At 45.3% G+C, this 72,089-nt stretch overlaps 2 protein-coding genes across 2 annotated transcripts; both read left to right on the forward strand.

Moving 5' to 3' along the window:
• The first annotated feature begins 37,482 nt into the window (after positions 1 to 37,482).
• Positions 37,483 to 52,773, forward strand: LOC146207636 (uncharacterized). The gene is made up of 4 exons (XM_084587128.1): positions 37,483 to 37,729; positions 38,552 to 38,867; positions 44,400 to 44,632; positions 52,283 to 52,773. Exons 1-4 carry the CDS (start codon positions 37,483 to 37,485, stop codon positions 52,771 to 52,773), a joined length of 1,287 nt encoding a protein of 428 aa, XP_084443254.1.
• Positions 52,774 to 57,374: 4,601 nt separating this feature from the next.
• On the forward strand, positions 57,375 to 59,201 carry LOC146207637 (organic cation transporter protein-like). Its single transcript, XM_084577102.1, has one exon. It carries the CDS (start codon positions 57,375 to 57,377, stop codon positions 59,199 to 59,201), a length of 1,827 nt encoding a protein of 608 aa, XP_084433228.1.
• The last annotated feature ends 12,888 nt before the right edge of the window (positions 59,202 to 72,089 follow it).

A 72,089-nucleotide genomic window follows, 5' to 3' on the forward strand; every position in this document is an offset into this window, starting at 1 on the left:
ATTATCTTGAAAAATCGTATGTCTGTCTGCTCGGCCTTATTCCCCTCCTCCGTCATTGCTGCACGTCGTATATGTTCAGCCCTGTGTAGCCGCCGACACTCAATCTTCTGAGATGTATACCTCGTGGTCGCCCTCTCCGTATACGGGGACCCTCCGCTACGGTATATACATAACTTTGTATGGGTAGGTTAAGAATTAGGGATAATGTTGGGGCCCAGCTGCGGTAGACGCACGCGTCGTTCACTCTAACTCCATTCCAACTTGATACCAGCGGAGATGTTTAGATATGTCAGCGCACAACCAAGCGCAGCTGCCAACTACCGCAGAGCCTGCCATTGCGCTCGGCCAAGTCCCGGTAATAGCGCACCTGCATACTAAGCGACGTCCTATTTTATTATGACGTCACACAACACGTCGATCAATCAGCGCGCTCGCCTATGTCAGTAGTTAGCCAATTTTGCCTCTAACCGCAGCTGTATAATGATTACCTGCTTTACCATAGCTCCTGGACTTGCAAGCGCAGCCCTTTGGCGCCCGCTCCTGCGTTTCGCGTCGTCGTCGCCGTTGCCGTCACCGTTGTCCCTCGTGACCGGCTCCGCAGCCGGGGCAGCGCGCTCCTCCCGCCACCGTTCGCCGCTGTGTGTATCCCCCACGCCCTCTTCCTTCGTGGCGGCGACGGTGTTCTCCGATTTCCGAAGCGCCGGCTCGGCATCAGCGGATCACGGTGCGTGCATCCCAAGGCGAAACGCAGGGCCATGTTGACTTGACTCGCTAGCGGCGTCAGCGGCATCAGTCAGTCGCTGCTATATTTCTTCGCCACCACACAAACAACTTCCTTCCTCGGACGCTATAGACTGGAGAAAAATACAAACAAACACATTCCCTAATCTTCAAATTTTAAATAAGATAAGCCCAACAAAATACACGAGTTACTGTCCTTGGTGCGGTGCAAGCCCCACACTCTATCACATCTCTTGGGAATGCCAGGACAAACCTGACCCAACGTTAATAGTGCCATGCCCGACACACGAGCAGTGGGAGGCGGCCCTGACCAGCGACAACCTGGACCAGCAAGCCTGGATTATCCAGCTAGTCCGCAAGTCAGCTGCTGCCAGCGGAGCCCTGGACTAGGGGCACCGACCACCCAGCTCCTGCGAATTTTTACTGATTATATGCGCATTAAAAGTTTTCTCTCTCTCTCTCTCTCTCTTCACCGCGCAACGTTCTTATGGGTCCACGCGCTGCCTCCCACGACCTCCCGATCCACAAAACTTCCTTCATAACAGTAAAGAACTGTTAGTGGAGTGTTTCTTAAAAGAATACGTGTGAAAAATAAAAAAAAAAACAGTTGTCTGTAATTGTGCATACATGCCTTGCTCGAATTATTTGCCTCAATCAAATCGAAAAGCTGAAACAGCTGATGAGCTGCTCTCAAATTTTGAATTAGGAAGTAACGTAATCGTCGGCAATTTTTTCTCGGATATTCTTTCAAATTTACTAAATAAAAATCCTTCGGAAAGTGCGCTCGCCTGCCTTCACAGGTAAGTTTAACTTCATTGTACCCTGTGCACCCTCTCCGCTTTCCATGACCTACATTCTGGAAGTGGGAAGGCACAGATGACGGGCTGTCGATTTTCCATCGAGAAGGCGAGGTCGCCGTAGCGCCCCGTGCACCTGCCCGCAGTCGAAGTAATGGTTCGATTAAAGCCCACCGCACAGCCGCTGCGATGGCCGCTTAAAGCCCATGGCGTGATAGTTTTGCGTTGCATTGAGCGCGCACTTCTTTGTGGCGATTTTACAATGCCACCGCAGCTTTCTGTTTTGTTGTTCACTCGCTCTAGGTGAGCAGATGTTTTACAGCGCCAGGAGTTGTAGCGGTCACCGTTCAAAGGGGCGGCATTAGTGTGCGACAAGAAAAAGAGTGAAACCTTCATCGGCATCTGAGAGCAAAGATGTGAAGCCCCATCCACTATCCCCCTCACTATAATATTCACCCTTCATGACACTTCCACATACCAGAATAACATGAGCAGCTCTACCAGCCCACCTTCGCCCAGAATTCACCTCTTCAAGCCAGAAGTTCAGGAAAAGAGCCAGTCATTCATCTACAGAATCATATCCACTGTCCGTCCAGCTCCCCGCTTTAGAATCATCCTTACTAATTTGCACTGTATACTCAACAGAGCAAGCTTCATTCTACTCAACTCCTCTCTTCAGAACTTCGTCAGTCATCCAGATCCATCGTTCGGAAGCCTTTACTTTTATTTATTTATTTATTTATTTATTTATTTATTTATTTATTTATTTATTTATTTATTTATTTATTTATTTATTTATTTGGTTATTATCAGGGCCGTTGAGGCGTTAAATATAGAAGTAGTAATACTACGTTACAAAATTAAAATAAGGAGAATTTGTTAACATAGATAATAAAGAAGCGCATATTTGAAAGTTTCGGGTTCAGAAATGGAGACGATGCAGGCGGGCAGGTGGTTCCAATCTGAGCTGGTCTTGGGGAGGAAAGAGTAGAAATACTGATTAGTCCTGCAATTTGGAACATTGACTTTGAAACGATGATCAATGCGAATGATACGTAACTCGGAGTAGTGAAAAGACTTTGTTTCAAGGATTGATTTGTGTCATATATTTTGTGGACCGTGGAAAGTCGAGAAACATGACGCCGCACCGAAAGATCTGAGAGATGTAGGGTTCTCTTTATGAGTGTGACTCTAGATGAACGGGAGTATTTATTCGAAATAAAACGAGCTGAACGATTCTGGACAGATTCTAAAATATTAATAAGAGTCTTGATCTTAGGCTCCCACACAGAAGAGGCGTATTTCATCTTACTACGAATGACCGTTTTGTAGAGAAGTAGATTTAAAGAAACCGGAGCAAGTGAAAAGTTACGGCGAAGGAAGTCGAACATGTGATTGGCGTTGTTACTTATATGTTCGATATACGTTTTCCATCAGAGGTCGCTGCTGATGTGTACGCCAAGATACTTATATACTGGAACGAAGTCTACAGGGGAGCCATTAAGAACGTACGGATGTGGGTTAGGCTTGTTAGGAAGTCGTGTTACTTTCATTGCTTTACATTTGGATACGTTAAGCTTCATTAGCAAAGTTTCACACCATGCAGAAATGTTATTAATGTCGCACTGCGGAACAACAGTATTATATGGGTGAGAAATTTCTCTATATATAACACAGTATTCAGCGAAGAGCCGGATAGATGATGTTACAAGATCAGGAAGGTCATTAATATAGATTAGAAAGAGGAGAGGTCCTAGTACAGATCCTTGACGAACGCCCGATATTACCAATGAAAGATTGAAGTTATGGTCATTAGCTGTCACGTATTGTGTGCGCCCCCCCCCAAAAAAAAAACATTCAATCCAGTTTAACACGTCATTATCTATGTTAAGTTTAATAAGTTTTGGGAGAAGAAGAGTATGAGACACGGTGTCAAAGGCCTTAGCGAAATCTATGAAAATGCAATCAACGACCGAGGAAGGATCCAAAGCTGCAAAGAGATCATTAGTAAAAGCTAATTATTGTGTTTCACAGGAATGATTGCTTCGAAAACCATGTTGATTAGCTGAAAAAAAGAATTGGAATCAAGATGTTTCACAAGGGCAGAATAGATAACATGGTCAAGTAATTTGCATGGTACAGATGTTATCGAAATTGGTATGTAAATTAAAGGGCAGTGAACATCACCAGACGTATGCACCGGAACCACCTTGCCCACCTTCCAGTCGTCAGGGAGCGCGCCGGACTGCAAAGATTGAGCAAAACGTTCTGACATGAGTGAAGAATAAGTAAGGTTATTTTTCAACAACTTATTGCTGATACTGTCAGCGCCTATAGATGATGACACTTCAGCATTATCAATAAGTTTAGAAATGCCCTCCCACTCAATGGTGATAGCATCCATCAATGGCATTGGTATCAATGGCATCAGTAGAAGCCCACAAGCGCAGCCCACCACACTCCCCCTCCCAAACACTCTGTATCACTATCCACGCCCTCCAGAATTCAGAAGGTCTCATCATCATCAGCTGGATTATACCCACTGCAGGGCGAAGGTCTCGTTCATATATTATATATGTGAATATGGATAGGTTTCTCATACAAATAATAGTTTAACCATATATATATATATATATATATATATATATAGTTTTATGAGGCTTGAAAGCGCACATGGTACATTGTAGCCCTTTTCTCCCGTAATGTGGAGAAAGCGTCGTTGTAATGAGTTTTAGCCTTTGCTCGGCATTTGTTCTTCCATCTCAGGAGGAGACTGTGTACTGCATCCGCCTCCTAACAATGCATCGTTCCCTCTTTCTGAAACTGAGAGATGGAAGACGCGGAATCATAATGTATTTACATTGATCAAGCACATTCAGCGTCGGCCTTAATGCGCCGGGAAGTGTATTTAGAAATGCTGTCCTGTACAGCAAGTGCTCCTACATGTTTTCTGCAATTATGCCTGTTGGAACTCATGTAGTAAGCACTCTGAGATGCCCGTGGAGAAACGTAACTTTATTAATTTTCCATTGCAAGTAAATAAAAAATGCATTATCAAAAAAAATAAAAATAAAAAACATCATATATATAATGAAATTCTAATTGAAAAATTTCGTAAAAATAGGATTTTGCTCAGACCATATGCCATGGTTTATACAAGCTCTGAGGACCAAATACGGGATTTTTCTCGTGGCCAACTCACTGCACCAGTGGTTCAGCAGTCACGCTCTGTAACGGCTGGGATGTGCGAATAGGTTGTCAAGGTTCTTTTTGTGACTTGCAGAACACTAGCAACATAGCCTTAAAAAAGAAAAAGCTAGTTAGTTAGTTAGTTAGTTAGTTATATGGGGTTTTATGGCGCAAAAGGAACCATGGCTATGCGCCATACCCAGGGTCAGATGATTTACTATGTGAAAGGCTGAGATTTACGGTATTCATATTTTATTTTAAATATTGCCTTCCTTAAGAAATGTACAAACAAGAGAAAATCAATGAATGCTTGTTCGCCTAAAAGAAATACGGGATGAAATGTAATGTTTTCATTATAAAATACCGTAAAATATATTTTACTAAGATCCTCAAGTCGCGAGCACGAGATTAAAATGTGATCGACTGTGAGCTCATCATCACACATTTCACACATGGGTTTGTCTTGTTTTGTTAACAAGAAGCTATAGGTGACGTGTACGTGTCTTATGCGTAGACGACATATAATAACTTCGATAAAACGTTCTTGATGTCAGCACGATTTCCATTCCCCTAAAAAGGGCTTCACAGAATGCAGCTTGTTTGTTTCATTTGCCCAAGCAGCTTGCCCCCTAGCTCTTAGTTTGCTGCGTACCAACTTTATGCAATCCCTGTGGGGTATGCTCTCATGCTTTATATTCATGGATTTGGCTTGGGCAGTGAATATATCTGCTCTTTATATTACCCCTAATTCCTACATGACAGCGGACCCAGCAGAATTTTATATTACGTTTTCGGGACGTTATCTGTACTATGTTGTGTATTATATTGCCAATCAGTGGTTCCATGACATTTTTATAGTTTAACGCAGTGAGAACGCCTAAAGAATCTGTGTAGATGATGCTATTTTTGATGTTTTCATTGCTTACTTTTTCCACAGCAGCAAAAACAGCGCAACAATCTGCAGCGGAAACTGATACACAATGTGGCAGTCTTATTATTTCTTCTGTTTCACCTCGAACTATTGCACTTCCAACGTATTCATCGAGTTTTGAACCACCTGTGTAAAATAAAATGTAATTCTTATATATATATATATATTTTTTTTTTCAGTTCCAGGCATTCTTGCAAAAGAAAAAACTTCACAGATCAAGAAGAAGCGTACCTCAACGAACGATTCGGGCGGAGCACCTAATTAGGGGAGAAGAAAATTCTCCGCATGGACTCTTTTTTTTTTTTTTTTTTTTTTTTTTTAAGGCTACAACTCCGCATGAAGCGCAGTTGGCGTGATAAATAAGCGTTTATCTATCAGTAAGATAAACTCCATATATTAAGCAAATTTTAACTACAAAAGCGAACGCAGTGCAGAAATTTCGGTTAAACTAAAGCAAGGTTAAATTTGAGATCCTAGAAATGATTTGTGCATACTGCTGCTTAAGCTCTTAGCAGCTAAGACAGCCCGCTGTATCTTGAAGAATTATATAGGAAAATGGTGCTTGCGCAGGCAATGACGCCACTGTTGCGCAGTTACTTGTATTTAACGTGATCTTTCTCCCTGTCGGAGCTATAATGACAAATAAAAGACCACTACGCGTGCTTTTAAACAGTGCCGTTTGAACAACGCATAGTGCCAGGAAGAAAAAGAACAGCATGAGAAAAACTGTCACAGATGAAAAAAGGAACAATTGAAGTCTACCCATATTTTCAAAGAAGCAATAAACAAAGACCCAGAGTAGCTCTATGAAGCAGCAGGAGTACAGAAAATGAATATACGGAACAAAGAAGCCGGTTGAAAGGATGCGTGATTGGGGAAAAGAAAGGGGGGGGGGGGGGGGGGGGCGGACAAGGGTACCACTTTTTCCACGCGCGTGGCCGAGGAAGCAAATAAAGTTCTCAAACGCGGCCGCTTAAGTTTAAAGAGGCCATTAACACCTCTCGATGGCCCCGCCAATTATGGGCCCCGGTGAAGGCAGAAGGCTGGTGGCACGCAGAGTGGAGGAAAAACGGGTGTTCTTCGACCACCATTAGCTAATTACAGTACAGTGCCCTGCGCATCGTCACCCTCCATCCACTTCCCCAGAGTCCTCCCCTCTTGCATGCAGCCTTCCGCCCTGAAAAACCACCCCGCTAAGCCGCTCCCTCTCGCAAGCATCGTGACGACACGAGACACGCCGATCACAACGCGCGAGCATCCCCACCTCGACTAAAGCCTCAACTCACGCGCGACCGCCAAGGCGTGCTTTGAGGTTTCCCTTTTCTTGTTTTTTTTTTTTTAATGCGCACGTAAACGCACGCACACACCAACTTCTGACATTTCTATTGTTTCTTTCACGAGTCATAGGTCAGCGTTCGCTGTCTGTGGCGCCATGATTACCGTTGCAGGCTGCCCTATGAATCTCGTGACCGTTCTATTATCCTCCTGGTAGTTCTTTTTCTTCTCCACCGTTTCAGTGTATACACCGTTTCGAACGGAGAGCGCTTGCTTATGATACACTAAAACGTTGACTTTTTGCGCGTGGCGGCCACGTTTGCTGCGTTGTTCCTTCTTGAAGGAGAGAGAAAAACCGTTAGCGAATATATGTATAGGGTCTTGATTATTTGGGGGCTGGGATTTAAAAAATTCCTATGCAAAATCTACTGCCCCATTCGAGCTGAAATAACGTTCACAAAGTAGCAAAATATCGTCTATGTTATCTCATAAGTGATTCAACATCGGTACTTGCCTAGATTTTCCGAAATCGAGAAAAAACTGCTCTCGGCGGCGTGCACAATTTTCGCAGAAGAGAGTCGAAAAGCTACTTTGACATGATGCGTCATCTGTCGGGCAGCAAGGCAAGCGCGCCAACGGCCGGGATGGAGCTTGTCTCACTGGTCGACAGATGACGTCTCATGTCAAAATAGCTTTTCGACTCTCTTCTGCGAAAATTGTGCACGCCGCCGAGAGCAGTTTTTTCTCGATTTCGGAAAATCTAGGCAAGTACCGATGTTGAATCACTTATCAGATAACGTAGACGATATTTTGCTACTTTGTGAACGTTATTTCAGCTCGAATGGTGTAGTAGATTTTGCATAGGAATGTTTTAAATCCCAGCCCCCAAATATTCAAAACCCTGTATATGCGAAGAGCTTCCCGCTCACCGTTTAAGGGGAAATTTTTGGTTCTAAGATTTTATCGCCTCTTGTAAATGCGAACGAAAAGAAAGAAGTAGCAGGTGGTACGGGGAGCCACGCGCTCTCCCCACGTTACAGCTTTATGCGATTTGCCTGTCGTTTTTTATTGACGGGAAACCTAAGGAAGCGGGCAGAAAAAAGACAACGTGCATTTGCCTTGTAGTTCTGCCGTCGTTCTAGCCGCTAGCCGTTGTGGTGAGAGCTTGGCGCAAGTTTTGTGAATTTTTTTTTTCTCTCGGCATTTTACTGATTCGCCATTATCGGGGCGCGTCGCCTTCACCGCGGCACGCGTCGGTGCTGGCTTCTGGTGCCACGCGCCGGGCAGACCAAAGAATAATAAGGACATGGAGATTGGCCTGATCGGCTCCGCCGCAGACGCACACGCTGTGTAGCTTATAGGGACAGGTTTCTGCTCCCTACATTGTGGTGACTGAAAGCCCTCCCTGGGCCACTACAACGTGGTTACCGAAGCTCTCTCTTGGATTAATTTCTCGCCTTCTTTGTTCGCCGTTTTATGTATCTGCGACTCTCTGCGAAGAACAGTAACATCGCTACACACTTATAGTCTGCCCCTTGTAATTGAACCGTCGTCGCATTATAGAACAGCTTTCATATTAATGCTCTTATGACGCACGCTGTGAGCTTGACAGCAAGTTTATTGTTTCCGCATAAGACCTAGCTCCCTCGTTCAAGCCATTGACGCCGAAGGTCGGCTGACATGCAGTGCTTTTGTACTCTGTAGGAAGTCATAGGGATTGATTAAAGTTTATGCCACTGTACGGCATAGCGCATAAGCATAGGTTGTTTACTGGACAATGCTCATGGTATGTCTTACTAATGGGTGACCTTAATTGCGTGCGCTGCCCGATTGATCGTACCGGTCCTTGTGCGTGCAGGAACAGGAGCGGTCAAGGTTCATCACGAGTTACAGGTGATGCAGGGAATGGTTGTTATAGGCGCCCGCATGTCGTGTTTCTGCGTCCTTGCCGCGCATTCAGGGCATTCTCACAGATTTATGCATCTTGCCCTCCAGTTTCTCGTAGGCTGGCATGTAAAACTATAGCGATTTTGATTTCGTATCAATTGATTTACGTCGAAAATTTAATTACATGCTTGAGAAGCGGCCTTGCTCTACTTTATATCTTCTCTTTTCAATTCATTTCATGGAGCCTGCCAATTTTGGCATTTAGTCTATATTGCCACATTTCTAATCAATCTTGTGGCGCCGTCATGACGGTGACAATATATAAACAAAGAATACCTAGTCTGCTTCCAAAATTGAAATAATGGCAAACAATATAGATAAAAATACCATACATCTGTATTCTGCCAGTTCTTTCAGGAGCATTCAGTCTTACGAAGTAATACAAAGGGCCACCGTTACAGAAAGTTCGTACCCAAAAGCCAGCTAGCAAGACGACTTCCAAAGAAGGACGTGCAACCGGACACTTCGTTAACTTTTCTCGGTTCAAATATCTCCATGTCCACAGCTCCTAACTTCTGACTTAACTTTATATTATTTTGTTCTTTTTTCTTCTCGTACCAAAAGTTTCCGCTCGTTTGCATTCTGCTCATTTATATTCTTATTTGCTTCAGTCGTCCCTAATATATCGGTGGCTTATGTAGCGTAGGCGGTGGCCACTCCTTAGCGTCCGCTGATAAAAGCAATGGGGTGACATCGAGTGACCACCGCGAGTTCTAGGGCGTGCTTGCGTTGCAGCGCCTTCAAAAGCGACTGCAACTGTAGCGCACACATGTGCGTATCCTGTCGTTCTTCCGATGTCCGGCACATCGCCCAACGGACTCGTCTTCCACCGTTCCACTACGCCGACTCCGATGGGTGCGCACGAACGGACATGAAACGTTGTTCTTTGACTACTTGTCAAGGAACGCATGAATGACGCCTTCTTCCGGTTTGATATGGCGAAGCGCGCCGGAAGCGAGAAATGCGGCCGGTGACACACCTGAAGTTTACGGGCGAGTTGTTTCCAGTGCGGATAGCTCAAATGCGCGCGCCACAGCTCGGTTATTTTCGGCAACGACTTCTTCCGCCCACTGTTCCTTTCTTTCTATCTATTTTCTAATGGTCGTTGCCATTTGGAGGTTTAGTTCAGACGATGCTTCTATAGATGCGCCCCGCTGCGGTGGTGCAGCGGTTAGGGGGCTCGACTGCTGTGCCCAAGAATGCAGGATAGAATCCCAGCCGCGACGCGGCCGCTTTCGATGGAGACGAAAAGCAAGGCGCCCGTTCGCTGTGCGATGTCTGTGCACGTCAAAGAACTCTAGGTGGTCGAAATTTGCAGAACCCTCCAGTACTACGTCTGTCACGGCCTGGGTCACTTGGGGCGTTAAACCTCAAAAACCAAACCAAACCAATCCAAACTTTTATAGATGTAGTTTGAATGTGCATTTAAGAAACATCGTATATAGCTCCTGAAGCATGAACCCTCAGATTTGGTGAAAGCTCGAACATTGACACTAGTGCGTGGACCCTAATTAACAGCTTCTATATACTATCGAACGATTGAAGATTCCTCTCATATGCCGAGAATATTCACGTCCCGTAAGTCGAAAATATAGGGCATCATTCCACTTATTCTGTAGCCAACAGGAAAATTTGGAACTGTGTACGACACGAGCCAGGGTGTAGCCCGCATTATTCATTGAAAGCACCCGTAAAGCCTTCTGTCGAAAGGCATCTATCATAAAAGGAAAAGAAAAGAAATCGGAAAGGGGGGGGGGGGGGGGATACAGAGATTTCCGTAGTGCCTAAGTTGAGTACGACAGAGTGTTTGAAACAACATAATCGGCCCTAGTGACTAAGTGCTGAGTTGTCACAAATTCATGGAGGTCGAGCATTGTTCCTCTGACTCCATACTGGATACACTGCATGTGCATCGCGGTGGTCACAGGTACAACCGGTACAACGATCGACGGATATTCTGAATTATGTTCGCGCAGAATTTTTAGAGCGTTTGCTCAACTGCAGTTGCGTTTCTCAAGGTCCTGTTTTCCACAGTCCAAGGCCATGTTGTGAGCCATAGTTTCAAAATGGCAACCCAGCATGGCCGTCGCATGACCACAACGTATACATACCACGAGACCAAGGTTGGGGGCCATATGACTTGACTACGTGTGACTATACTCATTCATCAATCAAGCAGTCTATTCCCATGTATACGGCTGTCAGATACTCTTATCCCTGCATTCGTTCTGCCAATAAATTTCATACCTTGAAATTTTTTGGAGGACCCGCCTCCTCCATAACTGTGTCAGCTAATTATTCCCGAGCAGTGTGAAGCCGTGCTGCTCAATTTAAATTTTGGATTACAACTCCGGGCCATCGAGCTGGTCACAAAGGTCGCCGAGATCCAGGAGCTTACAGCCACCACCTTGTGCGACCGACAAACCACCATCTCTCAACCGTCTGTCGGTGAATAAAGTGTTCCATCCATCCATGAAAGAAAGAAAAGCGGGGCGGCAAGTTACAACTGTGGAAAGCCAACAACAATAAGTAGCTCTAGAGGTGACCGTGATGGAATCCAGCTTGATCATAGGCAACGGGCGACGGAGCTGCAAGATGATGCTGAAGTGAGCGAGCTTAGGGTATTAATATTTCATACGGCATTACGGTATTACGGTATTCATATAATTAAAGACGACGCTAGCTGCTGAACAGCTGGTGTTTTTGACTGCTTACGTATACATAGTTTAAAGCATGTTGCAGACTGTGAAGAAGCAGGTCATCATGCTATAAAATGAATGCACTTTTTTTCAGCATATAAATGTCAGGAACTTCAGATTAGTGGTGCTGTTAGCTAAATACATTCGTAACTGCGGTGAGACTATCTCTTTCCATTGCCATTACAAAGAAGTTTTACTGGTTTGGTATATGTGTTTTACACCCAACGTGGCCCTGAATATGAGGGATGCCGTAGTAAAAGGCTCCTGAAATAGGAAACTCCTGGGTGTATTTAACGTGCAGTGACATCGTACAATACATAGTTGCCTTGCGTTTCGTCTCCATCGAAGACACTTCATCGGAATCGGCAGTTGAGTGCCTTAACAACTTAGCCACCGCTTTTAAGAGTTTAGTGCGCACTTCTTCATAGCTATACAAAGTGAGAAGTACCGAAACTCTACATTTCAGAAGTTCGCAAAACGAGATGCAAAACTAAACATAACTTTTTTGTCTTTTTCGGCGAAATATTCCCTTATAATATTCAAAGTGCTGCCCTCATTCAAGAAAAATAACACACCAGAGTAAAATTTTCCCTTACTTTCACGGAGTTTCACAAATAATGCATTAAACTTATTGCTTTTTGTCCTACAACGAATTGGCGTAACCTGCACTTCCCCAATGATGGCTAGCGCATGCGTGCTGTGCAGTGTAAGCCACGTAAACTTGCCCTACAAGGGAATTGTCGTTTGATCAATATGCCGTCTTATTCGAAGAAAGCAAAACACACAAAAAGAAAACAAATATCTTAGCTAGCGGCATGTACTCCTTATACTTGGCAGATAAGTAAAAATTTCGTGGCGGGAGCTTCGTTCCAAGCTGTTTACTCCAAATGGTAACATTTGGAAGATCTATAGTTTGTGACCTGCTTCTGGAGTGAATGCAAAGAAGTATTTTATGTTATTAAGGTTAACGAAACCTCAAACATGCAACCGCGCATGGAGCGCTTAGCAGCTTAAATAAATTTGCACGTACGGAAGAATACCATCGCATCAAAACCTTGCGTCAAAGCCCATAAACGTGAGAGTTTCCAGCGGGAACTGATGAAAGCACGGCACGTATTAGAGAACGTATAGAGACGCGACCGGCTTAACGTTCCTGACGCCCGAAACTGCCACTCGGTCAATACCCGTACACTGCCCCGATCGTTACCGGATGAAAACCCCAAACACCTTCAGAATAAAATGTACTCTCGACGCACTACAGGCCGCGGAGCCGGGTGAGGAAGCTGAGATAAATCTGGCTGTCGGCGGTGTCGCCTTCTTATTTGTCCTTTTTTTTTTTTTTTGCTACCCGCATTTGACCCGTTCTTCTGGTTGGGCGAAACTTCAAAAATACAGCGAAAGAAAAAGCTTGCCTCTAACGGCCTAACTGCCCTTTCGCGAAGCCTTTCCAGTCGCAAGCGCATCGATTTCTACACTCTGCGTCGAGCCCGTATGCTTTTTACTTCTGATGCTGTTTCCTATGCAGAGGTAATTGTTTTCTTTTTTTGTCATGTATTTCTTCCTCTACCTTGGGACTTAACCTCGACGACTTTAGCGTTTTAAAACGATGTTTCGGCGCCGTTTCCAGACTCTGCCACCCTCCCTAGCCGCCGCTTTTTTTGGCTCCGCTGTCAGCCCGCCATTTCGGTCGCGTGGCCCCGCCCCTCCACACCTGCGCTCTCCAGGCGAGAAAAGCGGGGGAAGGCGTGGCCAATGTCCTCTCGCTTAAGCCTCTCCGAAGCCGTAGCGTGCGAGACACAGAAAATTTGGAGCAGGTGCAGCATCCTGCACCCACTCTCGTACTCGCCTCCTTTCCCCCCTCTTGTCTGCAATGGTTTTGCCTTGACGCAACGCTGTCCTTCCTTCCTACCCTCCCTCATCAGCGCCAAATCTCGCCTTCTGCTCTTCTTTCTCCCCCGCCACCAAACTAAGAAAGAAAAAAAAGGAAAGAAGCCGACAGGAACCGCTAGAGACGTCTCATCTGACGCGCGTCTCTTAGTCTCCAGCCATTTTCATTTCCTTTCCCGACTATTTTTGGACATTTATTTCTCTTTTTTTTTTTCATTCACTCACTCCCCCTTCCCCTCTTCGAAATCCCTACGACTAATCCTCGGAGCCAAAAGGACGTTGACAAAGTTTTCTGTCGATGGTTTGGGAGAGGGGAGGTCGCTGCGGTCGCTTAAACATTCATGACGGCGCCGGCGTCGGCAGCGCCATGCCTCGACGCCAGCGCGGGAGGAAGGAAGCATGCACTCCCGCACCACGGTTGTTCCATGTTCTCCTCCCCCGCGTTTCCCCGCTTCCCGCTCACCTTTCTTTTTATTCCCCCGCCGTTCCCTCTTCGCGTGCCCTACTTATTTCCGCAGGCGGCCGTGAAGCTCCGCCTCCCATCGGGCCACGTGACGCGCGTTCTGCCCGCCTCATTCGGTCTGTCCTCCGGCCAATGCGCTTGAGTCGCGCCAGCCGTGACGTCATGCTTCCGTCGGCGGCCGCGGCGGCGCGCTCCGCTTCTGCGTTCGGACCCCGATTCTGCCCTCCCCTTTTAACTTCCTACCTTCCCTCTTCCCTCCCTCTGGTCCTGCGGGACTTTCCTTCAGACTGGCGCAAGTTAATTCCTCTCTTCGCATACTTGTGTATTTTGTCATTGTTTCGCGAAATACTGCTCCGTGGAGGCCCGGCCGGCCCGAAACGGAACTGGAGGAGAGTTTTATGGAACCGCTGGAACCGATTCAGTGGCGCAGTTTCTCATGCGCTGTGCATCGACGGTGCGGTGACGGACGCTTGCCTGCTGTGGGTGCTGTTCACTGCAACCTGTGCGCGCTTGCTGAAGGACAGAAGGGCTCCTAGCCACGGAATCGGAGGTGAGTTGCTACTAGTGCAGAGTTTTTCCGCTTTGTAGAGTTTTTCTAGCGAATGCAGTAATTGGGGGATTTGTACTAAAATACTCTAACTTTTCGCCCAGAAGACAGTGCGGAACAGCTTAAGTGTGTCGGTAAGCAATTACAATGGCATGAACATGCTGATGGCTCAGGCGTTGGAACGGCTTTCCACGGGCGCCAGGGCGCCGCCTCCTTTTCTTAGCCTCTTCTTTCAAATTATGAAACAAACTTGAATTGGTTTGACTCTTCAGAAAGTTTTCGACGCGGTTAGCGACTACATTTGACTTACTACCAAGATGACTTCTCGCGCGCTCTTGTTAGAAAATGCTACCTAAAGCATGCTTCGCCGCACTATGCCCCTTTATGCAGAGAAGCCCAGCACACTCGCGAAGGCGAAACAAACAATGAATATCACGAGTTAATTTTGCATCAGCGTCCCGCATTGGTGGTGCCTGGTTAATGCGCTTGATTACTTGCCTAAGGATGTGGGATCAAATCCCGGCCGCTGCGGCCGCTTTTCGATGGACGCGAACAGCAAGGCGCCTGTGTGCTGTGCGATGTCAGTGCACGTTAAAGAACCCCAGGTGGTCGAAATTTCTAGAGCCTTACACTACGGCATGAGTCGCTTTGGGACGCCAAACTTCACAAACCAAACCAGCCAATTTTGCAGCAGCTTCATGCTTATGACGCCACCAAATGGCTCTACCAAGATTATGCTCACTTATATATTTTTTGCTCTTATTTTCATTAATTTAGCCTTTGCCTATCCTCAGGCCAATGGCTAACCTACACTACACTATGGTAATGCGAATACCTCCCTTCATAGACATGTTTTGTATTTTGAAAAATTTTAGAGCTAATCTGCAATCACTCTCGCAGATGTTCCTATCTTGCTTTATCTAATATGAGGCAGCGCGCGCATTGAGACCAGCCGTGGCTGTACTTATATTCATCAATATTCCGGGTCGTATGTGACGGTTAATGAAGCTGGTTACACGTGCACGAGCAGTCTACAGAGTTTCGATTAATATAGTTAATTCACAGGAAGGGAAAGGCGCAGTATCTGTCACACTTGTTCCTGTGGACACCTGAACCACGCTGTAAGAGAAGGAAGGAAGGTGGGAGCGAAAGTGGAAAGACAGAAAGAGGAGCCGTAGTGGAGGGCTACGGAGTAATTTCGACTACCTGGGGATCTTTAACGTGCGCTGACATCGCACAGCACACGGACGCTTCTTCGTTTCGCCTCTATCGAAACGCAGCTACCGAGGTCGGGTTCGAACCCGGGTACTCCGGCACAGTAGTCGGGCGTCTTACCACTGCACCACCCCGAAGGGGCCAAGTTTCGATTGGCTCTTCTGAATTAGCGCAAGTACTCCAGGTTAACATTGCAGCAAGCGTTTACAACGGACACTCTGTTCCAAGTGCCTAATAACTTCAGGATAACTCGAAACATATAGGTCCAAGTTGTTTTTCTTGTTGATAGAATTTCAATGGCAGGACTGAAAGAACAAAGATCACTTTATACTAAGTCCACATTTTCTAAACTTGCTACTCGTAATCCAGCTAGTCTATGATCGCTGCATACGCACTCCCACGGTGATCCTCCCGCTGCATTGGCTGCATTCGACGCAGCATAGCACGATAGCTAGGTCTTTAAAAAGAGATTGTATATGTAGCACATGCCCAATCGCGCTTGTATGTAACTCAGAATCACTAACCTTCTGGGCCAAGAGGGCAAAAAACTGCTGCATAATTCTCCCAAGGTGCGGTTGGAAACATTCTTTTTTTGCATGGCTATATATTAAGGAAAGCAGTACACCTCTACGGTCCAGCAGATGCCACCTATATACAGCTGGTGTCAAGTACTGTGGACGGCCGCAGAAGACTGGATACATTTATAGAATAGACCCAGAGTAGAATAAAAGCAAGTGGTGCAAGTAAGCCTTGCTTGGTTTATCCGCCTCAATGTACCTCAAGCAATAACGCCCATTGGATTTTTACCATCTATTATGCTTGATGATGAAGTACGTATTTGATAACACCAGGCAGTGCGGCTAGTGGCCATTTACAGCAAAGCATTTTTCACAAATTGTTTTTCGCTGTGAAGAGTCATTTGATCTCCGTTATTGGCTAGCTAAGTGCATAAGTAAATTCCTCCCATATTTTGTTCCCGCGTCATATTCTTCGAACTTACTCAATAACTAAACCACCTTTTTTTTCGTGGCCATTTTTTTAGGAGGCGAATAAGCCAATGGAGAGGAGGAGAGGGGGGGGGGGGGGGGGGGGGGCTTCGAAGTCACAAGATATGGTACACTGCAAGCTCCGAGTTTGGTGCCCTCGAACTAGCTAGAATATTTCATAACGTTCACAAACCTATCAGAAAGCCTGCATAGTTTTTAACAGGATACCAGTGCTCTCTACTCATAGGGAAGGTTTGCTTGAGTATACAAAGCAACAATTCGAGAAGACATTGAAGAAAAAACAATGTTCTATTGGGTACTTTAATAAGCCACGTGATTGGAAAAAGGTAGACATATAGCGAATTAGCGGCAGTCAGAATAGCATAGCAAATAGTGCAAGATACATTACAGCGATGACTGCCCGAATTACAAAGTTTTTACGTGTGTAATATCGGTTCTCAGTTGGTCTGGCGCGTCAGCTATCTATCTGCTTGTTGGCTGCTGTCGCTTCCTTTCCTGGCTCTTAGATCATCATTACTCAATGTAAGGAATCATGCCAGACACAGCGTGAGCTGTGCGCAAGGAGAATTTCATAATTTCGACCCAGCTATTTGCTAAGGTAGATACAAATGAAGAGATTAGTTAAAGGTGACATCTGAAATGTTAAGCACTGAGTACAAATATAAAAAACAATTCTCAACAATAGTAAATTTTCACTGGGTCATTTTCTCCAACCTTCGCATAATTTTGAGTTTCTTCTCTGCCTCTGTAAAATCAAGATAATCAACGGAGATAAAAATAAAGGCGAGCTAACCTCATTTATGATTTCGTAGACCTGCAGATATATCGTAATAAATCAGTGTAAGGCGATTATGATGTGAAATGACACTGCTGAGCGGGAGCTTGTAGCCTAGCAGATATGCTTTGTGGGCATATGCGTATGTGTGTGAGGCATTTCCCTGTCCACCCTTCACTTCAAGAGGGTATTGTCTATAATGTTCACTACCCTCGTCCCCAGGACAGTTAGAGAAAACGAGGTTCCGGATATTTTTTCACAGCCCCGAATCATACTATCTTAGGAACGCCTTCAGAACAAAGAGTTTCACCATTTACGGCGTCCCTGAATAGCAGGAAGCTTCCAGAAGTGAGAGCAGAACTCTTCCTCACTCTTCGGAGATTTTGACCTTCCAGGCCTAAATATGCAGCCCAAGTCACATCTGGGAATTAAAAGGTTTTGGCCAAGACTGCGCATGGTTAAGCGCGCCGCGTGATCAAACTTCTTGTGATCGTTGGCGAGATTAATTCTCCTGCAGAGAAACGATGTACCCACATAATTACGTAAAGGTTCGGACAAAAGTAAACGAAGCACTGCTGCTTTTAATATTTTTACTCATTACTTGATCGAAAGTGGTATTTGTGGTACATGTACGGGCTGGCAGCACGGTACATGTACGGGCTGGCAGCACATACTACTGCTCTATGTCATGGACAAATAGTGTTTATGTCCAACAGGAAAGGCGTGTTTATATTTAGAGTGGAGAATAAGCTTCGTTGACTCATTTCAAATGTACCTGCGCAGTTAGCACCACGCTGTTGCAGCAAAAATCCCAGTCACAATTCTTCATTTCACTTTTGATTAGCCCAGACTGGGCTATTTTTCTCTTGGTTCCCAATCTATTCCTGCAACAAAACGTTGATTATCTGCTCAACAGCTCACGCAACTCGTCTATTTTCTCTACTTGATACCAGCGATAGGCCACACTAAATGAAGCTTGTCTAATCCAGATTGCTCTCTATGAATCTGTTTATGCTACCCCATTCATTTTATTTTTCTCAGCTCATGCACTGAGCTTCATCTAATTTCGAGGTTTTCTGTTTGCCTCGTTTCTAACAAGGGGGAATTATGGCATATGACGGTGATCCCTTTATGTCGGCATGCTAAAGATAACAGGGGTATCACACGGGAAAGTATTTTTTGGCTTTTCGTCTTCAGCGAGAACGGGGTAGCCACACGCACACACACACAAAAAAAAGTGCGTGCGGGGGCAGGAATTCATAAATAAATGAAAGTCTCTTATCCCGGCGAGGACATACATAATTCGCGTCCACCGCCGGTCGTTTGTCGTCGCGTGGTCAAGCGTGGGCTGGACCGTGCGGACCTGCTGCGGCGTGTTTGCCGCGCTACGGCTAAAGAGGGCGAGCGAGAAAGAGAGAGAAAGCCAGAGCGTGCGCGAGCGGCGCTCATCAAATATGGAAGGCCGGCTGTGACGTCTCGGCATCGTTACGGGATTCGGTCGGCGCGTGGCTAGAGCACGCGCGGCACGCCATTGGCACGCCACCACAACGGCGAAGACGCACGCACACTCCCGTACGCACATCCTAGGTGCCCCGCTGCCGCCACAGGAAATGGACATACTCGGTGCCCCCTCCCCTCGTTGTTCTCTTTCTGCCCTTTCTCAGTACCTCCGTGTCGAACTTCGCGGAGACCAGTTCCGGCGTGCGAGGACGCACGACGAAGAAATGGAAGCCATAGAAACCACGCTACGGCAAGTAGGGAGCGGACGTTAAGGTCATTCGTGGTTATGCAGAGAAGAGGGCGTCGAAGTGCTGAGTGCAATGTTGGCGCGTTTCTAGTTAGTGCGAGGAAATTGAAATCAATTGCCTTTCTTGTCAGGGAAGCTCATCCTTCTGGTGACAGGTGCTCGGTTCAAGATTAGAAGCAAAGCAAAACGTTTTGTATAGTAGGATGCAACTTAAAAAAAAAAAAAAAAGCAGAAGTTGTTAACTATAGGCAGTGGCCACGAAAGTCTCTGGGACGATGTCGGGGTGGGGAGGCGTACGTCAATGTACAGCCGCACCAATAACACCGTTAAAATGATGCCGCATATTTTATTTCGTACAGGGTGTGACAATGCATATCAACTTTATTTTTTCAAGTTCACACTGATTCTTTTGGTGCATGAAGGAAAGAAAAGACAGGAGAGACCCCGATCTCATAACGGAATTACAAACAGTCTGGCGGAAGGTAATCATTTGAGCGTGGAATAATGGGATTTGGTAGCCCAACAAAGCGTCGTCATATATCATGACAACGCGGCAGCATTGCCCTTACCGAGAGTTATAGTTAGTAGGTCGAGTGCAGTTGAAAAAATATTGTTTTGTGTAGCCGTGGTGTTTTAAGGGGGCCCACGAAGTGCGGGAGGCCTTCCGTCCCGGTTAGTCTTTAATGTAGCGTGTTTAGTTCACTTCGCATATCGTCTTTATTTGAAAGCCTAAGACTACTTTCGCCCCCAATTAGGCTTAGTACAGGAGCATCGCAATCCTCTTCTGGCATACATTTCACGCGTTGTGCACTCGTCAGCGATGCAAGCCAGAGAAAATTAACACGCATGCGCACGGATCGGCGAAGAAGGCCAGAACAAGACGACACCTCGAGAACGCTGTTTTAGCCGTGTGCGTGAATAAGCTTACGTTTAGGGATGCACGGCTTTTTTCGTTGCGTGCGCAGCCGGTACGCAGTCTGGCAAACCTATACTTAATTCCTGATTATGTAAATTCGTCGCGTCTGTCAGCTGCTGGTGGCCAGACGCAATGCAAGGTAGTCTGCTCTTCCTTGGTCTTCGCGGCGAATTCGCCGAGCGTCAAGACGCGCAAGAACTATCGTCTGCCCGCACTTGTCTTTAAGCGCCACAAGGCGCATGCGCAATGGCACTGGGACGTGACCGAGGTAGCCAACTTCAATATCGAGGAGGCTCACTTCTGGCTTCAAAAATTTGACGTCACGACCTCGTCTGTCGTTTTTGCTTCCTCCACGATCGGCACCGACTGAAACACAAACCATCGGTTCAGTTGATTTTAAGCTCTTACAGATGAAGTGCGTGTGCTGAAGCGAGGGAGATTAAGGTGGGGTAACTTTCTCGCGCTCTCACATTGTATAAACCATCGACAACTTCTGTCCATCATTTATCAACAGGACGACTGCGACAACTTAATTGCCTAAAATGCCAACAAAGCTAGCTTTTCAATGCTTGATTCATTGTGGATCTTTGGGTTATCTGATTTGAAAAATAAACTCACGGGATGCTAGTCGTGTGCGATCGTAAACCGGCAAGTGTTGAAACGTAACGACATACCTTTATTTCGCTGCAGGTGTGTTCTATTGTACCGCCCTCGCAAAGAGTGCATTATATATTGCGAGACATGAAGTACGATTCCAGGGGGAAAATACTTTCTCGTGAAGATACTTGAGTCATTATAGATCTTCAGAACTGCAGTATATACGCATTGCACATGGTTAATGTGCCTAGCAGGTGTGCCACGCGGAATCTGAATGTTGAAATCGCAGGAAGAGCGCTTAGTTTGGTGTAATATTTCGCCCTCACTAGCGATGCCTGCTGCTACTAAATCATATTTGCTCAAACTCGTGCACGCAATTTGCTGCGCAGACCCGCAATCCTTCTCAAGTGTCCCGCAGCAAAAATAAAAAAAAAAAGAATAAGAAGAATAGAACTTAAGAGAACAGTTGTTGTTACAAACCTAGGGACTTCCGGCTACCGTAATTCAAGCGACAGCACGGCTCGTAGCCAAGTTGGCAGGCAGTTGCGGCGGTCAGGCTGTACTTTTAAGCTAATCTTTATAAATTGAACTTCTTCAGAACAATAAAGTCGATATAGAAACTCTATGCATGAAAGAGAAAGCTTACAATCCGGTGATCGGCGCATCCTTCCTACTATATGTTTTCTCATTTTAAAACAAGGTGGCGCTGTATGTTCGATTTTGCTCGCTCTCCCTGGACAGAGCAGGTTTTCTGTATCCATTAAATATTTGAGGGACACTTAGGCCTAAGCTCTAGCCTTAAGGGTATAACGTGAGAACGTTAATGAATCCCGTCTGGGGCCAAACAGCGCCCAGTCATGTCACCATGGCCATCAACCACTCAGCGGAGGTATGCTCGTGAAGTTTCGCTCACCACGCCGGTAAGACCGAATTTTCGTTCATACCAGGCCTTTCAATTCCGAAGGTGTTTAATAATTGGCATATTCTGGTAAACATGTTTATGTAGGTCTTCCTCTCCACCATGAAATTTGGGCGATGTGCGAAAATTCATTCGTGCGCAGCTCAATTTCTAAAACGCGCTGTTTTTGTGGTGGGCTCAGTTCAGACGATGTCTGCCGGCAATAGTGCGTTCGTGACGTCACTAACATTATACCCACGTTACTGCTCGCTCCACGCGTGATAAAGTAATTTGGAGACCTGTATTAGGCTATTTCAGCCATTTTATGTACTTAGTCGTGGTTTCCAGCCTTTATTTCCACCATCCAACGGGCATACGAGTGCTTTTTACAATACTCAATGTGAATTCACCGATTCCCCAACAGGAACGTCTTTTCTGGCCATGAAATCAGTTCTGGCTTCGATTTCCTGCTGTTTTTTTTTTTTTTTACAAAAAGAAAAAAAGTTATACTTGGAATCTTATAAAACTATTAGGTATGTCGGAGTCTGGACACCCGAGGAATGTAATGCAGTCAATAACTAAATATGAAAAAAAAAAAAAAATCACCAGCATTCGTTGTGAGCGCAGGACAAACACCGCGGAAGCAAAGGTTTGCTCAGTATCGCAAAGTTAGAACATTCCTATCAACATGTTCATAAAAGTATCTTACAATACCTCAAGGTTTCCCAAAAAACTAGATTTGTTTCGCATAAACTAGAAAAGCTGAAAAATGTCGAGTGTCTATTTACGAAGTGCTGTACTGACGCACTGAAATGAAACTTCTGGCAAAGGTAACACGCAGTGTTTGAAATCATAGCTCCCATAAAAAAACAACGCAAGCAACAGCAGTCATATATCCCCAGCTTCAGCTTATGAGAAAACAAAAACAAAAAAACAATACAACTTTTTTTATCATCATCATCATCATCATCATCAGCCTGATTATACCCACTGCAGGGCGAAGGCCTCTCCCATATCTCTCCACTTAACCCGGTTCTGTGCTAGCTGCATCCACTTGACCCCTGCGAACTTCTTAATCTCATCCGCCCACCTAACTTTCTGCCGCCCCCTGCTACGCTTTCCTTCCCTTGGAATCCAGGAATCCACTTTTTTTATGACCAGCGATAAAAATGTGGCTGCCAACCGGCAAATAATATGCAGTGGGGCTGGGCTGCTTGCCCGTGACAAATCTTTTTCAGATTAAGTTGCATGGGTTCTCTGTAATGATAAGCTGGTGAGAAAGCGGAATACCATCACATCGAAGGCAATCTCGATCTTCAGCTGGTAATTTATTTGAAAAATATTCTTCCAATTGAGCAAGGTATACAGTAGTGAACGAAAAGGTGGGGTATTTCATTTTTAAAATTAGTTTCGTTGCGTTATAAAACATAGTGCGCGAACTTCAAGAGAAATCAAACTCGCGCATTTTGCTTAACAGCAAACGAGCATATCCCATCACATTAGGCCGCAATTTGTTCGCTCAGCAAACTCATGGAAGAACTGCTCTCTCCATTTCGGGCATCTGGCGAGGATAATACTTTTTTTATTATTGAGAAATAAGAACTGAATTTCAATAATATCCTTCTGCGGTTATACCTTAAGCATTTCGATCGCAAGCTCATTTCGCCAGTCAGCTCTTGACACTTTGAGGTCTGTTTAACAGAAAGCTGTTGATGATCGGGTAGTGTGTTTCTAAATCATTGCAGCAACTGATCAAACGTCCCGTTGGCCATCACGATTCCTCTTCCCCACCGACGGCGCACAAAGTCTATCCAAATATGTCGAATTGAACTGACGTGAGCAGAAAAACTTGGCCGTTACATGAGCCACACCATGCTCATCTTAGACCAATACATCATGAAAACAAAGATTAGTGCTACAGGTGTCGTCTTTTTGGAATGAACCATACCCGTGCCAATACGTTCTCGATTCTTTGACTTAACTTGACAAGCTAATAACGAAGTTAACATCAAGCCTAATTAAGTATTGAGCTGAGCTGATGGTGTTTAGCTCGGCAAGTTGTACATAAAGTCTCACAGTCACCGAGCCACTGTCGAGCTTAACCCCAGGGTTGATATAGATAACAGAGATAGAATGGCTTTTAAGTCGCACGCAGAATGTCCTTGGCAATTTCTGTGGTTGATCTCGGGTGTGCCAGTGAAGCTAAAATTCAAATATCTTCCGAATAAATATCTCTACAAAACTTGCAAAGCTGCGAACTGCGCTTCTTTGAACTGCATTGAAGATGCTGCTGCTGCTGCTGCTGCTGCTGCTGCTGTTTCTTGGTAACAATGTGTGCAACTCACAGTCACAGTCTACTCATTGCTTATAACAATACGCAGCAATGCATTTAACCGCACAGCATGTCACGTGACAATGTTATCAATTTTAAAATAGCCTAGACCAGATGGTAAACAAAACAATGTCATGGGAAGCACACGAGGCAGGATAGAAACGACAAAAAGAAACTTAATACAAACAGTCACACCGCCAAGAGCTACTGCCGGAGGAAGAGGGTATTGTTGCATCGCAACATAATCAGGAAACGTAAATAGCTGTTTATTTACTGGGTATTTTGAATTCACAAAAGTTAAATATTGCTTTATTTATTTACCACTATATATCAAACACCAAGAACGCACAGTACTGTCGATTTTCCCATTCGTAAGCAGTTTAGCTTGATGCGCCCAAAATTTACACAGTTCATATAAATATTATGCGCCGGAAGTGTGTTATAATATTTCAGCCCTGCAGTGAGGCAAAACCAATCAACTTATGTCTTGATTTAACCACAAACTGTCACTAAGACCAGTTATCTTTTCGGGCGTACTCATTTACATATGTATAATTGTACAAAAAAACCGAACTCATGACTAATTTGGAGCGCGAACTGCGCCAAACACAGCCGAAAAAAGATTCCATTAGTTAAGGTACTATCAAACATGAGCAAATCTGAGAAAAACTCTACTCAAGGCTGCATTCTGAATGTTGATTGTCTTAACGAGCCCAGTGTTCATCCATTAGCACACGTTGCAGCAAGCGATTGTTTTATTGATAGACTGGTCATAGCTAGGAGGAGGGGGGTGGAGGGAGTGTAGTCTGGGTCCTTTTCTCTTGCACTTTCGGCACTCACGATCGTACACATCGTTCATCTGGCGACGATGTTGATTTTGCCCGCTGAAGCCTTCGATTCTGTACGCCCTCGAATTTGCCGTTGCCGACGCTTTTCACGTTCACGAGCTCGGCTGATACTACGGTTTTGAGTCTCTCATAGAGAAGCAACTGCACCCTTGCGCAGTGAGCCACAAAGCAGGCCTCGGCCCTTGAAACGCTCTCATTCAATTAACGTGATCTACTAGAACAGCCTTAATAGCCCAGTGCTGCGCCGCCTCGTCTCTGTGCCTGAAAGACGAAGAGTCATCGAGGAAAGTTCAGGCTGCATTGCAGCCGAACGGTTATTGCTCATGGGTCAACGAAGTCCATTGCTTTACAGCTTTGTATACCAGGTATTTGGGATGAAACCAACCAACCAACCAACCAACCAACCACAACAACAACCAAAAAAGAGATTGTAGCAGCATTAGCTGCGATTATGTTGGGGTCAGTGGCACATAGGCAACCGAGGCCGCCGTACGCCAAACGCAAGGTTTCATTTAGATGCATTAGCAGTCACTCTGGTGCTTTAAAAAGTGCGATATAGCAAGGAAAGTAATTACTAGTAACGCCATAGCGCGCTGTACAGCGATCGGAATTGTTTGTCATAATATGAACGAAATTACAAATATAAGTGCTAATGCCAGGCAATGCAAGTTGTTCAGAACTTGTTTTAACAGGGCAGAGTGGCGTATGTATATTGTTACGTGGCGGCAAGCGATGACAACAGGAGAAGAGAGGACAGAGAGAAGATGCTCGATGGTCGTGAGATGACGTTTAAAGAATCTGTGTGCGGGGGGCATAGCGCGCGCGCTCCTGCCCACGCCACTGCCCTCTTCTTCCTCCTTCGTCCGTAACAATATATATATATATATATATATATATATATATATATATATATATATATATATATATATATATATATATATATATATATATATTTTTTTTTTAGCCGTTAGAAAACAATGTGAAGGCGAGTCGATAGGAAAGAACAGAGAGCATCTGAACGGCCCCAGACCTCCTTAACGTCTTTCAAGAACAGACCACGTCCATTACAAGAAGACTTTTTTACGTTGTGAAGATCAAGCCTTTCCTCCAGGTTTCTTTCGGAAGCCGGAATCATATGTGAGAAGCACTTTACTCTCTTACACTCCACATATTTTTATCAGAACGTTATGGTAGCTACCGCAGTTCACGTGGAAACTTTGAAAATTTTGCTTTTAATGCCATCTTTATGTTTATTAATGCGTATCAGTGACGACAGCCTATGTCTCTCCTTTAACGCTTCTGTTTATCGGCGTGTACTTGATTTTTGTCACAAGTTATCCGTCCTTTACAAGACCTCTATCACTGTTACCCATTGCGAGACACTAGACTTCAATATAGGTGGAGCTTTTAAAATGTTTTTATGCGCGCTCGAAAACATTTCTTGATCATATTTTTCTTGTTTTCAAATATGTATTTACTTTTACCACCAGAATAAGCTGAATGTTATAAAAAATTTCCATATCAAAATGCAAAAAAAAATTAAAAACATAATTGAACCGCATGCAGAAAAAGCTGAAATTCCGGCCGACCACTTAGTGCTAGAGCGTAATGCGCCTCTGAGAGCTGCTCCCACATGTTTTGCGTCAAATTCAAGACGCACCGAGCAGATTACGTTTGGTCTCATGTTTAATCGTTGGGCTGCATATGCTTCAGATAATATACTCTCCTTTGTAGAGAACAGGCTCGACTGCCAAGGTAGAAAACGAAATATACACGGGATAAAAGACCAGTGCATAGAAGAAAGGACATCAGCATGTTTTCTACTTTCGTTTCCCCATCTGATATCCCTCTGAACCTTTGTGTTCTCTGTCACATGGTTTAATTTATTCTGTTGCCTTAATAATAACCACTTTTTGCTTTATATCTGATAGCTAGCAGCATTCAGTAAAAATCTCTTGCCAGCATGGCGCGGAAACATATTTTCTCATTTGTGTGCTTTCTGTTTTCCGCAGGTGGCGACACTGATGCCGCACACTGGTAAGTACTGATCGCACAGTCCTGTAACTGAAAAACAGTTTGCGAACAAACCAGCTATTTTTTTTTTTTTTTTTTTTTTTAGAGTTAGCAAACGTGTCAAGATAAGTGCAATGAAGCAAAAAAGATACTGGACGTGGAAGTCAGCACAGTGCTTGGCGCACACGAAACGAATACCATCTGAAGTGAAAAAGGACTGCGTTTAACAAATACAGACATTTGAAACTTTTCGAACACTAACTAAATTTGAAGACTGAGCTAGTGAGCAAATACGTAAAGTGGGGGAAGGAGACAAGAGTTCACTGTGCTCTTTTCTTCATCTGCAAAAAAGAGGAGAGGGTGAAAATTAGGGAGTGACATTTAAGGACTTCATTTAAGGGTAAGGCGTGACAAAGTTCATCAGCGGCTCGCCTTGCGGACTGATATAAGTACTGTCTTTACCAACAGTAACCGTGCCGCCACGCCGGCAAACGGAGTAGGCGTAAGGACCGAGTGGCGGCGCGGCGGTCGCCGTCGGTGGCCGCTGCTCTCCGCTTTCGAGTGTAAAGTGGCTGACGTCAGGCTGCTTCCCTGTTATCTTTATTGAAATGATAAAATGTAAGCGAGTGGCATGTACGGCGTCCGATTTGGTGCCTTCAAAGCTGTGTGTTACTAAGGAAGGGTGCTGCGCACAAAAAACTCGCTCGACGCCCATTGTTGGCTGGTGCCATGAAGCTGCGCTTTTTGTTAGAATATTTGGTGCGTTATATGTCAGTACACAGCTCCAGTGGATGCAAAAAATTAGGCAATGCTTGCTTTTCTCTGGTTGGCAGTGTTAGTATAGTAAGATGGGGTAATTATCTAAAAATATTGGCTGTGGCTTAGCTCAGATATGCCAGGATATACGTAGCAAAAGCATGTGTGCCTGGGTCTGGGCTGCCTGCTCCTCTCCTCTCCAATCCAATCTAATCCCATCCAATCTAGTCTAATCCAATCAAATCCAGTCTAATCTAATCTAATTCAATCCAAACCAATCCAATCTAATCAAATGCAGTGCAATCGAGTACAGTTCATTCTATTGAAATACAATCCAACCAGTCCTGTCCAATTCAATCCAAACTAGTTTAGTCCAATCAAGTCCAATCTAATCTAGTTCAATCCAATCCTACCCAATGCTGAGTACACGCTCGCACGAAATGCGCCGCTGACTAGCCTATCCTCATCCCTGCGATCATCTTCACGTTAGAGAAGCGGAATTAGGATGTGCTACTCACTAAGTCTAGCTATGTTGTTGTTGCTTTAAAGACGAGTCATCTTGTTCTGGTTGCTTTTTGATTGCCAGATGGCGCGGCGAGCGCGCGGCGTCCGCCAGCTGCAGCGGTTGATAGGCAACGGTACTGTGCCTCCCGCACCGCGAGCCACTGTACCGCGAAACTCCTTGTTCGTGGCCAATGTAGTTTTCACTACAAAATTCGATGTGCTTTTTGTCCACAATTTCCAGACTTCGTTTCCTACATCTCGTTGAGCTGGAGAAGTGAAAAAATAGGATGCAATATTATTAAGGCAGATTTTTCTATGGTAATGGTGAAATAATCAGTTTCACTTCTTGGCACAGTTAAGATAGCATTTAATAAAATTTGGTAATGAGGCGCACCTGTATTCATCTATCTAGCCTGACAACAAAAATCCGAGGGTCGCTTAGATATCTCTTAAGAGGAGAATGGCGATAGCCTACCCTTCCTCTCCTATCATTTGCCTCTCATCGTTTGCCTCTTATCGGTGTTCGTTGCAGCGCTACATATAATTATAGTTGGTTTACAGGAAAGGAAAGGCGTACTATCTGTCACACACTCTCTGCCAAGCTCTCACGGTAGGTACACCATCGCTCCTGTCGCGTGGCGTTCCTTGGCACGTGTTCAAGGGTGGGATTTCAGATGGCAGGAACGCTAGACAAGAACACATGCCGCTAAATCTCGCGGAATATAACAAATCTCGCGCACAGATCTCACGCACAAATCTCGTGCACGGGATTTCGTTCCATGAGCCTAGAAAGGCTTTCGCCTTGAAATAATAATAAATAAATAAATAAATAAATAAATAAATAAATAAATAAATAAATAAATAAATAAATAAATAAATAAATAAATAAATAAATAAATAAATAAATAAATAAATAAGTAAATAAATAAATAAATAAATAAATAAATAAATAAATAAATAAATAAATAAATAAATAAATAAATAAATAAATAAATAAATAAATAAAGTTCCGTTTGCAAAATTAGTAGAGCGTTTCCTCTCTCTCGAGTTTACAGCACAGAGTCTCATATACTACAGGATGAGAATGTGAAAGTAAAACGGGTACTTACAAACACTGCGTCATAAAAAGAAGGTGGCGGTCAGGCCAAAGCTCTTCGCTCCTGACTGCATATTTCAGCCATTGGCACTAACTGATATGGATGCACGATGATCGAGCAGTGTTTTCACATCTCGTGGTTGTGTCTGCAGTACCCAACGCACACTTAAAAAAAAAATTTTAATTTAAATTTTATGCAGACACGCTGCTTTATTCTCGCTTTGTTGGAGTAAAAGAGGCTTTTTGTTTTAAGAGAACAAGAAGGCGGCGCCTTATGGAGCAAAATGGTGATATCTAATTAAGCAAGTTCACCTCATGTGAAACATTTGCCCATGATCGACAGTATCCTTGACGATCAGCCCGATTCGTTGAATTGTTAAAGAATAGAAGTCATGTTTTTAACGCCACTGTGGAAGCGTTCTTGCGGCGCTTCCTATACTAAGTGCTAACACACAGAATGGCCCAACTATCTTTTCACAACGGACAATACATGCGCGGATGCAAAGGAAGCAATTGTGTAGCTCTTTATGACTGCACGAAGGTGTGCGTTAACGACTGCGTTCAAAAACGACATATCCATCCAGAAAACAGCTCACGAACTTCGCATGCTTTCTTGATCAATCAACGTGGGCCGTCTACCAGACGGCAGACTTCAGATTCTTTTTATAGCATCCTAAACAAAAATAGTTTTCTGCACAGGATGCGAAATAATAGTGTGCGTACGTGTTATCAACATTTTAAACAAGCAGTGTCTATTCCAGCTTCAATTAACACGTTCGCTGTGTCACTGAAATGTCGGCTGTCGCTCTAAAAGGGTCCGCAAAAAAAAATAATAATAATAAATTTGAAGGGACCGGCCAAGCCTGACACGCGCAGAAATAACGCGACACAACGCTGAGTTAACAATTTAAGGGTTTACCGTAGGGCTGTGGGCTTGTCTTTCAGGGTTCTGTTCATCCCATCACAGTTATGCGCCAACAGCCCCAGTTACATGTGCGCTGAAGGTCAGCGTGCTTTAGACAACTAAATTTCTGCAGTATGCGCTGCTCCGCTTGTCTAAGAATTCGGCCCTAAGTTCTAAGCCTGCGAGCTGCATCATCACGATGACGCAATGAATTAGCAGCGTGCTTTAGGTAGAAAGGGCTGACATACTATTCATTTAAATGACTATAAATGGAAAATGTTTCTGATAGCGATGTGTCACTGTTCAGAAATTGAAAGCACAGAGTCAATATCCTCCTTTTCGTAGAAACAGAGGCAAAACTCACTAGACAAGCAAAAAGACGAGGCGACCACTGACTGTCAGTCCTCCAGGGCCCTTGTCTCGCCTTCTACGAAAGATAGGCACTAAATATCTCGACTTTCCGTTTTATTGAATGTCCTCCTATTCGATGATTCGAATGCTCAAAATAGTTCGCGTTCAAAACCACTAGAAACAATTAGTATACGCGCTGCGCATTTCCTAGAATTTTTAAGTCATTGACGCAAGTTCGAACAAGGCACGTCGCAGTGCTTTTCTTTCTCGACTGTTCGTGACATAGGTTCCAGGTCGCAACGTCACGTACAAACCTGCAGTGATTAGTTTACGCGGGTGAACAGTTGAGAAACTCTACGTGGCCCACGCGTATGGTGGCATGCATAATGCTGACGTTTTTCCACAATGGCTCAACGACACGGGGGGGAAAGCAAGTTCCTCAAACTCTGCCCTGGTTCGTAGCTACGAACGCCGCGGAGCAAATATTATTTTCCTCTTCCTCTCCGTTTGTAGCATTTTTCCGTCTCATGTACTACTGTGTGGCTCTGGTTTCGTTCCCTTCCGTCGTACATGAAAAAAGGCCATTTTATCTTCAAGTATGACTGCATGCTCAAAAGCGTTAACATGAATTCGTGTTGCGGACCATTAGTGGAAATTATCGCCACGTCTCTCATCAGGTGTACAACCTTAATGTCTTAATTTGTAGAACACAAACGCAGCGCCGCTGCTGACATTTCAATGTTTCCTACTATAGCTCGTTTTATATGAATATTCGAATAAGTAGTGAATATTAGTACAAATATTCGACTCCTATTCGATTCAGTTTCGTTGCGGTTTTCGATTCGTATTCAAATCGGCAGCGATAAGTTGCAATATTCATATTCGATTCGCTAGCAGAGCTGCGAAACGCTTATTCGTCCTTGGTAGGAGAAAATGAAATTAACTGCGTTAGAATTTTTAATGTTTTTACGTATGTTTGAAGGGCACATACGCATTAGCATATGGTTGTAGTCTACCACATTTTTGTGAAATACCGCCCACCATTGATAAAAAAAAAAAAAAAAAAAAAAAAAAAAAAAAAAAAAAAAAAAAAAAAAAAACGGCCTATTATTCAGAGAGTGGCACTATGTAAGTCAACTGTAGCGAGCGCGAATGCATGCAACATGGCGGTCCTGTGAAAGCACAAATTTTCTCTCGCATGCATTACGCATGCGGCTAAAGCAACAGACAGCGCCGCGGTAGCATGCCGTCTTGAAGCTCCTATGTTGCTATTCATTTGCCTGGTTCCTGAAAGCAGCGCATATGAAGCACGTTTTGGGTCGAAAAAGAGTCGAAGGAAACGAAGTAATGGCTTAAAAGTTAGCATAGCGTTAACTGAAAGAGGAGCCATATAAGAGCGTACCGCCGGAGACAAAAGTTTCTATAGGATAACGCGAACGGTGATTTATTTGCGTAGGTGCTGTCTTTCTGCGAATGATGACCTTATTCTATAGCTTCCACATGCGAGGACATGTGAGTTCGACATCTACTTCCGCCAGTGTGGTCTCGAATCAATGGCTGGTAACAAAGCTATGAGCTTCAGTTTGCACAGGAACATCCTAGAGAGTTTTCTCTCAAACGTTACCTGATGGCATGTTTGCTGTGAATTTTTGGGGAGCTTGAAGTACGCGTGCACTCTCACAAACCCTTCATATAATGCTGTAATTTTAATTATTGTTTTCTCGTCAGTATTCTAGCATTAAAATTTTTCCTGTTCTTGTGATGCTGCGAACGCTTTCTTGTTACCCTTTTAATGCATAGAAAACGCGATATTAAGGCACCGTGCCCGCCCCGGAAATGTGGTGCAGTATATACACTTGTTCAACAAAATAATCACATACAGATCGTGCATCGACATCACAGTGTCTATAAGCCATCCTACTCCTCCAAATACTGTGAAGTCCCAATAGCATGATGAGGTCATACTGAAAATCATCATTAACAGTTGTCAAGTACCGAATTCCACGTGGCGTCAATGGCAGGTCTTTTTTAAGTGTCCTTTGTAAAACATCCCAGTAAAACACCGCATCCCAACAATCCAGGAACACGTGCTCAACTGTTTCAGGTTTCCTACACAGTAGACAGTTTGAGTCCCAAGGTACAAAAAGGCCCTTTTCTTCCATCCATGTTTTGACTGGGAGGGTTTCTGTATGCAATTTAAAAAAGAATGTTTTTACGCCGGGTGCAACAGTCACGTTTTTAACTCGTTTGAGCACGTCTTTCCCTGGGCCTTTACAGTATAAGGTTCTGTACAATGGAGCTGGGAACAATTGTGAAATAAGATCCTTGTACAGCCGCTAAGGTGGTACCATCGCTAAATACTACAGAGTACCGCACGCGCAAAAACCTGAACGACGACACCACTTCTCGCAGGAAGCGTGACACAGTGTACCCCCGAGCAGAGCATGAAGAGACTAAACAAACTCTGGAATTGCACTGGATAGCATGATTTGCATAAAGGTTCTCAGGAATGCATCTTTTTGGTCACGTAGGAAACAAAACCTTAAAACCATCTGCCGCACATATAGATGCATTAGAGACAACCCTCCGTCTTTAACTCGCCGAAAGAGATTATCTCTGCTAATTCGTTCCTAGTTGGACGACCAAATGAAGACCGCCGATACACAATGGAACCTTTGTATATTGATTCGAGAACAATACAATACTTGAAGTAAATACATTATTCTTGCCACCAAAAAGGTATTGCATACAGTCGCACGGGCGAAAATAGAGAGGTTACGTCCCATCCATCCTTTCGTCCTTTCCCGTATTTCTTCCGCTTTTTCATTCCAGTAATTCGTATTTTCCCCGTATTTGTCCAATGGGACTCCCAAATAAACTCCGGGCTTTGTAGCCCCATCTTACTCCACAGAAAATTTCCGGTTCCTCTTCCCATTCCCCGAGCCAGACTCCGAGACTTTTATTTAAATTAACAGCACTACCAGTCTGCCTGCAATACCTTTGTGTTACCTTCAAAGCTTCCGCAACGCTTTCGCGGTCCTCACAAAAAAGCGCCACATCATCAGCGTATGCCAATATTTTCACTTCACATACTCCCAGCTTAAAACCACGGATGTATTCGTTAGCAGTTACCATTCTACACAATGGTTCCAAATATATAGCAAAGAGGAGAGGAGACAGTGGACATCCCTGCCGCACAGATGCTCTTACATCAATTCTTTCAGATAACACTTTGTTAATCATAAGGCGTGTAGAACAACATGCATAAGCCATTTTAACTCCTTTCAATACAACGGCACCAACACCAGTATGTTCCAACAAACAGTACAATATTTCATGAGACACACGATCAAATGCTTTTTCAAAATCAACTTGAACCATGGCCACTCTCCTGTTTAGAGCATCGCAGCACTCGAACACACTACGCGCTACATGAATATTATTAAATATGCTTCTGGTCTTTATTCCACATGTTTGATGAGGTCCAACAATATCTTTTATAATGTATTGTAATCTCTTAGCTAACACCTTCATCAGAATTTTATAATCAACATTTCTTAACTTTATCGGTCTATAGCTTGTAACTTTTAAAAGCATGGCTGGCTCATCAGTCTTGGGAACCAAGACCGTATGCGCGTTGCTAAACGACAGTGGCAGATAACCCACATCAAAGCACTCCTTGAAAAGCCTATAGAGTATGATAGATAACTCACTTTTAAGGCTCTTGTAAAAGGCCGCACTCAAACCATCTAAAAGAAATTTTGAAGCAGCAAGACGCTGCGGAGGAGGTCTTGAAGCTGATGGGCGAACTTGTGGTAATGAAAGTCCATTAGACACGGTTGTCAGCCAAGGGGCATGGCAACCACGATCTTTTACTGATGTATTCGTACCAATTCATGCAATAAAGAAAAAAAAAAAGGAGGGGTGGTGCAATAGTAAGACGCCCGACTACCGTGCCGGAGTACCCGGGTTCGAACTCGACTGCGGCGGCTGCGTTTCGGTAGAGGCCAAACAAAGAGGCGTCTGTGTGCTGTGAGATGTCAGCGCACGTTAAAGATCCCCAGGTGGTTGAAATTACTCCGCAGCCCTCCACTACGGCTCCTCTTTCTCTCTTTCCACTTTAACTTCCACCTTCTTCTCTTCCCTTAAGGCGCGGTTCAGGTGACCACAGAAACAAGTGTGACAGATACTGCGCCTTTCCTTTCCTGTGAACCAATTATTATTATTATTTTAAGGCACCGTGCCCGTTATTTACATCTGTATCCCAAACTTCACGTATATTCAATACAAGCTAACGCTGTTTTTGCGACTCTCACGAAGGGCGTTTCCTATTGGCTTTAGGGTTTTCTTCTTTCCTCATGTTCCTTGTTTTACGCGAGAAACCGTAACTGCGATTTTACACCTCCGCAGATTCAACGCACTCGCGCGCCGTCTGTCGAGCCAACGCGTCCCCTAAACTGCAACACTAACTCGCGGCTTTCATCCCGGACTGAAAAACCAGCTCTGTCGTCTCAGTTCGCACGTTTATTAGCCCATGCGTTGTGCGGACTAGGGGTGTTCAACGAAGCGTGCTCCCCCAGTCGCCAGCCCGCGCGAGCAGTGTAGGGGCATCTGCGGTGATGATGGTTGAAGCCTTGATGACAGCCGGTTGGCCGGACCCGTTACACACCATCGTTCTCCATTGCTCCCCCTACAGAAGTCACATTCTTTTCTTTTTCTTTGGTTACTATTTGTGTTTTATAACATTTCGACATGTTTACGGCACTGACGAGGGTCAGGTGCAGGGTGCCGGTTACGTATCACTGCGATTCTGCCCAAACTTTGTTTTCACAATCACTCCTCGCGTGCGCTTGTTTATGGGTGTGTATGCTGAAAAGGAGAAATATAATATCCAATTTTTTTTTTTCTCGTGTTTTCCTTTCATGCGAGCTTTTCGCTTTTCTACACACAAGCCAGAAATCTCAACCATATTTGACCGTTTTTGTCATTTTATACTTGTTTCAGCAAACAACAGCTTGCGTATAACAATAAGTTATAAGTTGTGTGTAAAAAAAAAAAAAAAAAAAAGAAAAGGAAGGTGAAGACAAGGCCAGACCTTGGTGGCCGCCTTGTGGTGTGATTTACTGTAACCAATTAAGCGCTCCACGGAATGGGGAACCATTTGTTTAAAGCGGGCTATTCGAAGTGTTCCTAGCAATATTACATCCTCTCTCCTCCCTTCCTCACTTTTGGAGAAGCTTGAGAAAAATAGCTTCCTTTCTATGCGCAAAGTAACATCACGCAACTTCCCCCTCCACCTCTTTTTTTTCTGTCATTAAATAATAAGAAGAAAATAAGAAGAAAGACCAATCGGGAAAACTTGACCTCTTGTGGAGACCAAAAAGATTGCGTGTGCCGAGTGAGTGAACCTGCGTTGCGCAAGGATCGGCCTACTTTATAGCCTTAGAGGCCGGACCGCAGATGGGGTCCTAAAAAGAAAAACGCCGGGGGCTCGTCACTTACCGACATGGGCGGTAATAAAACCCCAGGAGAGATCAGAGCAGCCGTCTTGCGGATACGTATATCGATGTATGCCGTCCGCAATCACTTACCGCGATTGCTGATCGAGCACCCGCTTTCAAAATCACCGCGAGTGTCTACGTTCCTCATGGCGAACTCCTCACTTTATTTCCTCTGCTTCTACCCCCCCCCCCCCCCCCACTTTGTTTCTGTTTTTTGAAGGCATGTTTTCACCATTGTTTAGTGGGTGCTGTGCGCAAATTTTCATTTTGCAGCATAGTATATTTCAAAGCTATCGATTTTAATATGTTGCCGTTATCTCCCTGTAATTCTTCGAAAATTCTGGCAAAAATCGGCGTGTATTTCGTTATTTCCACGTAAACTTATTTTGTTGCTGGCCCATCGTCCGAACGCTAAAGGTATACTGAGCCATTGCGATGGGTTCTCCCTATAAAAGAAAATCGTTTTGAAATAATGAATCATGCGAATTTAACTTAAGTGTTTCCAGAGAGATTTTAAAAACCTATTTCGAAAATGAAAGCCCCCAAAAATTGCACAAAAGACTCGGCTACGAACGTAGAACGTTGCGAGGAGCATTTCGATCACAGAATGCAGTACATGAGCGGTACATCTACAGATTACGATTCCGTTAATACAGAAATAAAAACTAATCGAGGAAAGAAACCACAGCATTAAAAACTACTTAGCGACAGAACTACGAGTCCATGCAACGTGGTTCATTTCTTAAATGTTCATAATGTGGACCCGATGCCGTACTGAATCCGCAATGAAGATCTGAAAAATCTAAAACTTAATTTTAAGGATCTTCAGCTCGCATTTAAATGTAAACCGCACGGAACTTAGACCTTGAGTCTATCAAAATGCGGCCACCCAGGTCTGGATTCGACACAAATCTGCGCTTCGGTGCCGAACGAAATAGCCTATGCGTCACCATGGTGGAGGGTTCACTCAATCTGGTTATTCTCGTTCCCGGTCCTGTGAGCATCTTCACTGGACTGGTTAAGTAGCGCAGACTTGCTCCTTTTTTTACTAACGCGTTTCGAGGAAGCCTTCACAGCGCAATGATGTATTGCGTCATTTCGCGCAGGCCAGGCGGGCATTAACCAGCTGGGCGGCGTGTTCGTGAACGGGCGGCCACTACCGGACTACATCCGACGCCGCATTGTTGAGCTGGCGCTGATGGGCGTCAGGCCGTGCGACATCTCGCGACAGTTGCTCGTCTCGCACGGATGCGTCTCCAAGATACTGACGCGCTTCTACGAGACGGGTTCCATCAAGCCAGGCTCCATTGGAGGGAGCAAGCCGAAGGTAAGGCCACGTGATCTTTCTTTCTTTCTTTCTTTCTTTCTTTCTTTCTTTCTTTCTTTCTTTCTTTCTTTCTTTCTTTCTTTCTTTCTTTCTTTCTTTCTTTCTTTCTTTCTTTCTTTCTTTCTTTCTTTCTTTCTTTCTTTCTTTCCTTTCTTTCTTTCTTTCATGGTGCAGGTACGGGATGTTTTTCTCCCCGCTCAGGTGTCCAATCCTCAGGTGATGCGGCGCATGCTGCGATACAAGAATGATACCGGTCCGGGCTGGGACGTGCGGCAGCTCCTACCGCACCACCCCCAGCAACAGCAGCCCCACCACCAGCAGCAGCAACATCACCAGCCGCAGTCGCAGCACACTCAATCGGAACACCCGCTCGGAGCCGGGGCTGAGCACGGCCTGACCTCGCCTCCGTCGGCTTCCAGGGTTTTGCGATGCGCGGCCGAGTGTTCGGCGCTTGCCTCCCCGACTGGTACGGAAATTTCGCCTAAAGTATTTGTGACGTAATGTGAAACGCACAATGTTCGCGACAACTGTGAGGACCACTGGGTAGGTTGCTGAGGCGAATTCGTATAGATTGCATGTGTGGTACTGCTCAAGCTAAGAAGTTTCGAAGGTGAAGACAAAAGTGCTCTTCACTCTAGACATTTGGAGCTTTATGAGGGCCGTATGTGGGCAACCATACGTACTAACAGCAAGCGCTATTGCATACGAAGCTTTCATCGAAAGTGTACGTATGTTCAGTATGAATGTCAGTCTGCTACGCGAAATTAGATTGCGCAGAGCTCAAGTTAAATCTTGAATCTTGCAAAGCATTTCCTTCATAGCAATGACGTCTGTGTTTAACATGGAATCATGGCTACTGTTCTCCATGCGTAACTCTACATGGTGAAGAGACGGTTCGAATGAGCGCTGACTAGCTCTTTACACTGAATAAGCGGTTGGTCCACACTTATCGTTCGCGCGCAGCTTCCATATAAAATCCTTACGGTACAACGATGCATTACTACCAGTTTTGAGCGGCTAACTTTTCAAATGGGACTTGTGCTGCACTTCCTGTATATTATTGCCTGTGCTGATTTTCTTGTGATGCGACCAATCAATCATGGGCTTAAAATTTATTGCTCATATTTATATCTGCTGAAAATGCGCCCTGGACCAATATGGCGTCCTAGGGTGCACTCGGTATTCCTTGGAAATGCAATTAATGCTTGCTTCTACTTACAACTATGAGGTAGACGAACATTTCTTTATGACCCTCGTATTTCCTCGTCTCATTCTTCGCCCCCAACAGTTGACGTGACTGGTGGCCTGGCTGAGCCCTTACCGCTTGCCGTAGGGCCGTACTACCCGAGCCCTTACCTGGCACTGCAACACGTCACCACCTGCTTGCCCACGCTGTCCCAACAGCCGCACCAGCCGCATCATCAAGCCCGACAGGCTCACCAGCAGCAGCAACACCAACAGCAGCAGGCATTGCAGAACGGCCTCGGCCAGATGGGGTTGCCTTCTACCTCGTCTGCCATGTTCGCGGCTTCCGCCGTCTCAAGGCCTTCTACGTCTCACAACACCGGCGGACTTCTGTTCCAGAGGAAAAACCGTAACAGGCCGTAGGTACCTGGCATGTCAGAGACTAGCGATTGTACACCCGAATAAGTGACTACACTGAAGCACTGGTATAAATTGCCCTACTGGAAGTGAACGACCTCTACCGAGAGTCTTGGCCAATAACACAGTTTCAGGACTTCTGAAGGCATGTGACAGTTCATGAGAGCGCACTATGAGACATTAGCGTCTAACTATTCCTCGATAAATTATAGATAAAAAAAATATGAAAAAGAGACAGGATGACACAGATAAGCGCTAATTCGCAAATGTGGTTTATTAAGAAACACGTGCTATTTATATATGACACCTTGAAAAAAGATGAATCAAGCAGGCATCTCTTTGACGCCGTAGTCGAAGGGTGAAGTGCATCGCAAAGCATCCCGTGTCTCATTTCATCTGGGGAAGGATGAAACGACGCAACAAAGAAACTTTATCGGCTGCAGCGCAAGACTAAGATATAAATTTCATAATCCTCCTTGGAAATCGAGTGCTGAATGATGCATCGATGTCGGGACTCTGTAGTCCCGTATACTACATGATTCCATGATATCTCAGACCAGCTGGCTGCCGTGTCTAAAAAGCACGGTCGTTCTAGGATCCCGAGACCTATATGTTTCTTTTTTGTTTGTTTGTTTTTCTTCCTTATTTTTAATTGTGTAGCAGTGCGCACTAAGATTACCATACTGCTCTTTCAGCGAATCTCAGTGTTAATATTGCCTTACAAATACGCATCGCTTCGTTTGGCCTATATAAACCACTCCACATGGCAGCGGTAGATTGTACACTACATCGACACAATTAACATGAAATAAACGAGGATTAGTGTTTGACTGTACAACCGCTTCGGTTGTTACTAGGACCTTCTTGGCTGTTCCAAGCTTGTGAGTTTGCTCTGCTCAACTTTTCAGGACCAAAGGAAAAAAAAAATTAGATGGTCTCATAGATGTCTTAAGAGGAGAATGGCGAAAGCCTACCCTTCGTCTCTTCATTTGCCTCTCATCGTTTGCCTCTTATCGGCGGTCGTTGCAGTGCTACATATAATTATAATTGGTTTACAGGAAATGAAAGGCCCATGCTGTCTCTGTCACACCTTCTCTGGCATGTTTGGACGCTACACTATCGCTCCTGTCGCAAGGCGTTCCTTGGCGTGCGTTCAAGTGTGGGTTTGCGTCGAGCACACGGTCGCCGCGCGCGCCGATGCAATGAGTCATCCCCCGCAGTGCTGAACCACTCCGACAGCCGCGCCCGACGACAGTGACGTAACGCGTGCGCGCCAATCAGGAGGCGCACATCTGCGCCTAGTGACAGTGACGTCACGACACGGAAGAGACCAATCAGGAGGCCGTAAAGCTGTGACAGTTTCTGCTAACGGCAGATGACCTTCACAATGATCCATTAAAGGCCTCCGCCTTAAAAGTCTGGTGCGCCATATCGGCTTGCTGCTTTCTTTCCATTCTTGGCACATACGGCACGACGTCAATCTTTCGGCTCATTTGGTCCGAAATTTTTTATTTTCACCCAGCCTTAATTCATCATAATTGTTAATCACAAGTAATAAAGGTATCATGCGTGTGTAATCTAGTGCCCGTTGAATCTTTCTACTTGCGCAGTGAAGATCCGCTGCATGAAATGAGTGCCTGTTTTTGTAACCATCGCCTTAAGACCGGATGTCAAGATGCCATTCTTAATATTTTCGAGTGTGGCAAGGTACAGGAGTTATGGCAGACGTGAGGCTGTAATAAATGGGACACTGGCTGAGGGTTCCCAACGTGTCAAAAAAAAAAAAAACTCAAGTACTGCTTCTTCAGGCCTTTCAACGGTGAACTTCAGACTAAGCTTCTTTTTTGAAAAACCTTCAGAACGTTAGAGATGCGCCGTTTTAGTACATGCTATAAAGAAAGTCTACGGTAATCAGGAAAATTCAGGAAAAGTTTTGAACTGGTCCCAACGAATGTCAGAGTACGTTAAAGAACCCCAGGCGGTTGATATTATTTAGAGCAAACCGATACGAGCATCCCAATACGGCATAACTCGTTAAACAGGGACAAAACATAGCCAAGCCAAATCAAACCAAACGAAATCATGCCTTATCGCACTCAAAAGTAATTAAGAATGGTATCGCAGCCATTGCAATGTCTTGCATTTATTTCATGTCGCAGAGCTTCTTAGCATGAGTTGATACAGTGGACATATCACGCATGCTATCTTGATAGCTTGTTAGTTCAGTTAATTAAGGTTGGCATAGGATTCATGAGCTAACGTCGCAAACTGACTCAGCCTAGGAGAGACGCCGTAGCGGAGGGCTCCGGAAATTTTGACCACCTGGGAATATTTAAAGTGCACTGACATCGCACAGCACACGACCACCCTGCTTTTCGCCTACATCGAAAAGCAGCCGCCGTGGCCGGGATTCGACACCCCATCACTGGGCTCAGCAGTTGAGTGCCTTAACCTCTGCACAACCGCGATGGGGAGCAGTGTATTAAGATGGGATGAAAGTCAAGTAAGCCAAGAGAAGCGGAGCTCGCTCGCCATAACGTTGGCGTCGTGACATATGGGCACATAATGTCACTTGGTGTAAAGAAGGTAGTAGTCGACTATGGCTTATATTTGATTTTTTATGGTCCTGCAAAGCCGAGCAGAATCTGATCACGAGTTAGGAACCGCCAGGAAGGTGCTAGCGAGTTCCCTCAAACTCTAATTCGAATTTGTACCGGGTTGCGTCGATGTAGGAAACCCTCTACCGTCGTCTTGCTGAGTGGAGTATACATAAAATATGGTGAGGCAACCATAAAAGAGAATAAAATAATAAGCGTCTGTGAGTGGAGTATACAGGGCAAATGGAGTGTTGCATTATTGTTAGGCTAGATAAGCACATTTATTCCCCTGAAAAATCAGTATGTAATCGTCCTGGGCGATGCCATGCATGTAAAGAAATCTTAGTGTGAGAAGAAAGGAAAAGAATTGTAGTCAATTGTAGGAAGAAAAACAATTGAATTCAAGGTAGACGTTGGTCCTGTAGCAAAGGCCTAATATCCAAGGTTTTTTCGTGTAAGTCTTATTAACTGACGAAATAATTTGAGTACTTGTTCTGGATGCGCCAGTTACCTTTGTGTTCTTTGGAAGAAGTTTTAAAAATTAGTTCCTCAGAATAATGCCTATTATAAGGATGTATCATACGATGCAGAAGCTAGAGCTCTGTTCAATGGAAGCAGTGCAGTTTTTGTTTTCTCTTTACAGAGCACTTTCTGTAGGGGCCTTTCACGTGGTCTTCCTGCTGTATATGCTTATACAGTCCATTAAATCCACTGCATCTGAAAGCTGACCCTAGCAATGGTCTTGTCTCCTAAAATAATGTGCAAATAATAATTTACGCAGCGCTGCCGACTGGACGGCAAAGAAAAGAAAGCACAGGTATAGCTCTCAGCTAGCCCAGTCAGCAATTTTACGGAGTACAGACATACACACTTGAATAAAAATTAGTTGTGGTTTAACTCTGGTTAACCCTAGCTGAATTGCGATAGCAATGGTGGAAGCTTCTCTTGCCTTCTACATTATTTCCCTATCACGCCCTATAAATGTAAGGTGCTACCTTATTGGGGACACTTAAGCTCATCCTTTAAGAGTATGACGCGAGAGCGTTAAGTTACCAGTCTTCTTCTTCTTCTTCTTCTTCTTCTTCTTCTTCTTCTTCTTCTTCTTCTTCTTCTTCTTCCTTCTTCTTCTTCTTCTTCTTCTTCTTCTTCTTCTTCTTCTTCTTCTTCTTCTTCTTCTTCTTCTTCTTCTTCTTCTTCTTCTTCTTCTCCTCCTCTCCTCCTTCTCGACTGTTCAAGGTCAAGCGTGGCCTCCGCCGGGACCACGCGACGGCTCAAAACCTGGCGCAGTATTGCTGTCGCAATAATAATTTCACTATCTTGTATGAGGTAGAATTTCCGTGAAGACACTTCAAACAGCATGATGTGTGGCAATTAACGCCCTGAAGTGACACAGGCTATCGTAGTGGAGGGCTCTGGATATTTTAGACCATTGCAGAATACTTAACATACACCTACATCATACCACATACGAAACCTTAAAAAAGAGTTACATAAAAAAGCTGAGATATTGCAACTTCTAAAGCTATAACAAGATGCTTAGATCCTCAATGAGGGTCCACTTTGTCCCCACGAAACAAAAATTGGCTCTGCGGAATGCATTAAAATTAGGTGGCAAAGTACCCTTTACAAGCGCCCTCACGAAACAAAAATTGGCTCTGCGGAGTGCATGAAATTTAGGTGGCAAAGTACCCTTTACAAAAGCATTATGATTGTTTGAAAGTAAAGGGTGTTTGCAGAAAGACACATAAAGCAGTTATTTTTCGCTTCAAGTAAAGAACAAAAGGCCGCAAGAAGGAATGCAGCATATACTCCTGGACACCTTGCAACTTCCACACATACGCGCATACAAACATTCTTTCGTTTCGTGCTCAAAAACTACGCATGTAACTCCGAACAGCTGCACTGAACTAGTCCAACGCACAGCACTGTTAATAAAACGCGAGCGTTAGGACGTTATTACGCATTATTTTTTTTTATTATCTCTGCATAGTATTTCTATTCAGATTAATTTTTAAATTATTACCAAGTAGAGAAGAGATCGGTCTGCGCCGAGACACCATCAATGAAAAGATGAACACGATGTGTTTTAATAGACTCCGGAAATACGACAAGAATAATTCGCGAAAAGAAATCTTTTTGCATAGACACAACCGCAACACCTGTTACTAGAATTATCTCGCATTAGACGTTCCCCTAGTAGCGTTTTCTAACGACGTCAATAAAGTGCCTCCCGCCTGCAGTCCTATGTGAAGAAAAAAGAGAGCCCACTCTTGTTTTATTTCGCGGCATCGGGACCTTTGTTTTTCTGCCAGCCTTTTGTCATGCGCCTTTAGCAGATTCATGTCGTTTCAGTGAACTCCCGTTGCTTGTGAAAATGCACTGTGCTCTTGTAGTGATAACTACGTTATCGGCACTTTTATCAGGTTGATCGCCATCGTAATAGTAGTAGTAGTGTTTGGCGTAATGGAATGGTCGTAACTATTTTAACTTGAAATGAGTCCGTGAGGGAGCTGCAGCGACATACACCTTGATATTATTGAAATGTCTCATCGAACTGCACCACGTTGATAATCAGTCTTCCTCCATGAGCTCCGAGGAGAGGGAGAGCAGTGCTGCTTGAAGAGTGCGCATAAGTGAAAGAAGAGTGGTCTGTAACTGTGCACCCATATAAGCTTACCACAACCATATTGTGAAATAAAAACACCTCAACAACTACCGGTTAATATCGCGTTCCAGGGTGGTAATCTTATTTCGTTTTCCTTCTTTTTTTTTTTTTGGACTAGCAGTCCTGCTTGCGTTTTTACTTTGGTTGGCGGCACTGGGTATTTGTTTGGTCGAAACTGGCGCCCTGCTAGTTTTAGAAATCAACCTAGACCGAGACGCCGCCCCAGGACATCAGCGGTCAGCCTCTGACTTCCTTTTTCTGTTTGCATTCAGAGATTCCAACGAGGTCGACTCGGACGAGGACGACCAGGACTCGTCAGATGAACAACTGACGTCGAGGAGGCGGCCTAGTGCAGGCAGCAAAGGGGTCACCTCCTACTCTATCGAGGAGATCCTAAAGAAACCGGGCGACGCTCAAACCGGCAGGTCGAAAACCTCCGCCAGGAGAACATCTTGGAACTCAGATGGCGGAAACGAGGGCAGCTCGTCCACGCAGCATCCTAAAGGTGAGCTGGACTATTTACCATCCAATAGAAATGTCTCATTTGCACAGTATCCTTTCAATGCTCTCCTCTTACATATACCTTCTGATATCCGAAGAATTGACCTGCCTAGTTTGAAACCGTCAACCCGCAAGCACGTACCAGGTGTTTTTCTGCGCTTTTTGTTCATTGGTGAATTAGGTTTAGTGGCAAAGGGGTTTTCTTTAAACCCGAGACCACGCAGCTTGATGACGTAGGTTACTTGCTTAACACCTCGCACACGTATTATCCCCGTTCCATCCATCTTGCATAAGTTCAGCTCAAGTCGCTGGAACGCCCATATGCAAGCATTCTTCAAAGGCATGCAACGTTTTAGTTTACCATTATTGCTTTTCAACAACTCACTTCCATATTACGGCGAAGGTTGTTATAACTTTAACGTAGACACATATAGCTCTGTATTTTCCCCTGAAATCAACATCGTCAGCCTGAAGTTCTTTCACAAAGGTGGAATAATAAATCACCAGTTGTTATAATTATACTCAAACAAGTTACTTACATTTTTTTACATTAAGTTGAAATTAAATGAACTGTAGCTGAGAGTAAATTTTTAAACCGCTGTTCCGCCCAACCAGGGGTTGGCGCGAAGTGGTTCCTTTTCCAGGCAGGGCCCGTCGCGCCACCGGGGCTCCTCCGTCAGGGACGGATATCTTGGGCGAGACAGAAGGGTCTTGACTGATGGAGTTGTGACTTTTATGTACAAAATATTTACATTGTACGTTTGTACAGGATTGTAGAAACCATAGCAAACAACTGGAACTAGTTGGCCTGTCTTCCCGGGACAGACTCCCAAATTCGGTAGAGCCGATGGTGCAGGGCACCAACCTGAGACACGACCCAACCAAGAACAACCAACGAACCTTCGGCAACTTCCGTTTACACCTCGGGTTCACACTTCTTGGCCTGAATTATCCAATCACTGGCCATAAGCGGTGTGATTTGGCCAATAAACATTCACTCTGGCCCCATGCCCCTCCACCGCTATCCGCAGCGCTGCTCCCGCACTGAATCAATACAGGCAGGCGACCCATGAAGCTTCTTCTATATTTTTTTTAAGTTTAGTGGAAACTGACACCGTGAGAACTCGCGAAGACGTTCGCTCCCACGCATCTTCGCTCCCAATCCGTCTGACCATCCGCCGACAACGCCTGTCTTCTTCGCTGACTGATACAAGCTCCCGACACGGGAGTGAGTAAGGGACGGTGCCGCCGCTTCGCGGCGCCTTTCTTCGAACGCGACACGGAGGGGCACCCACTTCCCATTCAGAAACTCGAGGGGGATTAACCAATCAATGCCCCTCTGTCTGGGCGCTAGGCGCCGGCTTAACCCTCAGCCGCTTCTTGTGGGCTTCTGGTCGTCAATGTACGCCCCTGCGCGCCTCTTGACGGTGCCTTACACTGAGCTTTCATGCTTCTCGCTATGGAGCAAAGATAAATGGAAACTAATTAGATTAATGTTGAATGCATGATCATTAAACCTTAAAATGTTACCCTAATATATATATATATATATATATATATATATATATATATATATATATATATATATATATATATATATATATATATATATAAGTAGATTAATTAAGGGGATTTGAGGGTGCTCGTTATAATACATGAAGCAAAGAAGCCAACAGTCGGCGAGGCCAAGGAAAGCGTTGGGGATGGTACTTTTATGTTTTTTTTTTTTTTAATGTTTGCGTAGATAATCACAGAAATTAGTAATGTAATCTGTTTAGGGGAAAGATACTCAAACACAAAGTAGAAGAAAAAACAACGTGCCGATGGTGGGATCCGAACCCACGACCTCCGAATATCGCGTCCGGTGCTCTTCCAACTGAGCTACATCGGCAGCTGTTCCCCCTGCTACTTGCTTTGGTATTTATGTTGTCTGTATACTAACCTTGAGAGTGTTCACCAGCGCCACCCTCAGCCATAGCGGCGGACGTGGGACGTCCTTTGTTACCGCCAGCGTCACGTAGAACGTGATCAAGAGCGAGGGCGAAAGCTGTGCTAGAACCCTCTTACGCTACCTATGGCTTCAAGACTGCCAGCGAAGTCAAGTCTGGCAGTCTTGAAGCCATAGGTAGCGTAAGAGGGTTCTAGCACAGCTTTCGCCCTCGCTCTTGATCGCGTTCTACGTGACGTTGGCGGTAACAAAAAGGACGTTCTACGTCCGCCGCTATGGCTGAGGGTGGCGCTGGTGAACACTCTCAAGGTTAGTATACAGACAACATAAATACCAAAGCAAGTAGCAGGGGGAACAGCTGCCGATGTAGCTCAGTTGGAAGAGCACCGGACGCGATATTCGGAGGTCGTGGGTTCGGATCCCACCATCGGCACGTTGTTTTTTCTTCTACTTTGTGTTTGAGTATCTTTCCCCTAAACAGATTACATTACTAATTTTCTGTGATTATCTACGCAAACATTAAAAAAAAAAACATAAAAGTACCATCCCCAACGCTTTCCTTGGCCTCGCCGACTGTTGGCTTCTTTCCTTCATATATATATATATATATACACACATTTATGTGTGTGTTTGTGTGTGTGTGTAATTATATTACAATTAAACCTAAGGTATTGTGCATTAAAGCTAGCCTCGAGGTAATAATCTGGCCATAAATGAATATAGAACAATTTTGTATTCGTATATAAGTTTTAAAACACATGACGTGTAGGGATTTGTTTCAACATTGCACTTCATATTTAAAATTTAAAATCATTTTGTTTTGTAGCTGAATTAAATTTATAGAGCTCGCTCTTTTTGAAAGAGCAAGCACGTCAGCTCGATATATAAGGCCTATCGTCTTTCGCTGATTAAGGCGTTGACGATTTGTAAGCTTAGGTTACGTCTGCTAAGTTATTCTACGTTTCCATGCATTAGGTAAACGTCGGAGGCACACAAACTTGTAAATACCCTTTATCTACCTCCTTTATCTATCTACCTTTATCTACAACACGAAACAGAGGCGTCCTATCGCTGCCCTCTGGTTATGGCGATGGCGACAGCGACGCATTAACTGGTAGGCTGTAAGTTTTTTCTGCCTTCGCCGGCCACAAGGATACTTAGCTTGACTGTCCCCATAACATCCGCAAAACCCATAAACATGGTGGACAGCAGTAAATACAAGGAGCTTAGAATGAACTGCTCTTATGATATAGGCAAATGGCTCTAATGCTGCCCAACATGTCCTAGTAACACCCGGGAGATGCTATAGAAGCCGTACAGTTTTCATTATGATGTCCGTAATGTAGTGTAGTGACCCAGCATTCAAAACTCGGGGAAACTACCCTCAGCTGTGGGCATCGTCATGACCACCACCAACGAGCTGTAGGTGTAGTTCACTGCTTCTGTCCAGGAACACCTCATAAAAACGCCCTCTGGTCATCTCGAGTGGTTAACGAAGCGTGCCGGTCTGTATGCGCGTGCGGTCAGTCTCTTTACTCGAGGGGGCATTAAGCGCTCGAAACGATGCGGCCACGTAGTGAAGGCGCATTTTCGTCTTCTCCCTCTCATCATAACTTCCTCATTGTGCAGAGAGAGAGAGAGAGGGAAAGAGAGAGAACCTTGTGGCGGCGCAAGTTTGACGGTGCGCCTAACGTCAGTGTGCCGTTATAGCACGTCGTTTATGACAGCGCCACACGCCTCGGAAGCCGCTCGTCAAAGTCAGTTTTCCACAGGAGTTGCGGCGAGGCGAACCCCTCCATCTGTGCGAAGCTGGTCAGACGAGAATTCAATTAGTTCCCCACAGCTCACCCGCGAGTGGAGCCACGCGCCACCGACGGTGCGAAGCGCCGCGCGTAGCGCGCACACGCCGGCGGTGATTGCGACTGCTGTTACTAGCGCCACCTTGTGGCGGGAGCGATAGGTGTCACGCTCCGCGGCCTCGCGGACGACTCATTTCATGGCGATCGGATGCTGACGACAAAAACGCGGTTAATCTCTACTCTTCCCGACTTCCAGAGGGCGCGCAGCGTACGCCCTGAGGGGTGCTGTATCCTCCACCTCCATATCCTATTGCGCTGTGTGAAAGCCACCACTCTCTCACAGCAGCCACCGATTTTCATCTTTCCATCCTGCCCCCCCCCCCCCCCCCTCCCAACTTCGCCTTTTTTTTTCCTCCTCTTTTTTCTCTTTAGGGTCAGATCCGCGGGAGGTACAGGGGAGAATTCCCAGAGGGCACTTTGTCCGCTCGGCGTTGACTTTTTCAACCGCACCAATTCAGCGGTCGCCTTATTTTCTTGCTTGTTTCCCCCCCCCCCCCCACCCTCCTCCTTTTTCGTTCCCTTTACTTTGGCAGCTGTGGAAGAAGAGAGGTCACTATAGCCACAGATCGGCAAAGCAGCCTGCGGCTTATCATGGCGCAGTGGGGAGATCAATTGCTTTCCCCCGGGAGTTTCTCCTCGCAAATAAAAGGACGCGTCGAGTGGGCCTTGAATGGAAGGAAAACGAATTTAGATTTGTGTCCACTGATAGCAGCGATGACAAGTGCACGCGGGTCCCCACCCCGAAAATTGATGCTCCCCTCAGAAAATACCTACTGGGTGGTGCTCAAGCATTTTGCATCGCGCGAAACTTTACGTATATTAGCGCTTTTTTAGGCGATTGTCGGCTACATACCGGGAAGGTATACTTGCGAAATGGAATCAGAGAAGCAACGATTTTCGGATCTCTGCGTAACTGCTGCCCTCGTGACCTTTCTCACGAAGGAAGGTCACTCAAAAAAGACAAAAGCTTAAACCACAGACTAGGCCATTTTGATGTAACGGAGCGATGGAGTATAGTTGGAGCGTCCGCTTTGAGTGCGAAAGGACCGAAATTCGAATGCCTGTGCCACAGAACTCTCCGCTGAATGAAAAAGCAAGAGCTAAACTAGGCAACGGCCTAATTAAACGATCGTCGTTGGGCGCCATTGGACAGTGTTGCTATTCAGTAGTTTCAACTTGCAACCAAGTGTGCATGGTCTTGATTACGCAAGTACTGAGCAACCGCAGCAGCCTCTATTGCCTAATGCATCAATCAAGCGGTAGCTTAGTTAAGCTCATTGTACCGTAAAGCGACCAGCAAAGTAAAACGAGAGGCGAGCGTTATACAGGAAGTCAACCTGCGTCGCATAGATCCCCCAGTAACGTTTACTGAACGCATGCGTAGACTAAAATGCGCGGATTTTAAGCGATATCAATGCACGTTAAAAATCTCCAGGTAGTCCAAATTATTCCGAAGCCTGCCACAACGGCGGCACTTTAGTCTATCTCTCTACTTTCACTCCCACTTTCATCTCTGTCGTTACGGCGCGGATCAGGTGTCCATCGAGAAGTGTGACAAATACGTATTTCCTCTCCTCTAAACCAATTTACATTTTTTAACTGAGGGTAGTAGCACAGTCGTGTTGAGCGCGTCATACGTATTATCCAAATTCCCGTTACCTTTCTTTGTGCCTCCCACAGCTTGTGAAATGGAGTATAGGTCTTTTTTTTTCCCCGCAGCCAGCAGAAAGAATCTCGACTGGGATGCCTTTTCTCGAGCACAAAGTCGATCGCACTTGTCTGGGGTACTCAAACGGTGCTCCGCGGAGAAAGTAATGTGGAATGATAAGAGATCTACTATAGCTTTATCTTGTTATACCTGAGCTCTAGCGCATCCGCAGTCATGCGAACCGCATAGCAAACGCACATCGTCCCTGACAAAGCAACTATACTAGTACTATACCACTTAATTTACCCCGAAGCACACTGAAAAGAGCTCTAGATAAATGTGATGGACTCTGTACAGGCGCAGAGCTGATCTTGTGGATCTTGTGTGCCTTACTTCGTGTCCTGGCGCGGGTAATTCAAACAGAGCTTCTGCAAGGTATCATCGGTCTAACTAGGTTTAAACCTCGGATATTTCTTATCGCTTAGCCTTGTTTCTTTCCTGTTCGCTTTGTGCGGTGTGCCAAAACTTTCTCCGATCTTGTGCCGGCGTTGGAACTGGAGACGGGTCGACAAATGCCTTCTTTCACACAATGCTAGCATCGGGACGCAAAACTCTTCCACTTCTCGGTGGACACCTCAAACGGGCTGTCAAAGCGAATAATTCGCGAACGAAAAATGAGACGTTCTTGAGCGCTGTACGCCGTTCTCCCAATGCTTGCGGAGAGTGGGTGACTGCTCCCGGCCCTCGGGGCTGGGAGCCAGGAGCAAGGAGCCTTCGCCCTTTGCGGCGGGGCAAGCAGGCATTGCACTCGCCGCAGCTTCGGTGGCGGACGACGGCTGTTGCGACGCGTGTCTCTTTTTCTTTCGCCTCTCTCAATTCTTCTCTGTCAGCACTACGCAGCGGAGTTGTTGTTGTTGTTGTTGTTGTCCAAATAACTTATGGCACATACCCACAGAGGGGGATCGGCCAAGAATTGGGTAGCAAAGAATTTTTTTTTTTTAATATACTTGCATAAAAAAAAATGATTTGTAGGCCCGTGCACTTTCTTTTCCTCTTTCCTACAGTCGCAACAACAACTTTCTAGTGCCAACACTCGACGGCTCGATAGAATTGAATCTTAGTTTTGATGAACTTGATTTTGCTTTGTCGCTTTTACTATATAGTGCTTGATGCTGATGATGATATGATGCGTCACAATAAAACTTGACTAACGCTATATCCGCCAGGCGGGGTAAATAAAAATTGACAACTTTTTCTCAGTCTGCTTCCGTTTCTTAACAAGCCGCCATTATATTAGTGTGAAAGCTTTCATCCAGCTGCCGTTCCCTAACAAGAAAATCGTCAACCATCTGGTGGCGCAGCCTAGCTGCTGCAGCAAGAGAGTTTCCCTGGTGTTTGCAACCGGAACCCAGAGAAAGAAAAAATCATCGGAGCGCAGTGGATCTGAACCTAGGAATTCCTCGAGGGAAGCCAGTACGAAACGTCGTAGCTATGGCAGCAGTACGTTTTTCTTCATTGCATGAAAATATTCACAAAAAGGAGAACACGAACAATCCACGCTCCCACGCGTGCTATACTGCACGCAACATACTCGCTTGCTGTGCATTGCACGTCCTCATCTCCATCAACTTTCATCGGTACGCTAAACCTTTCACACATCTGAGTCAGTTTACCAATAATAAAACTCCACCCTTTTCTATTATAGAGCTTATACGGTCTATCCCATCATTATAATAAAATATTTATGATCTTAAATGTCATCGTACAGCCCGATAAGAAAGCGAGGGTGATTAGCAGCGCGCAGGCCCGCTGCGAGAAGCAAATTTAGGTCTGATAGATATGCTTGACCACAACCCAGTGCGCATAGGATTTTAATTAGTAAATATATCATCTGACCACTCTACGTATGCTTGTCTACAATACTCCAGCTAGCGAGTATCCATGACATACGAAGAAGCAGAGCAATCAAGTTACGTTGTTTGCGAAGTTTGCTGTGGAGGACCAAGAGACGGAAATAATATAAACCGCCCAGCTCTGAGCGTCTGGATTGCGATCCTTTCATAAGGGAGGGCTGATATGAGGTATCAAAGTTGACTTGATAAACCATGTACAGTGGAGTGTTTGTACTGCGATAAGCAATCTTCTTTCTTAGTTTTGATTTAAGGTCCACTTATTTCGTCCGCCACATTTGTTTTCCAGGCTTGGCTAAGTCTGAACAAGAATCAAACCTGGAGGCCGAAGTGACCTCATCTTCAGCCGATGCCGACTGCAACGGCCTGCCACACGTCGTATCCCAGCAACAATTGGCCGAGCAGACAACAACCGCCGCCGCAGCCGCCGCAGCCGCAGCCGCAGCTGTAGCAGCTTTTCAGCCGCAAGCCGCTGCGCTGGCCCTCTGGGCCGGCGCTGCGGCTGGTCCGGGCGGTGTGGGCTTCGCGTCTTTCCCATTCACGAGGTTCGCGCCCATGATGGCGCCTTTCCCGTGCTCTTACTTCTCGCAAATGGCTGCCATCTACCCCCAAGCGCAGCCGCCGCAGCCGCCGTCGTCATCATCGCCCTCCGTCGAGTCGTCGGCGATTGCGTTGGACAGCAACGTCGTAGCCGACTCGGCCACTTCGCCGTCGCCCGCAGCGGAGAGCCCACCAGGCTCGGTGCATCCAAAGCCAAGCCCGTTGACGCTGAGTCCGTGAAGGAGCGCTTTGTGCTCATGTTGTTATTTTCCTTGTAAATTTGTTGGGGAGTTTTAGGTGATAGACTGCAATGTTTGACATGCGAACGGAGATGGTGGGAGGGGGGGGGGGGGGGAGTTATTTTGTTCCTATCCACGGCATTCTTTCGAATCTTTGTCCATGGCTGAAACACTGACTTGGCTTTACCCTCGCAAGATAAACAATGACAACACGGAATTTAAGTATGATAGCTATATCATCCCTGCTATGAAGAAAAGATAGACATTGTTTCCCCGAGACCTAGCACTACCTTTAGTTTTGTGTTTATGCCAATACAGCTGCTTCTTCAGTAAACGACTGTCGCAAATGCAATGCATTCGATCAAACTTCAAACGTCTTAGAGTGGCTGGCAGTAGTCGTGGAAAGGATGTATCCACGAAACCGATTTATGTCGAAAACAAAAGCTGCGAAAGCGTAAAAAATGGACACTTGAAGAACGTAGACCTGACAAAACGTGACTTCTGCAGCAGCTCGGTGAGTGCACCACGCAGTGATGACGCTGTTGTTCAGCTTTCTGCTGTGAAGTGATGCATTCAGTGCAATGAAGAAAAGCTGCACTATCGAGACAAGGACTAAGAAGAGGCAAGACACAAAAACACAGCCTTCCTTTTATGTTTGTCTTGTCTCTTATATACTTGTCTCGGTAGCACAGCTTTTCCTTATTTCGAGTCATGAAACAATAGCTCGACAAGTCCTACTGAACTTTTCAGAGCGGCGTGTAATTTTAGCAGCCATCTTGCATAGTAGTGACTTCGTTTTGTCATTGGCACCTTGTCGCCGAGTGCTCGCTGATAACTAGCCCGTCAAGAGTTACACCGTAAACCCGTCAGTAAAGGGGAGATAATCAACCGTTTTCTTTCCAGCCTGATTAAGGGGAGATGATATGTTTTAGGAAAACATGAAATCAGGAATAAATATGATGTAATAGAGATATTTGGAGAGAATCTAGCACACCATCCGTTCCACATGTTTTTAAACCTCTACGAGGGTACACAACTAAACTTCTGTAACAACCTGTTCAGTATAATTCTCGAAACACTAGCAGAGTGAGACGTGCAAAAACTGCGTAGTGCACCGCTGCCTAGTAAAGATTCGGGATTGCGATCGTGAGAGTGGCGGGCTGCACTAAGTGCGGTGCCAGAACTATAGTTGTACGTACAGACGTCCACTTGCTTGTCCAGAGCGCTCGAAAGGCTCACCGAGACGTACACTGGCGTCATTTGAAAGTAGCCTAAACCTCGGTTTGAAACAGCTTACCGCGGGCATAGACATTCGCATGGATTATCGTTACTTCTGATGTTGCAAAATGTATATCGGGCCAGTGAGCTGTGATTAATGAAATAGATGCACAACAGAGTGGGCCGTTCGAGCACATTGCACAAGTGTGTAGACTTATGTACCGAGCACACCTTGCCCTGAAGTCCTAAACTCTGCGGAATTGGCTAACAAAGAAAACAACTCAGACAGGGTGAAATACTATACTAGTCAGTTCGCGTTGCTTCCTGAAATCGACGACTGAAAAGAACTTGGTTGAAATCAGTCAAGGCAGTCATGCTACTACTATCTTTCCAATGCAGCTCTGTCTACTTTAGGAAATCCCAGTGTGCAAGGAAGCTGTTTTCCTTTAGACAAACGTTGCACTAAGCGCGTTGCCTGTTTTTCTGAAGTTGTTCATGTACAAACAGTGCGAATAGATTTCGTGCTTATTCGATAGCTGCCAGTGTAGATCTATAGAAAAGAAAAACAATTTTCTATTTGTTAGACAGCTGCTCGGTAGGAAATCGAACCTCAAGTCCAGCCATGTCCGACAGCAATCTGTATCGATCGTGAATAGAAAAATTAGGCTAGTCCCTCGTTCATGAGCATCATCATCAATTCAAGTGTGAATGGGAAACTGCATTTGTGATTGCTCTGCTCAATCCAAAAGTCCGAATGAAAATAATTAAATTATAGTAGCATGTGAATGCGAAGAGTATCTCGCACTTCGGTTCTGATTTACTAGTCAATACATAATTAAATCATGCCCGCAAACACATTGAAACGAGAGTACGGATTCTCAGTGTAGAAGTTAAGAGCTATATCTGTTCGCTGTCGTTGTTAACGGTTGTCCGAGAGTAAGCCCTATGTATTCCGCGCAATGATCTCCAGTTTGTCACCCTGAATGATGCCAAATGAAATGTCGAGTGTTGTCAATAAAGCAGAGGGCTACTATTTTTTTTTTGTGTTGTCTGCATGGAGCGCCGAAAATACTTTCCTTGTTTCTCTCCACAAGATTTCCAACGCATGACTGTGAGCACAGCGGTTGGATGCAGATGAGATGATGTGCTCATTCAAGTTCAAAAGGCAACTTATTGACCTCTAGTCACAGTTGGAGGAAAAAGAAGAGAAAGAAATCTTATGACAAAGAAAATCAAAATTGCCCATGTACAATTGCTCGATACTCTCTTTTGTTTGGTTTTCTTCATTAAAGTTATGCTAACTTAGCCTTTAAGCTCTTCCTTGTGCTCTAAGTCCCCACTCCTCTTGAGTACGTTCATCATACCCAAAGGAGACGCTGGAAACAAGACGAAACACAAATATTAAATGCGGAGACAGGCGATGACTGAAAACTGGAGCCAAGGATATTCTGTGCGATCGCCGAATACAGTGTAATAACGTCAGAAAAAAAGGCAAAAATATGGAAACATTAAAGACGGGAGAAACCACGGTGTAGAAGGCTTGGACAAAAAGACAAAACTAAATACAACCTATAGCATTGGGAACCTCCTTGGGCACCTCCTACAACCGTAGGAGGGGCCCAATATTGATATAATTGTGACGTTTACCACTTCGTGTGTACTTACGCCTACTAGCAGAACCCCGTCTCACCCGCTAATGAAGGTTCTGGAAAAGCGGCCGGCCAGTAGTTTTCCGACTTTTCTCCGCTGCCATTAATCACAAATGATAGCAGCTAGTCTATGCTCATCGCGCCCAACCACCATGGGTGATGACTCAACCTTCGGTGCGTCTGCATGTTCCCGGGATACTGAATAAATTAATGGTACCAATTAGTGTAACTTTCAACTCAAGCAACTTGTTCTGGCGTACATCTGGTCAGAATATAAGAACTAACCAACTACATAACCAACTCGCCCAAACTGCCGTTTTATCAGAACTACACTAACTATTCTTTGTCATCACATTCATTCATTCATTCATTCATTCATTCATTCATTCATTCATTCATTCATTCATTCATTCATTCATTCATTCATTCATTCATTCATTCATTCATTCATTCATTCATTCATTCCTTATTCATTCAAAAACCTTTATTCATGAGGATGACCTGAGGCTTCTTTGACTACAGTCATTGTGATACCAGCTCAGCAGATGACTCTTCAGTTCGTTTTGGGGCGAAACTCTACATTAACGGTGGCTTGCGCCGCGTGATTCCAATCCCTCGAAGGTGCAGTACTCCAACTGCATGTATCCATGGAAATCTGGCATCATTTCAAAGAGCGATTTCGAATTAAACATGTCTGCAAATTCTGCATTGTGTCCGTCCATGTATATTTGTTAAGATATATAACATTGCGAATAAAGTTTGCCAGGTGTGTGAAGGAAAAAAGTGGAGTAGCAGATATTCGAAATAGAAGAAAAATAAGGGCAGCAGAAGAAGAAGGAGAAGCGAGCGGCAGCGGCTCTTTCGGCCGGACCATTTTCGGCCTTGCGTTCAACAGCGCACCACGTCAAATAAGCTCGAAAGGCCTGCAAGGTCTGCAGCTGCAGTACGCGTGTGTTCGGCGTTGCGCCGTTGGGAGATACTCGAAAGTTGTATAAACGAGTCGTGGACTAGGATTGCATCATATACAATGCCTATTCCTTTTGTTGCTACTGAAACGCGCTTTAGTGTGCAAAGGGCAGTTGTTAAAGCGGGACAGCTTTTGTGCTTTTCGACTCGCGCAAATGCGCTGAATTTGCTTTCACTGTCGACGTACTCGCCAGCCTCTTCCGAAGCACCGTTCCTTTCTTTCTTTCTTTTTTTTTTTAACTGCTGGCTGCTTGAACTCGCACGGTAAGGGTCCAAAGTGTTTTACAATGTTCGAATATTCAATAACATTTTAAATATAGGTGTCAAGTCACCTGCCAATTACGGCTCTGCCAATTACGGGCAACAGCGGCGTTTGCTTACAGGGCGGACCCGCTGACACTCGTTTTCTTGCAAAAACTGCTACTATTAGAGTTCATTTCTGCAATTTTTAAGTATGATGGTCTTGTTCAGCGGAAAAAAAAAAACTATAAATGCCGCATAGAACCCATTTTGTTTTTTCGAAAAACGTTTCAACTTCCCATTGACCCATGTTTTTCTTCCTTTTCTTTAATATCAAATGCAATGCATTTCTGATTATGCGTGTGGCAAGAAAGAAGGAGACGAAGAAGAGAGAAGAAAAGAAGAGCCTCGTGCATCGCGTACATCCGTTCTCTCTTTCGAAACCAACGCCTTGCACAGGGCTCGGTACCTCTTAGAGCACCTTTGACACGACGACAAGTCCACTCATCGGTTTCCGCCAAAGCACACCATGACGCGAGGCATCGCCGCGAAGGCGCCGGACAAGCTCGTGGAGAACGACGGCAGAGAGACCAAGGCCGCCGATTCAACATGGCGGACAATGGGCAGCGGCTCCCTTTACCAGGGCAGCGATGTGGGCCGGGAGGAGGCTCAGCAAGGCACCGACGCCATCGGCCACGGTGACTTCCAGCGGCTTATCTTCGGCTTCACCATCGTTGCCCAGATGGTTCTGGTATGTCACAGCAATGTCCTGTCACTCATCACCAAGCCAGTGGACCACTGGTGCAAGCCGCCACCAGAGTTCGCCGACTTACCTCCTGCGGTTTGGAAGAACGTCGGCATACCCACCGACGAAGCTGGCCGCTACAGCCACTGCCAAGTGTACGTCCGGCCCGGAGGCGGCAGCAACCAGGCGGAAACAATCCTCTGCAAGAGGTGGGACTACGATCCGGAACAAGCGCTGAATAGTGCCCGCAGCTTCTGGGACCTCGTGTGCGATCGTAGCTGGCTTCTCTCTCTAGGCAAAGGAGTCTTCATGAGCGGCGCGCTGATTGTGGTGCCCTTCATGGGTTACCTCTCCGACACCGGGGGCCGCAAACCAGTAATTCTGGGCGCATCGTTCGTTCTCTTGCTGACCACTGTCGCCAGCTGCTTCACGGAGGCCTTTCCGGTGTATCTGATGCTGGTCTTTATCAACTCCGCGTGTGCCAGCACCGTACACATTATCACCGTGATCCTACTCTTCGAAGTGGCTCCAAAGCAGTACCGCACATTCTACATGGGCCTGGGCACCTCCATAGGCGTATTATTCGTCGAGCTCTTGTTCGTCGTCTTCACCGCCGTCCAACTTGGCTGGTTCCTGCTTCAGCTCCTCATCGTGGCACCCACGCTTCTGCTCCTCTCGGCAACGTTTGCCGTGCACGAGTCGCCGCTTTGGTTACTCACAATGTCCAAGATGAGAGAGGCGGAGGAAGTCATCTACGAGGCGGCCAAGATGAACGGAGTGCCGCACATCCAAGCCAAATATGCTGTGAACCGCATCAAGCTCGAGATGAATAAGCCAAACGTGCCCTTCTCACCGGCGGCGCCTTCCTCACTTCTAGGTCCCGGGCCGTTGCGCGCAAGAGCTGCTGCCGTATTTGCCACCACCTTCACCCTCATGCTGGCGTACTATTCTTTCTCTTGGAACCGCAAAATCGGTAGCAGCCTCGTGGCGAGGGCTTTTGCTGCATTCCTTCTGGCGCCCAGCTACTTGGCCATGTACCTCGCTCTTAACACACTGGGTCGCCTGCAGTTGATGCTTGTTCTGTTCGCAATGCTCGGCGGAGCGTCGGCCACGTTCGGAATAGCCACATACGCCCAGCCTCGTGAGGTCTCCTACGTGCTCGGCATCGCGGCCAAGTGTGTGACGAGCGCCCTGGTTCCCGTGAACTATCTTTACATGGCAGAGATGTTTCCAACGTCAGTGCGCAGTGCCGTCATATGCGGCGCCTACACAAGCGGCCGCGTCGGAGCCGTGTTTGCCTCAGCGTTGTCCCTTCTACAGCACGGGAATCACGAGGACGTCGTGTTCGCTATCGTGGCTGCGATCGTCTTCGCGGTACTGCCTGTGCTGCTCAGCCTGCCAGAGACTAGCGTAGGACGGTCCACAATGATATCAATGATGTCCGACCCAATGGAAGGCAGGGACCTTTTGGACGTGATGCAGAACACGCTCCCGACGCGACGAACGAAAAAGAAAGGCCGTCAGAAGTCTACGAAAGCTCCGGTAGAGAAGCGTAAAGATAAAAAGCAGGAGAAAAGTGTGCGCTCTGCCCGGAAGAAACTAAATCAGTGATTTATTTGTATGTTCTCAGTTAACTCATCCAGATTTACCGAGAAAAGGGCTACGTATGTCATCATCATCATCATCATCATCATCCTGACTATACCCATTGCAGGGAGAAGGCTTCTCTCGTACTCTTGCAATTAACCCGGTCCTGGGCCAGCTGCATCCATTTGACCCGTGCGAATTTCTTAGCCTTATCCGCCCACCTAACTTTCTACCGCCCCCTGCTACGCTTTCCTTCCCTTAGAATAAGCGACCATCGGTTATCCTCGCTTCGCACTACATGAAATAAAATAAAATTTATTTAAGCAGAATCGGGGTACATGTACTTGATAAATGTTTGTTATTACATCTGCTGAGGTTCGCGAGACAAAAGGCGTCTATATAACGCCGGACGTGGCCTCGTGACCTTCACGCACGCTGCGCGGTGAAGAACAGCGCCAATATTTGCCAAAGGGAGGTAGATCACATATAAATCGTAGCACATTCTATCTTCAAACTGCTAACATGGCACAGTCTCTAACAACTGAAAAGAAAAGAAACATAAGCAAAAACAGCATTGACAAGCAACAGCCAACAACAAAACAGTTTCACACATTCATTGGTGACATTGCAGGTAACATAATGTAGTAAACGTTATCAAGGTATGACTGTAACAGAACCGAGAATGAAGGCGAGTCCTTCTTCTAAGTTAACATGCGATATGAACCAACTCATATTGGCAGCCTTTTTTGTTTCTTGCTTGTGTTTTCTTTCCGAATCTCGATAAAGAAAATAACGCTGTCACGACAGCTTGGAGAACACATTTGATATTAATCTGCAGCCTTTACCTGCAGTAGTGCTTCTTTGACTTGTTTTTTTTTTTTTAATTTTTTTAAGAGTAGGGTGTATTAGAATCGATTGCGATGAAATGAAATTTTGGAAAAGTGTTTAGTAATAACGGTAGCTGATAACCTACTGGCTCCTCGCCGTTCGTTGTTCTAGCCCATTGTTTCACGTATTTTTCATCTCTTAACACATAACCACACCATAGTCGTGTGCATCGCGTAACGAAATTTCTTCCATGTTACTTTATTTTTACATACAGCGTTCAGGAGAAAGGGGGTGGGGGGAGGCGTGAGAGGGAAGATCCAAGTTTTAGGCTATTAACGTAAATCATTTCACTATAATTTTCCCATAAACATAGCACGTGCACACAACACAAAATTTGTTGCAAAGTACCGTGGTGTGCGTGTCATCCCTTCAGCGCAATGAAGTTTCTGCCGTGAGTTTCCTTGTCTACGTGCTTGGAATATCCGCGCTTCAATCACGTGACGTGACGATCGGGTAAGTACGGAACTCTTCTGACGATGGAAAATATTGTGGGTGGTAAACAAACATACTGAACAGTTTGCGCAGACACACAAAGACAAGCGAAGAAAACAAGGACAAGCGCTAACTCGCAACTAAAGTTTATTCAGAACACAAGCTGAAATAAATTGGAAGAAACGATAAAAATGAAACAATGCTGACAAGAAAATCGCGCTTCACAAATGATATCTTAGTGATTTGACCAAGAACCGAAGTACCTTATCAGAAGAGCAGACGGAAGACTGACTTACGCACTTAGCTACAGATTATATGAATGAGAGCTGGGGGGGGGGGGGGGGGGGGGGGCAGGAAGGGGGGGGGGGGGGGTAGCGTGAATCCAAGGCATACTCCTCCTTGCTGAGAGAATACAGCTCCGTTCGACTCGACACAGAGACGTAAGCTATGCCCTTATCAGGGGGAGAAAATATTAGTCGTTCTGATCCTTTCGACACTTGTTCACAAAACTTTGTGCAGTCGTATTATTCTTCAATGCACATTTCGGCGCTTTCTCTAACCTCACGTCCGGGAACGCTGTAGAATAGACCCGTAATGTCAATGGGGAAGCATGCCACTCTAGCCACTTTCTTAAGTATTTCATAGCCACTTTCGAATTTCTCATCCAGGACGGGCCAATCACCCTGAGTTTGTTCAGAGTAATCTGCAGGTATCTTGCAAGCTTTCCTCGCCAGTTTCTTTTTCAATAGCACCACCGTTAGGAGGTGTCTCTTACCTGATACGTAAGAGGTAGCTTTTGCTCTAGCTCTTGCCGAGGACAACAGGCGGGGTGAATTCTTGACCATCATCTTAACCACCCAAATAACCTTCTACAGCTCCACAAATGTCACATTTTACAAGGCGATCTTAAACACCACGAACAAATGTGAGCCTCAATAGATTCACCAGAACATGATATAGACTCCAGTATAGGTGACCTCAGAGGCAACCCTCGCTTTTGGTTGCACCAACCGACAGGCAACAGCTGAATGGGATCCTCCGGAGAATATCTGGGGCGCTCGCATGCGATCCTCAAAACCCACCCGCGGCTGAATAGAGAACGGCAAGTTCACTGGAGACGCTTATAGGCTAATACGGTTCCTGGTCTCCACATTATAAACATAATCCACCCTATGCAATATCAAAACATCTAACTCTGGTTTGAGGACAAACAGGCCTTATATCAAACTACATGGAGCTACCAGAATAAGGTAACGCAGCGCCCCAAATACACAATGCTAGAACAGAACAATGGTAAACAGCGCTCTCCAGAGAGTGTCTGTGTGAGCAGTGAAAGCTGGTCGACCGGGCTAAGGTCAACGAAAAAGCCACAGGTGGCCTTGACTAAGGAAACCACCCTCCCGCGGCTAAGACTTCCGGGTCGATCAAAGAGCCTCTCCCTCTCGAGTCCACGTTGTCACTAGTTCTCTTCGTCAGCATCAAATAGAAGGCAGTATATATGCATGCTAATCTGGCTCACGGCTACACCACTGTTTTTATTAAACCTGCTATTGTTTTCTTTAAATTATTCTGGATAATATTTCTTCTTGGAAAATTTATAGAAAACCAAAAAAGGGGGTTCTTTTCACTCTGGCTTTAACCCAGCTGCTTTTAATTCATGACAGCTTCGCATTTTCTTCGTTTTCCTACTTGGCCCCATGGTCATTACTGTGATCGTTTAGCGCTGCACGCACCTCGCGGGTCTCGTGAGTCGACTTCAGCTGCTGTGCCGTTCGGACTACTCGATGCTCTAATAACCTGCTTCGTTTTAAAGGTATGTCATTCTGCGCTATTTCGGAAGCCGCTGAGAGGCAACAACGCTAACAGACATTCGTTTGGCGTGTTGTTCGCTTCCAGCCATCTGCCTCCATTGTAAGAGTGGCCGTTTCTAGTTGAAAATGGGTTACTTCGGGTATACCAACTACGTGCATGCCTTTTATGACCAGATCGACGATTATCAATGCTCATGTTCAAGACAAAAAAACAAGTTTCAGGAAGGATTCAAATTCAAGGAAACGCAAAAGGCCAAATAATGTACTACACTCGACTTCTGCGCTCTTATCTTTGCTTTTAGGACAACGTTTCCCGCCATAATACCTCACTGTCTTCAAGGTATTCTCTCATCACCGACAAAAGCAATATCGGGTTTTATTGAATTAACCGGGTTAGTGGAGCAACGGAAAAACGTAACCTTTCAATTCGATAATATTTCGTCGGAACGGGCTCAGGAATCTCAACCATGGCCTATTGAAAACACATACGCCTGGATGCTGAACGGCTGTCCCGGAAACAAATTGCAGGTGGATGCTGTTTCCGATTGTTGTTCCGCGTGCGAATACCAATGACCAGTCCCCGGAAACTGGCGTCGCGCCAAGAAAGCACCGAGGACTCCAGCGGCCACGAAGAGGACCTGTCGGCCATCATCGGCAGAACCGGTCCTTTCCACAGAGAGATGCTCGCGTACGCCATGTTCGCGACGGCGGTGTTTTCCCTGCACGCCATGGTGTACGTCACCTCGAGGCCGGAACTGGTGAGCCACTGGTGCCAGCTACCGGACACTCCTCCCAACACGACGATCGAAGAATGGAAAGAGTTGAACATCCCCAAGGAAGAGGACGGCACTTACAGCCACTGCTTGGTGTACGTGCGACCGACAGGGTCACCTCCGGAGGGTAATGAAACAAGCGAATCCAGGCCTTGTACCACGAGGTTCTTCGACGTCCCAGGAGGCACGTTATCCATTGTCCAGGAGGTGAGCCAAGCTTCCACGTAGTGCATGCACTTCCATGCAAGGCGTGAATTAAATGTACACAAACAACCGCGGTTTGTAGTGCATTTTCTGAGTTCAAAAAAGTCGCACAAGAATTATTGAGCCATCATGGAGCAGGGAAGGGTTGTTCCTGGACACAAAATGGAAAATCAACAATGTGTTAAGTTAATTATAGTTGACGCGTAGTAATTTGACAACGTACGAGCCTGCTAATGCAGCTTCGCATGACTGCGTTTGAAGTACATAGGGTCGTAACCTATGGAAAACCAGGAAACCGCAGGCGACAGTCGAAGATGGCGGTGGATTGTAACACAATTGGTTTTCATTGCGCTGAGGTTACGTCATGCAGTTTCGCTTTAAGGGGTGACGTTTTCGGAAGCAGCGATCTCTGAAGCACCAGCATCGCCAACGTCTTCGTTTTTTTTTTTTTTTAACTAAAAAGAAGTACGAAGAACCGTGACTTTCGTTTTGAACTTGTTCCACATACGTTTGAGGGAACAACAGTTTAAAGAACGTGTGAACTGTAACTGAAGCTGATACCGCGCTGTTATCATACGGTGGAACCAGACCACACATGTTCACATCAGACTCACCTGCCTTTAAGTGCATAATGATATGAAGTAATCATTGCCCAGTGCCTTATATGCTTAGATCCGTTTTTGTGCTTTCTGAAGTCTTCTATCCATAATAGTGCATATAGTGCGTACTGGTTCCAGATTCCTGTAGATTGGAGAGCTAGCTACTAGGCCTGTACATCCAGTACGCAGTAGAGGCATTGATTCCTAGCGCTATGAATTCTTGTAGCGAGAGAGAGAGAAAGAAAAACAACTGTTCAAAGTTATAGCATATGATTTTCAACTGGTTGTAAAGTTATTATCACCAGGTGCGGATCACCAAAGTACAGGGATTGCGGCGGCGCCTGAAGCCACTGCTACTTCTGTTCACCTCCATTTACTATGCACTATAATGAGAAATAGCGCGGGAAATTTAAATTTTACGTTTAACCACGTTCCATTTGCCTACGCGGCGTTCACGCAAGAGGTCAGAGAAGAAAACTCGGAACTGTTGAGAGCTTTTTTTTTTTTTTTTTTTCTCGCTAATGAGTGCCTTCCAAATTGAAAATATGAAAGAGCCCTGAACAAGGGTAGAGGGGTAGCCTCAGTTTGCAAGCCGAGCCAACGTTTCGACAACAGCACTTGTCTAACGAAGACAAGTCCACTTGTCGAAACGTTGGCTCGGCTTGCAAACTGAGGCTACCCCTCTACCCTTGTTCAGGGCTCTTTCATACTTTTCAGCCATCTTCTTTCTCTCGTTCTACCCTAGATTTCCAATTTAAGATGTTATTTAAAAGTAGTTGCAAAGTTTTCGCCGATCTGTACGCTTCAAAAACGCTGCTTCTAATGATCAGGGTGCGATATTAACAATTAAAATTATAGGTGTTTAACGCTGCTGAACCGAATGTGGGGCGAAAGCTTTGGCTGCGGGCGACCGAGCGTCGCATCGAACGCATCAAAGTTCACTGTCCTTTTTTTGCAGAACCCACTTTCACGCCTCTTATAAACGTGCCTGCGTCGCATAGTGTAACGTGAATTAAAATGTCAAGGCAGGCTGTATAATGTCACCCTCCTACATGAAAGGAGAGGCCCGAGCTGACGAAACTAGTTGCTAGGCAACGGGACACTTTTTCAGGCACTGTCGAATTCCACAAGGTAGCTTAGTGTAGCTTTCGCTACAAAATCATGGTTCACACTTAAGCTCCACCTTTAAAGGGTATGACGCGACACCCTAGGATACCAGCCCAGAAACAAAGCCTCGATTTAACTAAGCCTCACTAGTGTGCCTGAGTGGCATAGAGGTAACTTGAATTCAAATGTCATGGCAGGCGGATTCTAATGTCTTCCTCTCCCGTATGAGAGAAGAGGCCCTAGTTAGCGCTCTTTCAGGCACCTAGGCACCGGCGAAATGCTCATGGGTAGCTTAGAGTAACTTTCGCTACAACAGCGCCTGACACCAAATTCTAATGCACATTTTCCTCAAGCGTCACGTTTCCCGAAGAGATTGTTGTTGGAAGAGACCAACACGAACAGTAATTGCTTCGCAGTGGGACCTGGTGTGCGAGAGGCAGTGGCTTTTCTATGCGATCAACCTAGTCTTCCTGGTCGGCTCATTTTTCGGACTCATTGTGTCCGGTCTATTGGCGGACAGGTAAGACATGTTACCTAGATGTACAGTCACCAAATATTTAACTAGTTTGCGCGACGGCCGCCGTTTCTGGGCTCCCGCGCCTTAGTGCGGATAAGAGTTGCCAGAAGGTCAAGATTACGCCAGGGCTTGGTGAGTTTTTCCTTATACATTGACTTTCTCGCATGTTAACTCCTCTGTAATGCTTAGAATCATAGAAAATGCGGCCGTCACGCACGCAAGTAAAAGATTTCAGCGGCTGTACTTCCTTCGCGGTGATGTCAACTCAGTGTGCGTGCGTAAAGATATCCTGGGTCTTCGCTCAAGCCTGGCTCCTCTCCGACAGTGTATGATGAACAAGACAGCAGCAAGGCTGCAGAGGCTCTGATTCCTTCTCTGTTTCTGTGTGCCGCTAATTTAACTAAAAAGCTATATAAATGTAAATGCGCCTGTAGTTAAAGGTGTCTCTTTGGCACGAACAAGAGGACTCTAAAGGAATCATATTATCAGAAACACTGTTTCTCACAGCTCTGCTTGTCCAAGGAAATGTTTGCTATATAACAAGCTGTCATTAAAAACTAAGGAAACTATACCCCAGGTTATCCCAGTACGTAACGTTGACCTAAGATGAGATGCGCGAGTGTCTGCTCCTATGCTAAAATGAGGATCCCTACGGACTGCAGAATAGGACGGAGGCCCGTGGTGTGCTTTTCTGCCATGATCCTGGAGGTGGTGGGCGTGTCAATGTACAGCGTGGAGAATTTCGTCCTGTTCCTCGCGCTTCGGTTCGTTATAGGTGCGACCGTATCTGCACTCTGCTACACAAGCTACGTTCTGCGTAAGTTCATCCACGGCGTTGGATATATATCACACCACCGACTTCGTTCTCTTTTTGATGTTTTTGTTTTGAATCCGGGCTATCGAACTTGAGCGACTGAGAAAGCGTGCGCTTCAAGTCATATAACAGCTTATAAATTATGACTGAATCTTGACTACACCACTTCAAAAATGAGCCCATGAGGATTCCGAAACGTCATCAGCCTATAAATAACTCGGACAGTGGCTTAGGATTTGCGTCCTTATGACCAAATGAACAGGAGGAATGCCATTGAAACTTCCTGAAGTTGCTTTGGAGCGTTTACAAGCTTCTTCAGTCTAACTCACAATATCATGAAGATTCAACTACAGAGCGCAGAATCGTACTCTCATGAATTGGCGACAGGAATTTTTGACGCAAGCAGGAGTGGGCATGAAATAACAGTGGACAGGTTGACCTAAATGATGCAGTAAACGGTTATGGAGTGGCTGGCATTTGTTACTTTAATTTCGAACAATCATCGGACTGTAGCGGTAAGCGACGACACATTCTGTATGAGCAGCTTTGATACTTCGGCCTCTTATTGCCCGTCAATGGTTGTCCGCCAAGTCTAAGACGGAGTGAACAAAAGCTTTACCTATCAATGCAACGTTTTGGCGTGGAACGAATGGTTCGGTTATAGCAGCAACTTATTTATTGCACCTGCAAAATTTGAAATAGATTCAACTAGGACTTCCTCGACAACTGTTCCCAAGGCATCGGCGGCCGCTTTTCGATGGAGGCGAAAAGCTAGCCACCCATGTGCTGTGCGATGTCAGTGCCCGTTAAAGAACTCCAGGTGGTCGAAATTTCCGGAGTCCTCCACTACGGCGTCTCTCAAAGGCTGAGTCGCTTTGGGACGTTAAACCCCACAAAACAAACCAACTCGGACTTCGTGTGAAGCCTCAAGAATATAGGATTTTGTCACCTGTATAAACTTAAATTCCCTGCGTGAGAAAATTTGGTACCACGGTTTATGCAGTAATAAAAATGTTCAAATCTATATAATATCCGATACACGACGCTGTCCTCCAGATTAAAACATATAGAAGCATAATCATTCTTCCTTATTATGTAAATACCTCTGGGCCTAGACAATTCTCTTTTTCGAAACTTTCTGAACTGCACACTCTCGTAATATATATAGAAAAATTGCCGTCGACAGCAGCGTGTATGCATTATGAAAATTTTTTCTAAGTGAGTTTTTTTTAACCATAAGGACATTCAAATTTTGACTCAATAATCCATGTAATAGTTAAAAGTGCAATTCTAATGAATGATTTGCTCAAGTGTCGCTTTCTCAGAAGAATCATTGTTTGCAGCGGCCAAGGCTTTAACAACGATCGGTTTCGGAGTTCGCATTTACTTCATACTGAAAAGCTGGACTATTAGCTCTCGACTTTAAATAAGCTAATATCATGACATCGAGTACCCACCGCACAGTAAAATCCCAATGGATATCGGAGGGTGATGTACGCTAAACCCCAGTGAATCATGGTTTGTTCACTGGGCTCAGTATTGACTCATGGCCCAGCGCCGGCAGGAACGTTACAGCTCCTGTCGCTATCGGCAGATCGCCTTCCTAGGCCGTTTACAAGCCTCCACGTCCCGCCAGCCACACCTCCTACCTTGTGCTGACCAGAATAGACAGAAACAAGATTTTTCTACGCCCCTGTAATTATAGGCATTACCACTTGTACCAAGTTAAATCTGTTTCATTTGTTTATATCGCTGCTTTTATTCCTTGACTCAAAAGGTATGGTGCATATTTAGGTGCCATACGTCATTTGTAAACGCTATTTATATAATACAAGAAATGATGCTTCATTGTTAACTATCATTATTAACGTAACTGTATTTACGCTCATAGCCGCAAACATGCCACTGCCTTGTTCTTTTCGCCATCTTTAATCTGCCAAGTGCTGTACTCGCTTCAGGTTATGCGCGTACCTTTCAGCGTTCTTGTATACACTATTAGAAAATTGCCAATAAATGCAGTGTTCAGCGAGATCTATATACTTTACCTTAACAAATTTCTTCTCGCTTCGGCACCACAGTGGTGGAATTCGTCGCACTGCCTTACCGAGCCCTTTACGGTACGACAACGTACTGTGGCTTCAACGTCGGCTTGCTTTTGGGCATCTTCATCCTGGGTCTTGTGCACGAGTGGCGAAATGCACAGCTCGCCATCATGCTGCCAACAGCGGTACTCCTCACAAGCATCTGGTGAGCGGGGCCATTGAAGTGCGGGAAGGCGTCGCCGCGGTGGCCTAGTGGTTAGGGCTCTTAGCTACGAGCCAGGTGACTCGGATTCGATCACGGCTTTGGCGGCCACTTTTAGGCGGAGGCAAAATGTAAAGCGCCCGTCTACATTGCGATGTTAGTGCACGTTAAAGAACCCGAAGTGTTCGAAATTATCCGGAGCTCCCCACTACGGCATCTCTCACAGCCTGAGTCGCTTTGTACCATCAAGCCCAATAAGAAAAGAGCGATGGCGGTCATAACTTTCACTTAGAGAAAAACTAATCTTCTTTCTTTTTTCTTCGCAGTATTGATCGAGGGCCCCAATGCATTATAGTCGTGCACAATTATAGAAAACGTGGTTTTTAGCCCTGAGAAAACCACCTCCAGCCAACGCCATCGACCCATTTTCATAACGCCGTTGAAACTCCCCTTGGACCCTCTAGCTTGATACAGATAGCCTGTGGCAGTAGTCGGATTAACCGGTTAATCCGACTTCGGATTAGTTGGATTAACCGCGATGTCATGAAAAAAATTAGCTGTGGCTTAGCTTGTGGCTAAACCTGGAGTTACGCAAGAGCAATCTACATGGCTACGCTTAAGTTCGGCTTGAAAGCAAAGACATGGCTTTTGCACATAGTAGTTTACTCTATGGTTTCAGTTTTATACCAGAGGCGAATCACTTCACGTACGAGCTCCCCTTGCCTCTAGTTGTTGACCATTCTCATTCGGGTGTAGAAGACTTCTAATGATATGACATCGTCTCTACTTTGAACTCCTGGGCACACCGCCGTCACAACGTTCGAACGAACCTTCTGTCCCATCAATTCGCTGTTGTCGTTCCCCTCTACCAACTACCGAGTTATCTTTCTTCTTCTTCTTCTTTTACTTCCTTCCTCTTCTTCTTCTTCTTCTTTTACTTCCTTCCTCTTCTTCTTTTACTTCTTCTTCTTTTCCCTTCTCTTCTTTTACTCCTTCTTTTACTTCTTCTTCTACTTCTTCTTCTTCTCCTCTTCTTCTTTCTTTGATTTTCGGACAGGCACGGTGAAATGGCGAGACTGGCCAATGTAGCTCTAATTACAGTACAGTGAATTACGTTTGAGGCGCATCTGCTGCGTTTTTCGCGAGTTTCATCCGACTATGTAGCGCTCGATGGCCGCATTAATCCGTTACAAAATACTACATGGATCGCTTAAGCTTCCTCTTCAAAGGTAGACGAAGCAGAGTTAGTGGCTCTCGTTTCTGGCTCTCCTGGTAGATGCTATTGCGCTTACATGCACTTTGATAATCGCTTAACCATTAGTCCCTTAATTTGTGCCTGTATTATCTTACAATACTCATTAGTATAAGGTTGTATATTACCACATTACCAGAAAAGCCACTTGACATAGACGTAAAGCCCCACTTTAATCGAGCCATATGAACGTACCGGCATAGCCTGAGGACAGTGTGTTTTTCTCGGCATTCAAGAGCCCTGGAAGGTTGGTTCCCATTTCGTCCTCCCATTTTAAAGAACCTTCCCGAGTTGACAGCTCCCGCCTATTATGTGGGTTGCCATTATCAAAGCCGCACGCAATTAGGGAAGATAATAATAGACGCACATCGAATCCATCGTGTTTGCTGAGGCGTCGGCGATGCGTACATATTGTAAGGACGGGCTTGGTGGACCAGGTTTATTAGAGACCTGAAGCCCAGGTAGCGCGCCGAAGCGAATCACACACTGAGCGAGGATGGTGGATCTCCTCAAGAGAGAAGGATGAAGATGAAGCAGAACGTGCACCCGTGTGAAAGATGAAGCGCCATACAGAGCTCACAATGTACATAGCCAGTTGCCTTCCGCTCTGAATCTATAGAAATCGATCGTAATTCACTGGGCTCTGTTCTCGTCTTTGTGCACTTCCTCCATGAGGATGAAGTTGTTGAAAAGTGAGGCTGGGAGGGGAATTCATCTGCTCAAACGAGGGTAAGTTATTACGAACTGTGAGGTACAGTACGTTAAAGTGGTTGACGTTATCGCGAGTCCGCCACTGCGGCTTCCTTTATTACATGAGTCGTTTCCGACTTGAGGAGAAATACATAAAAATTTCGGTTTTTACGGCACGATTTCTTTGCTGTTTCTGATCGCGAGCCTGTCGTGACAATGAAATTTCAGTAGTAACATCATATTTTCGTAGTAACATAATCTGGTAATGTCTACAGAACGATAGACTACAGAAAAGTACCGCAGAAAGAACTACAGAACTATAAAAAAGCATTACAAAGTTACAGAAAAGCCCGAAGTTACTGCAGAAGTGCAGAATATTTTGTCGTATTCTTGACACGGCTCTGTAGTGTCCTTTTAACTTCGTTTCAGACGTTGAATAACATCGACTAATCAGTATGCGGGAATATGAACTTCGAGGTGTATTATTTCCAACCGCAGTAGTATGCATTTTTCTCCATCCCATAAGCACTTATATGCCTTAATTGTGCTCTGAGAACGCTGATCTTGTATAACGGAACCGCAGATCTTGTATAAATTGGTTAACGCACCCGAACAGGCTAACTTTACCTGAAACTTGGCCCCGCTTTAAAGACATTGTTATGATTTGGCCAGGTCTCCTTCATTTCTGTGCAGGATTCTTCCGGAATCTCCGCGCTGGCTGATAACCACACTGCAGATCCGCTATGCCTGTATGGTGGTGTCCCTCGTTCTGCGCAAGAACGGAATGACACCCAAGTTCATCCGGGTCGTCTGCAAGCGGATCAGGGCTCAACCGAGCAGTATTCTGTTCCACAAAGATGCAAAAACAAATATGGATGAAGCAAAAACTTCCTCGTCTCGTCGAGGAGGAATGGTGCGTAAAAAAATGCTCTTATTATTTTAAGAGAAACAATGGTCATGGAAAAAAGTCTGTCTATTGGACAAGCTGTACAAGTCTAATGCTGTGCAGAAGAGACGTTGATGGGGCTTCGAAACTCCCCCGAGTGTTCCCCGACAAGAATGTGCATCTAGAATCGCGAGTACAATTAAGTTGCTATCATTATAAACTGTTCACCTAAAGTATGTGAATTGAATGTGTAATGTACAGGAATGCTTACTCAAAAAAACAGATTTATCGACCCGTGCCACCAGACATGGATTCGGTAATGGCTTGTATCACATCCTGGTTCACAAAGAAAGAAAAACGTGAGAGAATGTGGCCACCCATCGCAAGGCAGCCTCGTTAAATACGTTTGATCTCACCTCTGTCACCAAATTTATGAAGGGTTTAGGAGCAATGTTCACAAGTGTTATGAACGTAACGAATGGAACCTAATGACAGTGTTATAAAACCAGTGCACTGAACCCTGATTGAAGAAGAGCGAAGAAGAGCTTATCACGCTTCAACACTCTCCGGCCAGCATGCCGTTGTGATATAGCAATATCCATTGGTTGATCCCGAGCAACCTCTGTTGCTTAACGATGACGCGTTCGAATTGTACTGGTCGACCTAGATAGGTGGCGCGTACTCTGCAGGTCGTC

This window comes from Amblyomma maculatum, chromosome 1 (assembly GCF_055883805.1).
Source record: "Amblyomma maculatum isolate TAMU_Amacu chromosome 1, ASM5588380v1, whole genome shotgun sequence".
NCBI lineage: Eukaryota > Metazoa > Arthropoda > Arachnida > Ixodida > Ixodidae > Amblyomma > Amblyomma maculatum.

Coding starts and splice junctions, on each gene's coding strand:
- LOC146207637 (XM_084577102.1), top strand. CDS start 57,375: ATGACGCGAGGCATCGCCGCGAAGGCGCCGGACAAGCTCGTGGAGAAC.
- LOC146207636 (XM_084587128.1), top strand. CDS start 37,483: ATGCGGCGCATGCTGCGATACAAGAATGATACCGGTCCGGGCTGGGAC. Junction 37,730..38,551: donor GGCGCTTGCCTCCCCGACTG/GTACGGAAATTT, acceptor CGCCCCCAACAG/TTGACGTGACTGGTGGCCTG. Junction 38,868..44,399: donor AGGAAAAACCGTAACAGGCC/GTAGGTACCTGG, acceptor GTTTGCATTCAG/AGATTCCAACGAGGTCGACT.